The sequence below is a fragment of the Miniopterus natalensis genome, chromosome 2, assembly GCF_054644295.1.
Source record: "Miniopterus natalensis isolate mMinNat1 chromosome 2, mMinNat1.hap1, whole genome shotgun sequence".
NCBI classification, from domain to species: Eukaryota; Metazoa; Chordata; class Mammalia; order Chiroptera; family Miniopteridae; genus Miniopterus; species Miniopterus natalensis.
This window is the reverse complement of record NC_142082.1, coordinates 164,224,737-164,295,590: the sequence shown is the minus strand read 5'-3', so window position 1 is coordinate 164,295,590 and position 70,854 is coordinate 164,224,737. Positions and strand designations below refer to the sequence as shown.

Genomic DNA, 70,854 nt, shown 5'->3' with positions numbered 1-70,854 from the left:
CAGAATCAAACCTGGGACCTTCAGTCCTTGGGCCAACGCTATAACCACTGAAGCAAACTGGCCAGGGCCATCTCTAAGGACTTCTAATAAATTATTTCCCAATTATCTCTATCATGTTAAACGATTCTTATTTCATGTTAGTATTTTCTAGCCTTAGTCTTAAATACTTTTTTTTTTTTTTAAATATATCTTTATTGATTTTGGAGAGAGGAAAGGAGAGGTAGAGATAGAAACATCAATGATGGGAGAGTCATTGATCAGCTAGCCCGCAACCCGGGCATGTGCCCTGACCAGGAATTGAACCCTGATCGCCTGGATCCTAGGTCAACACTCAACCGCCGAGCCACGCCCGGCTGGGCTTAAATACTTTTTTGTTGCTTTTGTTTCCTTTTGACAGGTCAAGTCCAGTCCAGTGTGGAGTTAGGGGGAAATATCCTTTTAAAAATTTCTGTCTCTTGTATTAGTATGTCTAGTTGGTATTCCAAGAGTGTTTAAATTACTTTCATTTCGTTTTTTCATCATTTCAGAGCAAGCGCCTAGGATCCCTTAATAAGTTTAAGGCAAAGGCTCGTTCCATTCTTCTAGCAACTGATGTTGCAAGCCGCGGTTTGGACATACCTCATGTGGATGTAGTTGTCAACTTTGACATTCCTACCCATTCCAAGGTGAGTCCTGTTGGCGACCTGACCTTCTAGTCCCAAAGTGTATATATTTTTTAATTGAGGTATAATTCACATGTAACATTATATTAATTTCAGGTGTACAACATAAAGATTTGATACTTGTATGTATTGCAAAATGATCATCACAATAAGTTAGGTTAACATCTGTCACCACACATAGTAACCGATTTTTTTTCTTGTGATGAGAACTTTTAAGATCTACTCTCAGCAACTTTCAGATATGCATTACAGTATTATTAAGTATATTCACCATGCTATACATTACATTCCCATGACTTACATATTTTATAGCTGGAAATTTTTACCTTTTGGCCTCCCTTTACCCATTTCACTTCCCTATCCCCCACCCTGACCTCTGGCAGCCACCAAATGTGTTCTCTGTATCTATGAGCTCAGTTTTTTGTTTCTGTGTAAATTTCACATATAGGTTAAGATCATATGGTACTTGTTTTTCTCTGACTTATTTTGCTTAGCATAATGTATTCAGGATCCATCCATATCATCACAAATGGCAAGATTTAATTCTCTCTCTCTCTTTTTTTTTATGGCTGAATAATATTCCACTGTATCCCAAGTGTATTTCTTAATGAAATGTTTGCTGTTTTCCCGTAGTTACAGTATCCTTTTTGGGAGGCCTGTGATTAGTTAAGCATCAAAAACTGGGAAAGCTCCTGATTTATTCGTGCTTATCATTTTGCACATGCTTGCAGATACAGTATTAGTAAATGTGAATGAAGGTAGCCAGAGAGAGGTGCGAGGTGCTCACAGTCAGACCTGCAGGTGCAGCATGCTGGTCTTTGTCTGCTCCATTTCTTTAGAAGTGCCGGCTTGTGGTTCTTAGTGTATCTCAGGGTTTGTCAGCCTCAGCACTATTAACGTCTGGGGCCAGTGAGTTCTTTGTGGTGGGGCTGTTCTTTGTACTGTAGGCTGCTCAGCACTCCTGGCCTCTGCCCATAGAAGCCATTGTGACAGATGCGTTCAGGTTTTTCCAAAGGCCTCAGGAGGACAACCCCCCCTCGGCTGCACATCTCGCTGCTGTAGACAAGGTGCTGTCTCATCTGACTTTCACAGTAGTGTGAGCCTGGGCATGTCTTTCCAGCCATGCTTTATAGATAAGAAACCAAGGTTCAGAGAGGTTATGTGACTTGCAGACAGCTGTGTAGCTGGTAGGTGGTAAAACCAGAGCTGTGACCCAGACTTGCCTCTAGACGCCATGCGGTTTTTCTCTGCACCATGTGATGCTTTGTGACCACGTAGATCTGCTTTGTAGGTTTGTCTTCCTGTAAAAGAAAGGAAAGATGGGGTCAGCTTTGTGCTGCGAGGAGAATAAAAAAGGTGAAGCAGGTTTATCTCAACAAATTTTTAAATCCATTCCTCCATGCTTCAACATGAATCTATTTTCTTTTAAAAGTTTTCGGTAAGACTTTTACATACAGAGGTTTTTATTTATACTTCATGTAACTCAAATTTATTCACCCTTTTTGTTTCAGGATTACATCCATCGAGTAGGTCGAACAGCTCGAGCTGGGCGCTCTGGAAAGTCTATTACCTTTGTCACACAGTAAGTAAGTGAACCTACTTTAGAGGCAGAGCAGTGTCGAGAAAAGAGCAGAACTTCGGAGCAGATTGGCTTGGAACCTGACTACCAGTTACTATAATAGTTACTTAACCTCCCTTATCCCATTTTCATCATTTGTAAAATGGAAATAATAATGCCTACCTTTGGAAAAGTCTGAAAATGTAACTGTTTGTTGCAATGTCACCTGTGGGTAGAGATCAGGAGTGCTGCTGAGCATCCTGTGATACAAAGGGCGGCCCCCACAACAAAGAATTCACTGGCCCCAGATGTTAATAGCTCAGGGTTTTAATGACAATTGGAGATGGAGATGTATAAGGTCTAGTACAGTATTTGGCATATAGAAGGGAAAAAACACACCCTGTTATTTCTTTTAACTGCTGGAGCCAGAGAGCAGTGACCTTCCCCTCAAAGAATTAGAATAACTATCTCTGATTTTGTTTTTAAAGGAACAAATTTTATGTACCCAGTTCTTTTCTGGGAGTAAAGGTCGTTGGGGGATTTTCTAAGGGGCTGTGCACAGAAGATTGTATTTAGTCAGTATTCTGAAGAGGATCAGTAGATTCCATATTGTTCAACACTGTGGCTCCTGTTGCATTGTATGACATATATATTTTGGAATGGGCTGACATTGGCATTGTCAGTCCACCAAAGCCATGCCAGTATTTCTTCTTCAGGTATGATGTGGAACTCTTTCAGCGCATAGAACACTTAATTGGGAAGAAACTGCCTGTCTTTCCCACACAGGATGACGAGGTTATGATGCTGACAGAACGTGTGACCGAAGCCCAAAGATTTGCCCGAATGGTATGCAACTTATTTTTTTACCAGCTTCTTTGCAAATGATATTCTATGTACTAGACACTGTATTGTGTTAATCTTGAAAGTAAACTGCAGGAGCTGGGTAATATTTTATTCCAAATTTGAGATGAGCATTCTAAAGCTTAGAGATGGTAGGTCCATCATCAGACCACACAACTAAATGATTGAATCAGGGTCCAGACTCAGTCTGACCACAGTGTCCACATTCTCAGCCACTGTCCATGTTTCACATGTGGCAGGAACACCTTTGGACTTGAGGTCAGAAGGCACAGCTGTGAGCTTGGACAGTGTGTCTGATTTCTCAGAAGCAGTTCCTCAGCAAGCAGTTCCTATCCCAACTTAGGGAATAACACTTACCTTGAATTCCTTACAGGGCTTTATGAGCACCACATAAGCTAAAATAAACTGCAGAGTTACTGATAGTAGCAGTAACAGTAGTAGTGGAGATGAGAAGATTCTAAATGAGTTCTAGTCTGGGGATAGAGGAACTTTGCCCATACGGGGTGCCTTCTGAGTACCTGAAGTACGGACTTGTTTTTGTTTTTCTTCCAACATGGAATTCTTTGTTTGATATTTTTGTTTACCTTTGCATTGGGGGAAAAATATTCAGAAAATACAGAAAGGATTCAAATAGTAAATGAAACATATAAGCCACTCCAACCCCCACAGAGAACCAGTGGTACCTTTGGCTGTTTTTCTTTTTTTAGCCATATTTAGACTTTAATTGTGTGTGATTAACATTTTTCGATTTCAACAAATATAGATCCATGTGATGATTTCTTTGAGCTAAAAAGAATTCTGTTACGAATATGTAACGTGATTTACATTGATGTGTATTTATGCTTTTTCTAATTTTTGTATTTTAACTAGCACCGGGTTGAACATCCTAGTATGTATAGCTTTGCCTACTTGTCTTGTTTCCTTAGAATAATTCCTAGAAGTGGAACTGTTGGGCTGAGGAGTATACACAGTTAAAATTTGAATTTACATGGAATGCTGCATTGCCCTGTAGAAAAGCTATGGCAGTTTACACTGTCAGTGAAAGTATATGTGAATGTCTCACATTTTGACCAATACTGGGTATTACCATTCTCTTAAATCTTTGTTAGTCTACCATGTGAAAATAACAGCTTATTGTTTTAATTTTCATGTCTTTGATTACCAATGAGGTTAACATTTTTGTATATTGGGATTTGGGTGTTATTCCCTTGCTAATGTGAGATTTTAGGAAGTTACTCATTGTTTGATTTTTAAGAAGGGGAGACCAGCATGTGTTACCCCTCAGTGACTGGTTCATTTTCGGTCCTATCCTTTTTGTTTTGCAGGAGTTAAGGGAGCATGGAGAAAAAAAGAAACGTACACGGGAGGATGCTGGGGACAACGATGATACAGAGGGTGCTATGGGTGTCAGGAATAAGGTGGCTGGAGGAAAAATGAAGAAACGGAAAGGCCGTTAGTCTCTTTATAAAGACTTGATTTCTGCTTTCTGTTTTGTGAAAGGGGATTGAAGAGAGAAAGAAACCTCCTCCAACAGAGTTCTTCAGACAAATCTGTCAGAATTATGTCCAGAATCTGCTCAGCTACTTCAGTACTTATTCCCCTTTCTATGTGCTGGAGTGTCATTCCTGCAGAATATTCTGTACAGTGCTGATGTCATGTTATTACTGTTCTTCCTCTCTGGTTCCTTGCTCATGACATGAGTAGATGTGCTCTTCTGTCACTTCACACAAACCCGTTGCTTTCCTCAGCTGCAAGTCAAGGACTAGGTTGATGCAGCACTTGACCTGGAAGTGTAAAGATGCTTCTGCATCTATGAAATGGTAATACCTAAGCAAGCTCAGCTTGAGCTTCATTAGACCTAATGTGAAATAATAAATTTATTATTTTTAAAAGATTGAAACTTCTTGAAGACCTTTATAGGTTAAAGGACTTGATAGATTTAAGTAAGATCTTGCTCATTGGCAAGAAACTAACAGCGGCGGTTATGTGGCAAATTCATTAGTTGCCCTTAATTTAAATTAAACATTATTTATGACTTTCAAAATTAATTAGTGAAGGAACAAGATTATAGATGGCTTTGAAAGGAAGGTCCACTTAAAAGGAGGTTGGTTGTATTTTTCTGAGGATGGCACCAAGTCCATAAGTAAGACTGCAGCATTTCTTAGATCCCTAAATAGAATCACTTCCTGGCTTCTCGGACTAAGCAGGCCGTTAGGAAGACAGGTTTCTCAGATTCTTAACCCCAGGTGAGTAGGTTAAAATCAGGAAGCATCAATACAGGGGAATTCCAAGACCCAATTTCATTCACTTGTCATTGGTGCCTGTTGGACACTATTTCCTTTTGGCCTCATCTATTGGTTGATTTAATTCAGGAGATGTAAAGCTGGGGTGTCAGCTCCTGGGGATGAAGTAGACATTGGCACTGTAGGGACTGGATGGGGCAGGGGAGGGGTGATGGAAAACAGAAACAACTCTGAGCTTTGCTGTCATGTGCTCTGAGGGCTCTTACACATATAATATGTCTAATCATTTTTGATGAATGTAACAGTTTTATTAGAAGAGGGTGTCTGGGGCAGCAGAACCAAGATGAAGCAATTCCAGTAGGATTGAGAATAAGTTTTGGCAGAAGAGAAACTGTCCATATTCACATTAATGGAAAGTGCATGTTTCAGAATTGTGTTTCTTAGAGTCTGGTGAGAAGTACAAAGTAGATGTCAGTAAAATTCTCTGTGGGAGTCAGGTGTGAACTGTTGATTGCAGGAAGGTCTTTTGTAAATATAAGGGGTAGGGTGCTTTCTGCCACAAATATATCCTAAGATGGGTGCCTATGCATAAGGCATTTCAAGTTAATCGGAATCTAACACCTGACTTACTTTGTTTAGTTTGCCTTCAAATTTCCTTGCTGTTCAAGGTGCATCTGAGTGAAGGATAAGTTGGAGGAGTCAGGAGGAACAAGAGAAAGAAAAGGGGTAGAAGAAAAGGAGAGGCAAATAGTTGAGTGGGGCCATGCTTGTAACTGTTATGAGCTGTGTCTACCACTGGAAGCTAATTCTTCATTAATGTATTTTCCTGATGGGAATCTCCAGGATGGCTTAGGATAATGACAACTCTCTCAGCCAGTGGGTAAAAGCAAATAGACAGTTGCTGTTTCAGCTCCGTGCATGACTGCAGAAGCTAGCTGAAATTGAATTGGGGTATGCATGGTGGGTAAGGAGGAGAGATTGGAATTATCCTGAAGGAGTCTGTGCTTTCTAAATAGGCAGAGGTCTCTAACCTAGGGTCTCTGGACGCTGAGGTATAGGCATATTTCTGGGGAGTCTAAAAAGGTTAAAAACTACCACTCTAAAGCTTGGCTGCTACCTCTAAAGTGTATGCTTAATTATGCTTTGCTAGGATGGGAAGATGGGGCACTAAGGGAAGAAATGTGGACAATGTGTCTTCACACATATTAGTGGTCCAGACCATAAAGTAGAGTCCTAAACAGGACAAATAACGTCATTGTGAAGGGCAGGAGGCACAGAAATAAATGGGGACATGCTGTGGGTTTGCCGTTATTCAGGGCTATGCTTTCTTGTCCTCTAAGACAAGGTTGCTAAGGCTTGCTGCTAAAACCGGTATTGAGGTGTGTGTAAGTTTTCTAGAGCTGCTGTAACATAGTATCACAAACTGGGTGGCTTAAAACAAAAATTTATTGCCTCACTGTTCTGGAGGCTGGAAGCCCGAGATCAAAGTATTCAGGTCCATGCTTGATCTGAAACCTCAGGAGAAGAAACCTTCTTCTCCTCTTCCTAGCTGGTGGTTGCTGGCAATTGTTGGTGTTCCTTGGCTTGTGGCAAAATAACTCCAGTCTCTGCCTCCGTCTTCACATAACCTTCATGTGTTTGTGTCTTCAGTGCACCCTAACTCAGTATGATCTCACCTTAATTACAGTTGACCCTTGACCAACACAGGTTTGAACTGCGTGGGTCCACTTACACTCAGATTTTTTCAATACATTAACAGTTGGACCTTCATATCCCTGGTTTCACATCCACAGATTCAACCAACTGTAGGTTGATAACAGTATTTTTGACCTGTGGGTGGGAATCTGCAGATGTGTAGGGTCAATTCTATGCATTATTCTACATCCTTTTATGTAAGGGAGTTGCGCATCTGCAGATTTTGGTATCCTCAGGGGGTCCTGTAATCAATCTCTCATGAATACCTTGGGATGACTCTAGTTAATTTGGGGGGAGTCAAAAGTTAAATGCAGATTTTCAACTGTATGGGGTGGGGGAGGGGTTGTTATACCACTAAGTGCTGTGTTCAAGGATCAGCGGCATACCTGCAAAGACCCTGTTTCCAAGTAAGGTCACACATTCTGCAGGCCTGGGTAGACATGAATATTTTGGGTATGCTATGCAACCCATTACTGCTATGTTCTTTGGGGTTTAAGATTGCATTGTGGAGTAGCAGTGGTAGAGCTGATTAGAAAGAAAGTGGAGAAGAGACAGGAGATAGGTCTTCAGAAATGGTGGGATGGGTAGAAGTATAGGAGTTCAAAATGACTGTTTTAAATGAAATTAAATTGTCTTTGCAGTCAAGGCACAAGTGGCTCTAGTTTAGGAATGGGGAAGGAGGTTTCTGGCCTTTCTGTTCCCTCCTTGGTATAATTCCTTAGTTCTCTTGTTCTGATTTAAGAACAGAGCTTCAAACAACTGACCAACTTCTCCCCTTCTCTTAACTGCAAGCAAACACACCTGACTTTTAAGACTTAATAAAGGGCGTATCTAATAGTCATGTAATACTGGCCTGGAGAAAAATGTCTCCTTATTTCTCATCTGAATCATAAAGCCACTTTATATAGATCCACTGTGTCATGGTTTCATGATCCTAGCTAGCCTGGTTTCACCTCTTCGGTACAGAGCTAACATGAGATGAGAAAAACAACTTTACCTTGTGAAGGTCCTAGGATCCCAGTGGTAGGGTTTCAGTCGGATAGGTTATTCCAGGCTTAAAGCAGCCCCAGAATGCCAGGTACTCTGGAATTTAAGGGCACCCTGAGGGGATTCTAGTAGTTGCCAGAAGGGGTCTAGACTCACTAGATCATGACTTTCTCAGTCCCTAAACAATGTAATGAATATCTTAGAAGTTAGCTGACTCTATCAAGACATCTGGCTTATGGCCACAGTGTTTTCCAGGTAGCTTCTCACCTGCAGATATGTCAAAAAATCTGTCAGATACTCTATCTTCCCCAGGTCCCTCAAGTGCCTGGGAAATGGGACCAGAAAGAACCACAAGCTGTGGTATTGGTTACTGAAAATGAAGGCATCCAAGTTATCTAAAGCAGGTAACAAAATAACATCAAGAAAGTATGTTCCAAAGAACAAAAAAAACCACCACACCAAGGTATGTTCTGAAGACTTGAATACAAAATTAGGGCATATACAAGAAGTTTTAATCTACACAGCTCTTACAGTGAAACCTAGCCTTAGTGCAGATAATAAATCAGGGTGTGAGTCACTCCCCTTTGGCTGGAATGACAAGAGACCCAGACCCTGGCACTAGAGATTCAAGGGCTACCCACACCCACATTCCTCTTCATGCCTCACCTGTCCCAGGTATGCTGTAAAATTCCAGCTAAAAATAACTAGAAACTTGAACTCTGGGAAATAGCATTGAACAGTCTCATCCAGAGTAAAGAGCTGATTTGTGCCAAGTGGAAGAGAGACAGGAAGAAAATGGGTTCATTAGAGGCTATGCAATCTCTATGATGTAGTCCTCGATGTCTGCTCATATTGAAGTTTTTATCTGCTCTCAGGCCATCCATCCACCTGATACCTTCAGAAAGTATTGTCCTTCATTAACCTCTGGATGCCATCTAGGGGTTGGAGGAAACAAGAGGGATGGGGGGGGGGGGTACAACAAAGTGTGGCAAAAAGAGCTAGTCGTTCCTGTTCGCTCTTGCTATGTGATCTTGTGAGAGTTAGTGAAACTTTTGTTTTTTAAATTCTGTTCCTTCCCTACCAGTGTCTGCTATATCCTTGCCACTGTGCCAGGGATTAGGAAGACTATGCAGGAGAAAGTCTGAAGCGGTCTTGGCTGAACTGTCTTAGCTGAACTCAGCCAGCACTGTGTTGTGATTTTCTTGCCTAGAGGGCAGGGGCCATGGCTTATTCATGGATGCAACTGTATGATCTTGCAGGGCCCAACAAACAGTGAATGTTCAATATCTGTCATTTTTAAAACATACTGTGTGTCAGCAGCTTTATGTGTGTTGCATCTAATTCCTTGAACAACCCTAAAAGGTGGATATCATTGTTCCTATTATGAGCTGTGGAGCCAGACTCTCAGATCTGCTCCTTAACAAGCTGTGAGGCCATGGGCCAGATAGTCAACCCTTTCATGTTTCAGTCTCCTTATCTGAAGAGCCACAGGTTGTAATATACCTACTTTACAGGGTTGTGAGGTTTAAAGGAACTATGCTTTGGCTCATCATGATTAATAAGTGTTAGCAATTATAATTATCACTATTGTTACAGATGAAGAGTGGCTAAGGAGCTCGCCTGGGTTGTATAGCTGATAAGGGGATAAGTAAAAATTTCAAGCTTCTATTCTATATTATGTACACTGTGTTTGTGTATAACTTCTTATTATGTTATTCATTTGATATATGCTCACTAAATGAAAGATTGCACCATCATTTACAATATATATATTTTTTCCTTTGGAAAGATGTCTTCCACATAATATTACACAAATGAGCTTTCAGACTCCAACCTACTTGCAAATCAGGAACTGCCAGGTGAGAATATATTTTTGTTTCCACCAGTAGATGGCAGGAGGAAGAAAAGATACCTCTGAATGGGAGGTTTTCATTCTGAGCAGAGTGATTGATTAATAGTGAGCAGTGACTGCAACACAGTGACTCATTAAAAGGACTCTTTGTGTAATGTTTGGTCCAGAGTGATGAAGGGGTGAGGGCCAGGGTGGATATGAGAACTACCTAGAGGTATTTGAAGGGTGTCAGCCTTCAAGAAGCTTGACCCAGAAGATGGGGACTGGGAAACAGAAGTAAACTGAAGTTCAGATGTAGTGAGAACAAGCCGCATTCCACCACTATCTCCTTCACAGCCCCAGTCTGCCTTTCCTCCCTTTCTGCTTACAAGCAGCTTTATTCTTTTCAAAAGTGTTTCCTTTCCTTCTGGGATTTTGATTAAGTCACTGTCCTCTGTTTATGTCCCCCCACCCCCATCCCGGTCTGTAACCTCGGAGAACTGTTACTGCCTATCCCATCTCCCACCTCCCCCAGAACATGTTTATGTTTATGAAAGTAAATTCTCTGAGCCATTGATTCCCTTTCATTGTATCTCTCTTACGCCACTGAGTACGCTTTGTCTGTAGCCCTCCATCAAATAAGCTTGGTGTTGGTCAGTGGGTGAGATACTCCTTCGCTCATTCTGTCCTAGACATGTCTTTCAGCTCCAAGGAGGGGGAACTGTCCCTCTGGTTCCAAAAGAGTAGTAGCAGCAATCACGTGGGTTGGTCAGAAACACTGATTTCTGTGCTGGTGCTTTTCTCCCAACATTCCTTCTGGGGGAGGAGTCTACTCCTGCTCAAGACCTGACCTCTTGGTCACTCTCTAACCCAAACTGTTAAATCCAAGGCCGACTTCCAACCAACGTCCTTGCTGTGCTTTCTAGGTGGGTCAAGAGAGCAGGGACTGTGAGAAGGTTTCTTATTTTATATATTTCTTTGCACATGTGTGATGGTTTGTTTGTGATTCTTTACAATAAGGCTGAAGAGAGCTTGCTGTGCAGTAGGCATTTGCTAGGTGGCTTGCCATATATTATTTAATTTCCTGGAGGTAATGAGTCATTTCTTGAGGAAACATTGAAAAGCTTGTTTGTGATATTTTAAAGTCATAACCTGGTCATTCCTTACTCTGAGTCTTCTGTGATTTCCTAAGTTCATCCAACAGCACTCAGGAGCTCTGCAGGGTGAACTCATGCTAACAAAATGAATAGAGTTGGTCACATCATAGTTAATCTGTGGCTTCAGTTTTCATTTCATTGATTTTGGTGGAATTCGAAGGGCTGGGGTGAGGGGAAAGGGGGAAAGATTCCCTGCTTCACCATAGTTTTATATTTTCACCAAGTCTCTGGAAAATGCATGAGTTTGACATTTGGACTGTGCCATAACATTCATGTAAAACTTCACACAAAATCAGAATTTTAGGGTTTGAGACGACCTTCGTGATCAACCAGATTGTTCATTTTCCCTTTGAGGATACTTGCAGGAACTCTGCGTATGTTTACCAGTTTGTATGTGCTTTGCAATGTGTAGGTTTGTGTATGTTTTATAAAGTGTTCTCGTGATTATAGCTATTTAAAGAGCTACATGAAAGTAGACTCCTCCTATTCTTCAAAACAGTTCTAGTGGGATTTTGTTTGTTATACCTGCCTAAGGAAAAATGCTTGCTTTTCAGAGCTTACATCTTAGAGACTGAAGTATCCTTTCTGAGAACAGTGGTGGGAAATTTTGGGGGACAAAAATGTGTTCTAGGAAACCCTGGTTAGCCTGACTAATTTCCTGAGTAAATGCCAGTGTTGTCCCTAACCAGGTTCCAGGTGCTATCTCGGAAGGAGTATGGGTAAGTCCTGTTTCATGCCTCATTTCTTTAGCACTTTGTCCAGGTGAACTTTCCAGTTCACGTGTGATCACCAGGGGCTCCACAAGGACAAGATTCAGGCTAAGAGGTTTATGTGGGGGTGAGAGAAGAGGAACCTACCTCTGTGTTGATCACGTGGGGAAGGTGCAGGGAGAGAGGAAAGGGGGGAGAGAAGTGTGCCATGTAAGATTTATAGCCTGTACATAAACTTCAGAATTTTATGGTACTCAGCAGCATACAGTCTCATTTCCTGCCTCTTCTTCATTCTCCAGACTCCCTGAGTCACTCACCTGCCAGTGGCTTGCAGCTGTTCCCTGTGTCCTAGAGGAGAGGTTTCCACTGTGAGAAATGTGCATCCAGGGGAGTGTGTGACATTTTGTTGGGATGTGGGAAGAAGATAGAGAACTTTTATTTTTATTTTCTAATTTCTGTCTTTGTACATGTTTTATAGTGTATAGAAGTATTGTAAGGATTTAAATATATACAAATATGGAAGTAGGTTAAAAATGTTGTGCTAAATAGGGGTACACTATGAGAAAAGTTTGAGACTGAAGCCATAGGAAATTATTCTGACAGCAGTTCTTTAAAAGAATTTTTTTGTTTCATTCTGAAATTGATTTTCAAACAAAACTCTGATATAGACTTTAAAAAACCCAAACACTTTAGAGCAGTTTTAGGTTCACAGCAAAATTTAGAAGGTACAGAGACTTTCCATATCACCCCTGCCCTCACACAAGCATAGCTTCCCCATTATCAACATCTTCCCCCAGAGTGGTACCTTTGTTACAATCAATAAACCTACACTGATATATTGTAATCACCCAAAGCCCGTGATCTGTAAGGTACCTTAGGGTTCACTCTTGATTTTGTACATTCTATGGGTTTGGACAAATGTGTAATGAGATGTATCTACCATCATAGTATCATACACCATATTTTCACTGCTCTAAAAGTCCTCAGTGCTCTGCCTATTCATCCCTCCCTGCACCGCCGAACCTGACAGCCACTGATACTTTTACTGTCTCCATAGTTTTGCCTTTTCCAGGATGTCATTTAGTTGGAATCATACATTATTTAGCCTTTTCAGATTGGCTTCTTTCACTTAATTTGCATTTATGGTTCCTCCATGTCTTTCCAGGCCTTGATAGCCTCTCTTCCTTTCTTTCTTTCTTTCTTTCTTTCTTTCTTTCTTTCTTTCTTTCTTTCTTTCTTTCTTTCTTTCTTTCTTTCTTTCTTTCTTTCTTTCTTTCTTTCTTTCTTTCTTTCTTTCTTTCTTTCTTTCTTTCTTTCTTTCTTTCTTTCTTTCTTTCTTTCTTTCTTTCTTTCTTTCCTTCTTCTCTCTCCCTCCCTCCCTCCCTCCCTCCCTCCCTCCCTCCCTCCCTCCCTCCCTCCCTCCCTTTCTTTCTTTTTTTTAAAATAATCTCTCTTGATTTCAGGGAGAGGAAGGGAGAGGGAGAGGTAGAAACATCAATGATGAGAATCATTGATGGGCTGCCTCCTGCACACCCCTGACTAGGGATGGAGCCTGCAACGCAGGCATGTGCCTTGACCATGAATCAAACCGTGATCGCCTGGATCCTAGGTCGATGCTCAACCGCTGAGCCACGCCTGGCTGGGCGATAGCCCATTTCTTTTTAGCACTGAATAATATCCCATTGTCTGGATGTATCAGTTTATCTATTGACCTGCAGAAGGACATCTTGGTTGCTTCAATTTTTTGTAATTATAAATATAGCTTCTATAAACATCCATGTGCCAGGTTTTCCTCCAACTTTTCAAAATGTGGTAAAATGCTCATAACATAAAATTTACCATCTTAACCATTTTTAAGTGTGCATTTAGTTCAGTGGTATTAAATACATTCATGTTGTGCAACCACTACCACCATCCATCCCCAGAACTCTTTCATCTTGTAGAACTGAAACCCTTTACCCTGTAAACCAGGGGTGGGGAACCTTTTTTTCTGCCAAGGGCCATTTGGACATTTATACCATCATTTTTGGGCCATACAAAATTATCAACTTAAAAATTAGCCTGCTGTATTTGGTCAGACATTTAATGAACTCACCCCTAATGTGATGGCTGGAACTGCTTCTCTTTGGTGAGACTTTAGCAGGGTCACACCAATTGATTTCTCAAGCTTTAAACAATAACTTTCCCCACCCCTGCTTTAAACAATAACTTTCCATTCTTCTCCCCCACCCCCAGCCCCTGGCAACCTCCATTATACTTTCTGTCTTAATGATTTTGACTAAGTACCTCATGTACTCATGTGGAATCAAACAGTATTTGGCCTTTTGTGACTGGCTTGTTTCACTTAGCATAATATCCTCAAGGTTCATCCATGTTGTAGCATATTGCAGAATTTCCTTTTTAAGGCTGGAGAATATTCCATTGTATGTATAGGCCACATTTTGCTTATCCATTCACACTTGGGTTGCTTCCATGTTTTATCTTTTGTGATAAGGCTGCTATGAACATGGGTGTTCAAATTCTCTCTTTGAGACCCCGCATTCAATACTTCAAGGTATATACTGAAAAGTAGAATTGCTGGATCATATGGTAATTCTATTTTTAATTTTTTGAGAAAGCACGAAATATTTCCATAACAGCTGTACCTTATTACCTTCTCACCAACAGTGCACAAGGGTTCCAATTTCTCTACATCCATGCCAACACTGTTTTCTTTTTTTTTTGATAGTAGCTATCTTAATGGGTATAAGGTAGAAACTCATTGTAGGCTTAGGTTCTTTCTCTAGTTCCTTACTTAAGTTATAAAGTTAGGTTGTTGATTTGAGATCTTGGTGTTTTTTTCTGTGTGTTTTTTTTCCCCTTCTCCATTACTTTCATCATATCTTTATATTTAAAGTGGATTTCTTATAGACAACATATTACTAGGTGTTGTTGTTTTTTTTGTCAGACTGACAGTCTATTTTAATTAGTGTGTTTAGACCATTCACGTTTAAAGTGATTATTAATATATTGGGTGAATATCATGTAACTGTTTTCTGATCATTGCATTTGTTCTTCGTTCCTATTTTTATCTTCCCCTCTTTGGCTCTTTTTTAAAAATATGTTTTTTTGATATTTTTAGAGAGAAGGGAAAGGGAGAGAGAGAGATAGAAATATCAATGAGAAACATCGATCAGCTGCCTCCTGCATGCCCCCTACTGGGGATTGAGCCTGCAACCTGGGCATGTGCCCGGACTGGGAATCGAACAGATGACCTCTTAGTTCATGGGTTGATGCTCAACCACTGAGCCACACCTGCCAGGCCAGACTTTTGTTTAATTTAAAAAATGTTTGCCCCAGCTGGATAGCTCAGTTGGTTATAGTGTTGCCCTGATACACCAAGGTTGTGAGTTCGATCCCTGGTCAGGGCACATACACAAATCAACCAATGAATGCATAAATAAGTGCAACAAAAAAATCGATGTTTCTCTCTCTCCCTCCCCCCTTTCTCTCTGTCTCAAATAAATAAATAAATACGAATTTAAAAAATGTTTAACAGCTTATTGAGGTAGCATTTATGTAGCAAAAAAATTTACCCATTTTGAGTGTAGAGTTTGATGAATTTTAACAGATTTGTGCAGCCATCACCATAATCCAGTTTTGGAACACTTCCATCACACCAAAAAGTTTCCTCATGCCCATTTGCTTTCTGTTCCTATTATTTTGCCTTTTCTTGTATTCTTTTTTTTAAAGAGGAAAAAATTATGAATTCGTACTGTTACTTTAAATTCTGGTCATCCTGTAGGCCGCATTTTCTTTTGCCACACCTTGTAAATCGGACAGGTTTGGTTGGTGTCGAACCTGAGCCCAGACTACCCCCATGTTAAGTGGTGCTTGGTGACCCTCCCATTTTCCTTCGGAGGAATTCCCTAAGCAGATACTAACAATCCTCATTTATCTCTTCCTCCACCTCTGGCAATTCAGCAGGGAGTGGTTTGGCTCGATTTTTATTTCATCCCCTGATTTGGGAAAAACACTAAGGCATAAAATAAGGATCTCTTCTGTAAGTTAGAAGCCAAAATAAATGCAGTGATGCTACACTGAGGTTTTCTGATTTAACTTTTATCAGATGCCAAAATGCACAAAGGACTGTACAAAGCATAGCATGAAACCGAGTGACTAGCTACAGGGGCGCAGTGGGAGTATGGAGGCCAGGAAAAGCCAGGAAACGGGCCGCACTGTCTGATCCCACCCTGATGGCTGAGAGGAGGTTAATGTGGAGAACCGCCACAGCTCACTTCTACACGGTGGAAGTGTAGATTTCTGATGAGAGCCCTTTTTTGTCACCTCTGGTTTTTCAGATTAGGAAACAGAGAATGGAGAATTCTGGTGATTTGCCTCAGACCTCTGGCTAGGTGGGGCAGAACACAACCTTGCTTGACCTGGGCAGCACACCATTCCCTGTAGCAGGCCCCTTGCAGGAGAGACTGAAGAAATGGGGAAGGCTAAGGGATGTCCTGCTCCAACCCAAGGATGGTGGTAGAAACCATACATTTTCTATATGACTTCAGTGACATGACGGCTGTGTGTGGGCAATGCTACACTGGGTGTACAAGCTCAGTCCCTGAGCTCCTGCCTACCACAGGGCCTTTGTACATGCTGTTTTGTCTGCCTGCTCTCCTCTTCTGCCCTCTTCACCTATGCAAGCCTCATCTTTGCCAATATGCCATCCCACCCTGGTACTGTGGTGGTCACTCTTTCTATGTACTCGATCTGCTGTATCTACTAAAGGGTCAGTTGCTAGGGCATAAGCTTCTCGATTGAGGGGGGCTGTCAGCTCATTTTGAGCCAGGATGTGGAAGACAGTTGTGGACTGCCTTAGGCTCTTGCCGGTGAATTCAAATGTCCCTCCACACATCCTGGCTCCAAAAGGGCCTACTCATGATCATCCACCCCTGACCTTCCCATTGTGCAAGTCATGGGGTTAATCTCTTCAGAACAGCCCAACTGTTGGTGCAAAGGGTTAACAACCAGGGCTCATGAGTGATCACCAGCCAAACCCATCTGAGTTCATTTAGCCCACTGGCTGCTGCGGTTCATTCCTTCATGAGAGGCTCTACCTGGAGGAGCTCTGTGTACACTGCTAGGAGCTGTTGCTTTAGGGGGTATATTGGGGTTCTGTCCCCTTCCAGAGCTGGGACCAAAATCCTAGGGGCTCTCTCCTTCTGTCGTCTCTGCCACAGTGCCTGACCCATACCTTCCTGGGTCACAGATGCATCTGACTCAAATGGTAGCCCTGCTTGGGAGATGCCCAGAGCTTTAACCTGCTTCACCAGTATTTTTGTCTTCTCAAAGGCGGCTTGCTGCTCAGCTCCCCAGTCCCACACCTGCCCTTTCTTTACCAGGAGGCATAAAGGACAGAGTCACTTGGGCCATGAATTTTCTGTGGGTTCCTCTCCCATCTGTCCCCCGTTCATGTTCCCGGAGAGCCTGCAATGTGTCCTGCAGCAGGCAAGACACATGGTAACATGTCATCCATGCAACAGGCTCATTTTACTGACGTGGGGAAGGAGAATCATCCCATGACATATTGTGGGGCTGAGCAGGTGGCCTCGGGGAAGCACTTGAAAGGTTCATCGTTGCCCCTCTCACAGGAAGCCAAATTGATCTTACCTCTCAGAAACCTGTACTGTCAGTCTTTCTGTGAATCTCCTTGAAGATTAAGCACCTTGGTAGAAACATTTTTGCAAAAGCATCAGAGTAAAACAATAACTCTGTAAATAACAGTCTTAAAATGGCCATACTTAAAGATCTGGGGAGAGTTCACATACACACACAAATTGTAGCAATTGACTTAGCTATCCCATCCAATCTTAGGCAGCTTGACCACACAAAATTCTTTACTCAAGATCCCTTTTCCTGAACCTTCTGTTCCCTCAAACCTTCTGCAACTTTCACATATGTTCCAGATTTTGTCCTAGCTTTCCTTTCTTATTTTGAAACAATCGTTTTACTTTAGGACAAAATTACTTTCTTTTTTTCTTTAACAAAAAAAGAAAAAAAAGAGAAAAGGTTCTTTATAACATAAGAAACATCCAAACCTGTAGAGAATTTTTGTTAGAGTTTATTTGAGCTAAACTGATGACATATGCTGGGAACAAGATTTCAGATGCTTCAGAGAAGAAATTTTACAGCCTCTTGTGCCTTTGACATTAAGGAGGGGAATAAAACCAAGGTTATTGGATTATAGGATAGCTAACAAGATTATGTGCTTTCTTGAGGGTGGGGCCGTTACCCTTATTTCAAAGGTGTGTTAACCTAGATACTCAGGAACAATGCACAGGGCTTGCTTAAGGCAAAGATGAAGTTATATGCCTGGGGCGTGACTACCCACCATGACCTACCTAGTTAGGAATTTATGATCAGATCAACCTGTGAGGCTACTCTCCATAGAACCCCTTTTCCCTCCACACTTTACCTTGACAAAATTGCATCTGTTTTTCATACCTTTGTTTACTGAAAATACACATCCTAGTTTCCATATACAGGGTGAAGCAAAAGTAGGTTTACAGTTGTTCTTGTGGAAAATAATACAATAATAAATAACAATACCAGGCTAAACTGTATTTTGCCTACTCACAACTGTAAACCTACATTTTCCCCACCCTTTATGGTCTTATTTTATTTTTTTGTGTACGCATTCTTATTATTTTCTAGCAGTTTTGTAAAAAACTTCAGCTCTTTTACAAATCAGTTTTGGCATTTAAAAGGCCTCCTTTTTCCATTTAGTCTCTGAGGTTAGCTCCCGGGTGTTTGCATTTCAAGGACATGATAAGATTTAAAACTTTTAGAGATAGAAAGAATGTAAACTTTCTGCTAGGTATTTTGGAGTAATTGCTATTTAAAAATTTCCTTTGAATTGGGATCTGATTGCTAGGGGCACTTAGTCTGTTTCACTGTCAATCACTGTAACACCCCCCTTCACTTTCATCACTTACCCATGGATTCCACCTTTTACCGTCCCAGTCAGGCTCTGTCACAGGCAGTAGGCCTTAATCCACAGCAGTTTGTGTGGATTGAGCTGTATTATCCTGTTCTCCCACCTTGTCTGCCAGCCCTGCACACCCTTCTCTAACCTCAGCTCTTCTGCTCTAACTTGAGTTTCAGCCTCTAGCTGGGCTTTGTGACCAGCTGATCTGTCCACAGTAGAGGCCAGACCACTGTGCAGCCATTTGCTTCCCTTCTTTGCTGTATTGTGTTATGAGCAGTTTCTTAAACAAGCCCATTAAATCAACTGGCATTTTCAGGGGGTTCCTGTATTCAGACAACAGTCCATACACATCTAATGTACTGGCCACCCCTCCCCACGTAGACATAGTGGCCAACTCAGGATTTCTCCCAGGATGTCTCTTTCCCAAGACCCATTTCTTTCGTCTCCTGGGTGATTCACCAATTGTTATGTTGTAGGCGGTGGGAACAGGGAACAGCACCAGGTGTTAGACCAGTGGGGTCAGACTGGACCTGGGTTCAGCAACCTCAGTACTTGGGTTCTGGCTAGGAAAGAATTCAGAGCCAAGACCCAAACTGTAAGAGAACATTTATTTGGTAAATCATGGAGGTAGAAAAAGTAATTCCTAGAAGAAATGGGTTTAGGAAACAAGTTATAGAGGTAAAGGAAGGGCCCTCGGAGCTTGGGAGTGAGGAAGGTAACGGTAGCGTGCCTGGGGGGTGGAGGAAGGGAAAGGCGCAAGGCTCGGCACGCAGGCTCCTGGGAGGGAGAGTGTGACGGAGCGTCTGTCCTAAGGGTTTTAAGGGTAGAGATTTTAGGGGAGGTCCCAGGGTAAGATATCAAGAGAATATTCAGCAGTTTTCCAAGTATGTCTATTCAGGGCTGTGGTTTCCACTGATTGATTGGTCGGTGCCAGGGTGGCAGTTCATTATCTAATGCGGCTGGTCCTAAGGTCAGCTGTGCCTGGTTTTGTTGCTTTACTGGGCTTGGAGCTGAAATACAACTGAGACCGGGGCTTTCCACCTTGGTGACCTTCTGTACCTCACCCATGGCCCTCCCTCTGCTCGTCTGTTTAACTGCCTACCACAGTTAGGTCACAACCTTCTTGGGAGCTTCCCAGGTGTAATCTGAAACTGGCCCCTATCTGTGGTGGGCAGGGAGAGACAGAAGAAAGAGGCAGACCACTCCATACTAGCAGGTGGCAGGTTTAGTAAGCAAGGGAGCTTATTTTCCAGCTGTCTTAGGCTGGGACAAGATGAGTAGTTTTCCCCACCTGCCTGCCAAATTTTAAAAGTTTATATGGAGGTCCTACCTGGGTTTAGTCATGTCCCCAGAGGACGTTACCTGGGGTCAGTCATGCACACAGTCCAGATGGTCTCAACGCTCCATTTCTATCTCAAGACTATATCCTCGGGGCAGCTTCTGGGAGCAGGGAAGGCAAGCGGAATGCACATTCCAAGCACAGGGGAGGGAATGGGGCGCTTCCAGTTGCCCAGGTCCAGCTTGTGGGTTAAAACTGGAGGTCACATCTTCTTGACCTTCCCCAACAGCTTCTCTCCCTAGTTCTGGTGTGCTGTGTTTTTCCTTTTTTGCTCTTGCTGCACCAGTGGTCAGTGGTGTGGTTTTGTGAGCACAGTGGTGCTCTGCCCCAGCCTTCTGCCCAGAATGTACAGTCTCTCAGAGGCCACGCAGGCCCAGTGACCACCTTCCAATGGCCCGTCCTATGTGATTCTGCATGCTCTGTGCCTGCAGTGGCCTCTGAGCCTGCGCGCCCTGTGCACACCCGCCGACCAGCCTCAGCTCGCCTGCGCCCTGGAGAGCTGTTTCCTGCCTGCCTAGGGCTTGTGAACCAGGCCTGGGCAACCCAGTGAACTTCTCCACCATCCAGTAGGCTCCAACCACATCTTCTCCAGTGAGACCTGGAGCCCAGCCTTGGGGATGGGGCCTCCCTCCCAGTTTGTCTTTCCTGGGGTGTTCTCCCTCAGCTCTAGAGTATCCTTTAAAGTCCTCTTTACAGCTTATAGTTACATTCTGTCATAGCTTCATAATTCTTTTTTTTAAAAATATATATATCTTTATTGATTTCAGAGGGAGGAAAGGAGAGGGAGAGAGAGAGAGAGAGAGAGAAACATCAATGACAAGAGAGTCATTGATTGGCTGCCTCCTGCACACTCTTGACTGGGGATCAAGCGCGCAACCCGGGCATGTGCCCTGACCGGGAATTGAACCCTGATCGGGAATCGAACCCTGATCGCCTGGATCCTAGGTTGATGCTCAACCGCTGAGCCACGCCCGGCCGGGAGCTTCATAATTCTTTACATGAAACTTTCCCTGTTAAAATGACCATGTGGACCTTCTGATAGGTTCATTCCCTCTTTGACAGGAAGCTGAAATACAGAGCCTTCTTTTTCACTGGAGATGTTCTTTGACTCCCGACTTCGTTTGATCTCCGGATCCAAATTCCCGTCATCCACAAGTTGCAAATACGCAGTTATGGTCTTGAAGGCAGCTACGTGCCTGGCCCTCATTCTGCTCCAGTTACCAGACAGTTATGTCAGCCATATTACCTTCCATGCTTATCTTCCCTTTCAAAGGTTATTCACATATTTATGTAATGATCGGAAGATAAAATGTGTGGCAGTGAGAGTCTTCTCTCCAGCCAGTTAAGTCAAGCCATGCTTTTTTTTCTGAAAAGATCGTCTTCAAGTTCATGGTACAACTAGAAGAAATGATATCACCTATATCATAGGGGGTTATGGGAAGGAAGTAAGATAGTCTAGGTAAAATGCTCAGCCTAGTTCTGGCACTTTGAATGTGTTCATTTATTGTGAGTCCTTCATTCATTCATTCATCCATTCATCCATTCAACTCATTCTTAGTAAGCAGCTACCATGTACCAGGTGCTGGTATCGGCTTGGGCATATGAGGGTGAACAAGGCTCATTTCTGTCCTCAAAGAGTAGCCGGTTCAGTCTCCTGCTTAGTATACACCAAAGTATAAGGAATAATTCCCCTCTTCATTCTCTCCCAAAGGTATGGGCTTTCAAGTAAGTGAAATATAACGAATGATTTAGTCATAAAATGTTCAACACCGAGATAAATTCATACATCTAGAGGGAATTTTCTGCTGTGTTCCTTTGACATGAGCTTTGACAAGCCCAAGTTATTGTTGGATAATATTCTTTGCTGTAATTAACTATAAATATATTTAGTCACATGTGATATGTATGTTATGCATAGAATGTTACCATATAGTAGGCTATGTGATAAACATTATAAGTAGTACTTAATTTAATCATTACAACCATCTTCTAAACTAAGCATTATTATCTCTATTTTATAGATAAATGAAGGTGATGCTCAGAGTGCTTGAGAAATTTTCCTTAAATCACTCAAAAAGCAAGTTCAGGACTAGGATTCAAAGAACTCCATCTGAGCTCTGAGCCGTGGCTGGCATGGCTCAGTGGTTAGAGTGTCAGCCTGTGCACAGGAGGGTCTTGATTCCTGGGTCAAGAGCATGTACCTGGGTTGCAGGTCCAGTCCCCACCTCCCGTCAGGGCCCACTTGGGAGGCAACCGATCTATGTGTCTGTGTCACATCGATGTTTCTCTCTCTCCCTTCCCCCATCCACTCTCCCTAAGAATCAATGGAAAAAATATCTTTACTTCTTGGGTAAGAATTAAAAAAAGAAAGAAAGTAATAAATAAAGAACTCCATCCTCAAAAGCTCATACTTTTATCAGCCACACCATATTGCTTTCTTTTGTTAATTTTCAGCTTTGTTGTGCCAAGGACTGGGCTGTTATTCCCTCACCCTTCCCTCACCACCCAAGCTCATTACACTCTGCTGTACTTGCTTGACTCTATTCCATTAGACTAGGTCATCCTTGAGGGTGGGTGCAATCTATTGGTCATCACTGTAGTCCCATTGTTCTGGTCACTTATTACTGCTTAACAGAACCACCCTAAAGCTTATTGGCCTAAAAGAACAAATCAGTCAGTGGATTGACTGGACTTAGCTTTGTGGCTCCTCTCTTCCGGTCTCTCATACACCCGCATTCAGGTGGTGGCTGAGGCTGGTGTTATTTGAACATCCTAGATGGTTTCTTTTTAAAAAACTTTAAATTAATCCTCATCAGAGGATATTTTTTCCATTGATTTTTAGATAGTGGAAGGGAGGGAGAGAGAGAGAGAAAGAGAGAAAGGTCGATGTGAGAGAGACACATTGACTGGTTGCTTCTGGCATTGGGCCCGGGGATCAAACCTGCAACCCAGGTACGTTACCTTGACTGGGAATCAAACTCATGATCCTTTAGTGTGTGGGCTGACACTCTAACCACTGAGCCATAATGGCCAGAGCCAAGATGGTTTCTTTATCACATATCTGGTGCATGGTCTTGGATGGCTGGAATAGCTGAGGACTGGCTGGGGATCTATCTCCACGTAGTTTCCATGTGGCTACCTTGGCTTCTTCAGGGCATGAGGAACTTCTTACATAGTGTCTGATTTGCCCCAGAGTGAGGCAAATTCCAAGAGATCTGGGTGGAAGCTGCCAGGCTTTTTATGACCTAGGCCTGGAAGTTACTCAGTATTACATCTCCCATAGTCTGCTATGAGTCACAGGGCCAGCTGAGAGTCAGCATGCGAGGGAACTACGTCAGGGCATGAGTGTTGGGAGGATCACTCATTGGGGGCCGTCGTTGGAGACTAATTGCCAGTGAGGGGAGAGGGCAGTCTGCAGAGGGAAAGCTCAGAGGAGGTGCTGTATATATGGCGACTCTCAGAGGAAGGGTAGGAGTTAGCCAAGTGAAGAAAGGGGGCAGAAGAGAAAGGATGAGGGAGGAAGTTGTCTTCCAGGCAGAGGGAACCCCTTGTACAAAGACTTGGAGATAAGCGGGGTTGAGGGGATGATGCGCATAGTGTATTCAGGTTCTACTATTTACTTGCTGGGGTACTTTAGATAATTATTTAACCTTTCTGCATCTCAGTTTCCTCATCTGTGAAATGGAGATAATCAGTTTTTACTTAGTAGCATTGTAAAAAGTTAAATTAGTTAATGCATGAAGAGTTCTTCAGAACAATACCTGGTACATAGCAAAAATAAATGTTGGTTATTGTTAGTATTATACAGGGAAATGTGGATGGTTAAATATGACTGGAACATAGGACTCAGGATGGGGAAGGGTAAGGTACGATTCTGGAACAGTAAGCAGGGGCCAGAGCATGGCTTTGTAAGTTACACAAAGCTGTTTGGATTTGGTCCTAGAGTAAATGAAGAGATGTTGCAGATTTTAAGGGGGAAAAGGTTGACCAGATTTGGGATTTTTAGGAAGCTCTCTATATTAAAGGTCTCCAGAGTGGGGAATACTTGGGGGAGGAAAAAAACTAGAGACAGAGATCAGTTAGAAGCTATTATGGCCCAGGAGAGGGGCATAGTGGCCTGGCCTATGGTTATGGTAATGGGGATGGAGAGAGAAGGAACTGCTAAAGGTCACAGTGCTGGTTAGTGACAGAGCTGGGACTGGAGCGGTTGACTACTTACATAGGAATTTCCGGCCAGGAAATTAATCTTTTTTACTTGTTTATTTAGGCATGCGTTTAATATGTGCTATTTGATGGAGACAGGTAAGTAGCTACAACTAACTTGGGCAGGGATGGTTCAGCTGGGAGGTACAGTCTCCCTTTCCATTGCTTAAGTGTGCAATTGCTAATGACAGGTATGCTTCCATAAATCACTGCACCTAAAGGAAACTGAGCAAGGTTAGTGATTTTCTTTGGAGGAGAGTTTTTCCCCAGCTCTGCTGGAAGGGTCACACCCCATCTAGCATAACTGCCTCATCTATTCTCCTTCGGGTCACACTGGGAGTGTTTATTTGCTTTTTCTGGTTTATTTGGCATGTAAAACACTAGTAAGATCTGATTGGCTACTTTGTTGGGGCACCTTTCGCCTTTCAAGGTGGGTTTCTCGAACATTCTCTGTGGACACAGGTTGGTCATAGAGCCCACGGTTCTTAGAAGGCCTAGGAATAGCTGGGAACAGGGGACTCTGGGCTGCTACCTGGGAGTGTGGGCTCTTAAGAAGAGACATTTGAGGCAACAGGGTGGCTGCTGGGACTGTGGGCAAAGAATGAGCCTGGTGGTGTTGTCATCCACTGAATTAAGAGACCATGAAGGTCTAAAATTACATTCTAAATGAACCCTGACAGGATCCACTCTAATCTCTCCTCTTGTCCATCAACATCCCATGCTTGTTCCTGATTCTGTGTGGGATTATAGAGTCCTATGCCAATAGAGTCTTACAAGTTCTTCAAGGCACAGCTCATTCCCACCTATATGGGAGCCTCTCTTCACTATCCCAGCCCTGTGGGTCATGCCCACTGTCACCCCCATCCTTTGAAGAACCACAGAGGAAGAGTAGGCATCATGTAACTCAGCCTTTACTCACCTGCTGAGTATGTTGTTCCCCCAACAGGATGCTACTCTGAGCATCTCCCAGTTTTTCTGGAAGTCGTCTGAGTGCTGAGTCCTCCTTTGTCCCCACAACACCTGTCAGAGTTTCTAGGTGACCTCTGTTGATTGACAGATCCAGAAGTGTGGAAGATGTGTTAGCCCTGATTTACAGATCGGGAAGCCGAGGAGGAAAGGGTTAAGTCATCTGCCCAATGTTGTGAAGGTTGGCATTTATCCAGGGGCTAACCAGGAACTGTCCCCAGGTAAATATTTCACATACATTGTGGTTGACTGTTTCCCACAAGCCTAAGAGACAGGTCCTGCTGTCCATATTTCACTGCTAAGGAAACTAAAGCTTATACTTTGAAAATAACTCCACAGCACTTATGTGCCAAACCCATCCAGAGCTAAAACCCAGACAGTCTTACTTAAAACTGCTTCTCATTTTCAGCACTTCCTACATTGAGCACCTGCTTACCCACCTGGCTTCTCTACTTAGACTATTACTTTTTTTTTTTTAATATATCTTTATTGATTTCAGAGAGAGGAAGGGAGAGGGAGAGAGAGATAGAAACATCAATGATGAGAAAGTCGTCAATGATCAGCTGCCTCCTGCATGCCCCCAACTGGGGATTAGTTGGGGATTGAGCCTGCAACTTGGGCATGTGCCCTGACCGGGAATCGAACCGTGATCTCCTGAGCCATGCCCGGCAGGGCTAGACTATTACTTTTCTAAGGGCAGGGGCCATGCTTTTGTTTTATTTTCATCTTGGTCACCCCAGGGCCTAGCACAGGGCCTAGCTGGTGTTCAATAAATGTTAACTATGTTAAGTGAATAAAAAGCCACCGATAAGCTTACTTTGGTTCCTGTCAGCACTACCTCCCTGCGAAGCCCAGGTCGGTCTGTCCCCTCTCAGAGTGGGATCTCATAGGAGCCTCTACTCCCCTCCGAGTGATAGCATCGGGCACCTGTGTGAGGAGGAATCTCACTTGTGGCTTCTTTGAAAGCCCTGTGGGAGGAGGCTGTAGCTGAGGTGAGCAAGCAGCTCCACTGAGGAGGCAGGGAGCCTTCAGACCTGCTGGGCCGAGCCTCTGTTCTGGCTTTCCTCTGCGCATGGAGATTTAGTTTCAATCCACAGGAACCCTTGAGCGAGTGACCATCAACCTCAACCTACAGTGGTGCTGAAAAGCCCAACCTCTGCCAGAGGATTGGGGTTGGTCCTGGCTCTGCCCCCAGCCAGGTCTGTGGTGTTTTTTTTGTTTGTTTGTTTGTTTTTTAAATATATCTTTATTGATTTCAGAGAGAAGAGAGCGGAGAGGGAGAGAGAGAGTTGAAACATCAATGATGAGAGAGTCATTGATGGGCTGCCTCCTGCACACTCCCAACTGGGGATCAGAGTCCACAACCCGGGCATGTGCCCTGACCAGGAATCGAACCTCGATCTTCTGGATCCTAGGTCGATGCTCAACTGCTGAGCCACGCCCGGCCGGGCCAGGTCTGTGGTCTTGAACCAGTTTTTTAACCTTATGAAGCCTTGGTTTCCTCCCTGTAAAGTGCGGATACAAATAATACCCACTTCATGGGGCTGTTGTGAGGATTACATGAGAAAACGTGTGCATGGCCTTCTCACAGCATGCAGTGGATGGCAGTCATGGTTACTGGTCATTTAAAGGCTGGAGAAAGAAACATGAAAGAGTAGTAGTAATAACAACATTGGACACCACAGGGTGCTTGCCAGTCACTCTTCAAATACTATGTCTCAGTTCCTGTGTTCCCTCCTCAAAGGACCTTCCCAAGGCAACACAGTCGAACAGTGGGAATGTGTTTTCCAGGCCTTTCCATTTTCCCTCTCTGGCTTTCTGGTGCAGCGTCTCCTCGGTTCCTACGTGTAGGTCAGGCTCCCAGGGGTAGATAGGCTGGGGAGGGCAAAGGAAGAAGCCAAGCAAGACGGGATCTCAGGTGAAGTGCTGCAGAGGGCTGCCTCCATGGGGTTGGCCTGGAAGTGGGGAGTGGGAATAAGGAGACCTGACCCTACTGCCTGCGACAAGGAGGCTGAGCCTTCACACTCCTGCACCGTCAGTGCTCAGCCAGGCATCGAGAGGCATCAGTCCCCAGACAGTGCTGGCTCTTCACTGGTGCAGACAAAGCGGGCTCCCTTGGGGGAAGAGATTTAGCAACTATTAGGAGAGGAGAACTGGATTATAATTTATGCATAAGATGTGAATCACAACAACCCAGTGACCAGATTAATATACTAGCATCCCCATGGCATATTAGCATTTCAAAATAAGACTCTTATTGAGGTGGATGACAGGGTTCTGGCAGGAGAATCCTGGGGGTTAGATGGGTTAGATGGGCCTTCCTGACATAGCTCATGTCAAAGGTTGGCTTTCACTTCTCTAGAGATGGGAGTTGACTTGAACTTGTCTTATAACTGTGCCTGAGCTCAGGAACCTCTGCTCATAAAGTGCTCTCCACCCCAGCCAGGTGTTTGCAATGTAAATTATCTTTCTCACTGGGAGAAAGAGGAAGGGGCAGACCCCAGGTGTTTTGACTATGCATTGTGGCCATCACAGAGCTGAAGGCTGAAGTTAGTCCTTAGCACTCCTAGGTGTGGGTTGGTATCTATCTGTTGAGTCAATGTGTGCAGGAATGAAAGGCAACCCTCTAGAGGACAGCATGTGTTCAGTGTCTTCTTTGTTAAGTCTAAACTTACTCTTCAGCTTATCAGTCACTCCTACTGTGAAATCTTCCCTAGTTTCTTTATCCATCCAGAGAAATTGCCCTCTTTCTTTTGAATTCTGTTTATTTACTTTGCACCTAACTCCCTGTATTGTAATCATGTGCTTATTTGCCTGTTTCTCCTTAGACAGTGAGGCCCTTAAGGACAGGACCTACTTTACTTATGTCCTTAACTCCAGAGCCTGGTTCCAGGTATGATAATGAAAGTTGATTGAATGCATGAATGAATGAACCAGATTTCTGTTGTTTTAAATTACTATATGAATATATGTATGCAATAGTCCCTCCTATCCATGGTGTTGCTTTCTGCTGGCTTCAGTTCCCCACAGTCAACAGCAGTCCGAAAATATTAAGTAAAAAATTCCAGAAAATAAGCAATTTATTAGTTTTAAATTGTGCACTGTTTTGAGTAGGTGATGAAAACTGTGCTGTCCGTCTCTGTCCCACCCTGGGTGGTGAATCATCCCTTTGTCCTGTGTATATGCTTTCAGCCCCACCCTTCTTAGTCGCTTAGTAGCCGTATCGGTTATCAGACTGACTGTCTAGGTATCACAGTGCTTGTGTTCAAGTCACCTTATTTTACTTAGTAATCCAAAGTGCAAGAGTAGTGATGCTGACAATTGAGATACGCCAAAGAGAGGCCATAAAGTGCTTCCTTTAAGTGAAAAGTTATGTATGTATAGGAAAAACATATAGTGTGTATGTGTGTGTGTATATATATATGCGCATATATATATATATATATATATATATATATATATATATATATATATAGAGAGAGAGAGAGAGAGAGAGAGAGAGAGAGAGAGAGAGAGAGAGAGTTGGGTACTCTCCAAGGATTCAGGAATCCATTGGGGGTCTTGGAACATGTCCTCCATGGATAAGGAGGGGATACCATGTGTCTGTGTGTATTTAAAGTTGTTTATCTTAATGACTCCATTCAAGGCAAATATAGCCAAGGAAACTAAATAGGTGACTTAAAAGGAGTTAACAGTAAGTGAATCCCAAATGCACAAGGATAAATAAGAGATCGGTCAGTTCCTGGGCTTTCCAACTTAGTCAAGTGCCTTAGGTAGAGTAACTTAGACACCACTCTTTTTGTTTGAGTCCTGACTAATGCTACATGACCAGAGGGCAGTGAAGGTGGGCAGCGGGTCCTTCTGTTCCACACGGTCACAGCATATCTCCATGGAGGATGGTAACAGAATGGGACTTGATTATTATATGTGTTTCTGTATTAGTTCTGTTTCTATGTTCATTCCTTCTACAAAGTATCTTAACATCTGGGGACTTATAACTTAAATCTGGAAAGCAGATTTCTCAACCTGTAGTGAGTTAAAGAACCTTGATAATCTCAGAAAGCTATGAAACTTCTCCCCTGGAAAATGCAGTCATTCATTCTTGAACTTTCTGTAGTATTTGGGGTTCAGAAGCCTCCTTTGTATAGAGATTGTTCTGTTGCAAGACTAGTTCAATGCTCTCACACAGTAGGTGCTTTATAGAAACCATTGTGTTGAATCCAATTAAGTAAGGATACTTGCCAATGGAAACAGTCATGAAAAGAGGGACAAGTGAATGAACACCTGATAACATGATCAAGGCCTTATAGGAAGACAGCTCTAGTCTACCAAACAAAATCAAACCCTGCCTTTCCTTCCTTACCTGGCTTACTAATAGTTGTATATTTACAAGACAGACTCATGCTTTGACTTAGGTCTGGTTTCCACTAAAGTGTCCCAGGGTGAACCCATTCAGCCTTATCTGTCTGGCATTTCTTGCCATTAATGTGTTTATCAGCTTCTTCCTGGGAGGGGAAAATGATTGAGATAATGGATATAAAACATGTAATGCAGAGCCTGGCATAAGAAGGTGCCCAGCAGATGTTAGCTTAAAATAGAAAAGGACCAAAAAGATTAGAAGTGGGAAGGTGTTCAGGGGACAGAGGAAATGTGGGGAAGGGTATGGAGTTAGTGGAGTAGGGAGGGGGCAGGAGGAGACCCAAGACTGAGAGCATCCCTTCCCAGCTCGTTTTAGACTAGAATGATCTTGATTGCTAGAAGCCCTTAAGATTACAGGTGAGAGGAAACCCAAGAAATCAGGTAAAGTCCCTGACTGATCCCAAATAAAGATACAGCCATATAATAGTTCTGTTATGCATCTTAGGATGTGTGGAAATACAATAATAGCACCAAATATGAATCATGGAAAATAAGCTCTGAATGGAGACATTTGCTAAGAGATGCCAGCCTGGCCCCAGACAAGTCAGTTTGTCCCTCTTTTCACTTGGGAAAGAGGAACTAAGGGAGGTACTGCAGCCCCTGCCAAACCTAAATGTCTAAAGCAGACTGTTTAAGGCTGCAGGGCAACAGCAGCTGCCAGTGAGCTCAACAGGGCGAGGCTGGCAGGGAGGCCACACAAGGTCCCCCAGGAACCATGACAGAGGGCACAGTCTCTAACGTCCCTGCAGAGTCAGCCACATGGGCCAAGGAGCCCAGGGCAGAGGGATGCAGGGAAGAGTGGCTGACGCTGGAGTTAGGGACGGGGTGTGTGGGAGCACTGTGCCACTTTCTGAAAGTTGAACAACGTGCAGGCCACTTAGCTCCCTGAGCTTCAGTTCCTCCCCTGTAAAATGAGGATAATATCTGCTTTGAAGAGTTTCTGTAAATATGAAAAATGAGACACCCTGGCTGGGCAGCTCAGTTGGTTAGAGGGTCATCCCAATACACCAAGTTTGCAGGTTCCATCCCTGGTCAGGGCACATACAAGAAGCAACCAATGAATGCATAAATAAGTGGAACAACAAATCGATGTTTCTCTCTCTCTCAAAATAAATAAATAAATAAATAAATAAATAAATAAATAAATAAATAATCAAGACAAAGAAAGCACAAGTGTTGTGGAAACTGTACAAACTCTGGATGTCTGTTGTCATCATGAAAAAAATTAAATTGGCTGTATTAGTCTGCTGGGTGGCCATAACAGAAAATCGTAGGCTGTGTGGCTTAAACAACAGAAATTTATTTTCTCACAGTTCTGGAGGCTGGAAGTCTGAGATCAAGGCATAGTGAGGTAGTTTCATTTTGAGATCTGTCCTCTTGGCTCACAGGTGACCACCATCTCATGGTGTGCTCAGATGAACTCTTTTGTGGGGGGTGGGGATAGGGGAGGGAGAGAAAGAGAGAGAGAGGGAGAGGATGCTCTCCGGTGTTTCTTCTTATAAGGGCACTAATCCCATCATCAGGGCCCCACTCTCATGACCTCATCTAGCTCTATTTTCCAAAGGCCCCTTCTCCAAATATTATCACATTTGAGAGTTAGGTCTTCAACATGTAAATCTTGAGGGGACACAAATATTCAGTCTAAATATTCACTGATTCTTATGACTATTCCATCATATATTTTAGTGAGAGAGAGAGAGAAAAAAATCTGTGTTAGTAAGCAAATAGGCTTTATATAAAACACCAGAATAGGGAAATACTTACCCCTAGGCTGACCCTATATTTCTCAACCAAGCCTTTGTTGGTCTACCACTGCTGTACCCTTTCTGTCACTTGTAGGGGTATCCTTTTAAAGTTGAGAGCCAGGGAAAACCCAATCTATACTGGCAAGTACAATGTCACGTGATATAGGTTAATACTGGTTCCCACCTTTTATCCCTCCATGGATACCTTTGAGAATGTGGTAAAGCTACGGACGTTTTCTCAAGGAAAATACACACACATTTATGACAATGGAGAAGGGCTCTCAACTTGAAACCCATCTTTGGATCCCTGGTGTGTGTGTGTGTGTGTGTGTGTGTGTGTGTGTGTGTGGTCTATGGACCTGAGGTTAGGGCCCATGCACTATAGAAAATAGGGAACGTTGGTGGTCCTTGAGAATATCAAGGAAGTTTTTTCCATTTTTTGTGGGTCAGAGTGAAAATGCAGGATTTGAAAAACGCATGATACACCTGGTCTGCTTGACTCAGTGGTTGAGGCTCCACCCATGAACTAGGAGATCACGGTTCCAATCCCCATCAGGGCACATGCCCAGGTTTTGGGCTCCATCCCCAGTGGGGGTGGGGGAGTGTGCAGGAGGCAGCCAACCAATGACTCATCACTGATGTTTCTATGTGTCTCTCTCTCCCTCTCTCTGAAAGCAATAAAAACATTAAAAAACAACAACATGCATGATATAAAAGAGTTTGCTATCTAAGTTGTTATCCTTAAATAAGTCATGAAGTAGGAATTAGGGTGATATAACAGCTAGATGCCTGCAACATGAGTCTGGAGACCTGGGTTCTAGTCTTTGACTCCCTAGTTAAGTAGATAAGTAGATTTGGGACCTAAGACATGTCCCTTGGTCTCTCTGAACTTCAGTGCTCTCATTGGTCAAGTTTATTCCCACCTAGAGCTACTATTTACTGATGCTCTATCAGGGGCCAGACACACTATGCTAAGGGTTCCCCTCATGTCCAAATATTATTAACTAATAGTTCAACATTGCAAAGCATATATATGTATATCTATAGTCTATATCTCTCTCTCTGTCACACACACACACACACACACACACACACACACACTATTATTATTCTGTGGGAAGAGATCCATGCTTCTTTATAGTGGGAAAATAAAATTTCCATGGTTCTCAATTCCAAACTTCTTTCACAGGGGATCTAGGACAAGCCTTGGTTATGGGAAACTAGTAGTCATACCAGGAAATATCTGAGGGCTTCATCTTCAGCAAGACCAAAGTGGCTTAGTCTTTTCCCACGTTTCTTAAAATAGTCTTCTTTTCTCAATACTCACCTTTGTCATGCCTATTTACACTGTTTCCTCCCCAGGTCACACCCATCAGTTTCTTGAAAAGATGTTTCCAGCAGTCGTGGTTTAGGGTAGAACAAGGGAAATAAGGAAATGGCTGGCAGGCAAGTGGCAAGCCCAATAGCACACTTGTCCTGCTCTCCACCTGCCGCAGGCTGGGGTGGTTTAGGCGCTGCTGTGGCAATGTGTCCCTGCCGGCGGGACCCAGGGTGTGCCCTGAGTGCTAGCCCACAGCCTCTCCACAGGAGTTTCACTCTGGTTTGGGTCTGTGTTGTCCTTGGAATTAGCTAGTTAATCAGCCTGCTTGTCCTCTGATGCCACTGGCCCATCTCTGGGACAAGGCCAGAACCAGACTCAGATATGGCCTGAGATTGAAAGCAGTCTGGGACCCCTCTCATTCCATTCCCTGTGGGACATGCCCTTTTGGCTACCTAAACCTAAATACACTTAGCAAATAACAGGCCACACAAAGTGATAATCTGCTGATTTTCCAGTCCAACAGAGGAGAGGAAGGACATTTTGATGCAGAGGTGATTTATTGATTTGGATAAAGCCCTTTAATTGATTCAGTTTCATCTGAAACACTACACATATCTGGCACGTAGTAGGTGTTTTGTGTAAGTTCACTGAGAGATTATATGAATAGATCTCCTTAGTTTTTTTACATAAAAAGGGGGAGCTGGCACAGAGCAGACCTCCAATCAATATTTGGTTCTTACCGCTTTCTGCCATCAGGTGCTTCATTCTTCTCCTGAAAACTCAGGAAATCGTGAGTAAAGCTGCATTATATATTCTCAGAGGAGAACTGACTTCATTTACTGACCTTATTATCTTGGTAAGAATATTTTCCTGGGTTCCACTATCTCATCAAGTAAATTTCAGACAGGTCAGTTTTCTTTTATGGGTCTCAGCCAAGCCTACCACTCTAGGAACATAGGGGGAGTCGAAATGTTTTAATTATTTATTTATTAGAATTTTTATAAGAGTTTATTTGAGTCAAACTGGTGACAAGTGTTAAGGAGCAAGATCTCAGATACTTCCAGTAGACATGCTTTCACTCCTCTCATTTTATTTGGTTGGAGAGAAGTGTTGTGGATTGAAGGCAGGGGAAGGAATTCCTGGTCTTATGCTGGGAATCTAAATGAATCATCACTGTAAACAATCGTGGGGAAAGAAATCCCTCAAAAACCTATGACTTTAAACTTGTGGAAGATGACACAATAGAGAATTAAAAAACACACACAACCATGATGGACAAAACTATAATTGATGCTCCTGTGCTTTCCCCCCCTTTGGCTAAGTGATGACTGGCTTATTCTAAACCACCCTAGGGACTGACAGCTTCATGTTAATTTCTGTCTTAATCTGACTGTGTCGCCAAACTCCTGCTTCACCACAAAATTATTTCATTCCATCCAACTCAACCACATTGGTGCAAGTGACCTGACCATGAAATAATTTCTAATTTCATGATTCTTCTGAGAACCAACAAGAAAGCATTTCCGTAATTCTGTTGGGAGAAGCTGGTGCTCAAAACACTTATGGAATCATCCCAGTTTTCAATCTTCGTCCCACAACTGATCCCATTAGCCTTCAAAATGTCTCAGAAATTTCAATATTTAGGTCGTTATATTTTTAAAACTGCCTCTTGCACTTCGTGTGTGGCATCAAAACCATGGGGTAGTCCACATTGTTTTAATTTTAAAATATGGACATTTAATTTTAAGAAGAATTTAGTTATAAAGGCCCCCGTTGTTTCTCAATAAGATACCATATATAACAAAAGGGATTTTCTTTTTAGTTATATTCAAAGCCTCAAACTTTGGAATCACCCTTGACTCCTTTTCTTTCGTGCACCACGTTTAATTCATTAAGTTCTGTTGCTTTTACTTTTGGAAAGTATCCGGTCACTTCCTACTACCCCGCTCTGCTATCCCTGCCCCAGGCAACCTTGTCTGGAGGTGGCCCCTGCTGGCCGCCCTGCCTCTTGACTTGGCCAGCCCTGCCCCAGCCCTCATGTGCATTTTTTTTTTTTTTAATATTCATTTAAGAGAGAGAGTTGTTGTTCTACTTATTTATGCATTCATTGGTTGATTCTTGTATGTGCCCTGACTGGGGATCGAACCTGCAACCTTGGCATATGGAGACAACACTCTAACCAACTGAGCTACCTGGCCAGGGCCTCATGTGCGTTCTTAACACGGGGAGCGTGACCCTCTATAAAATGTAAGTCTGATCACGTCACTCCTCATGGCCAGTGGCTTCCTGTCTCACTCAGAGTGAAAGCCAAAGGCCTCACAGTGCTTCCCAAGGCCCGATGTGGTCAGCACCCTCTTCCTTCCCCACTTCCTCTCTGACTTCAGCCCCTCGCACTCTCTCCCTTGCGCCTTCCTCCCCAGTCTCTCTGGCCTCCTTGCTGTTGCATGAACATGCCAAGCACAGCCCCCGGCACCGCTGTTCCCTCTGCCCGGGATGCCTTTCCTAGATTTCTGCAAGACTCCCTCCCTCACTGCCTCCATGTCTGTTCCTAAACGACATCTTCTCACAGAGGGCTTCCCTGGCCACCTCCTCCCCACTCTGCTTAACATAGTATGTTCCCTTGATTATTGGTTTCTCCCCTCCACTGAAATGTAAGCTCCATGAGGACAGACACTTTGTCTTGTTCACTGTGGAATGCCCACCTTCTGGAAGAGTGCCTGGCGTGTAGAGATATTCAATACATATTTGTTGCGTGATTAAATATCCTAGGCTCAAACCAGGGAGTGAAGTGTGGGTAAGGTAGGAGTGTGGGTAATCTCAGAGTGCTAAATACTCAGGTGTCTTAACCACATTTCCCAAATAGCTTCTTATGCCTGGAAAGGACACCAAATAATTTTGTTAGGCCAGGACCATCTCCTGAAATGCCCTCCAGGTACTGGCTCTGCCATCCTTGCGTTTCCTTAAAATTATATTCTTAGTGATTAATTTTTTAGTATTAAGCATCAACCCCTTTAATAGGCACCCCCTTTTAAAAAATCACTTTTATAGTCCTGGCCAGTGTGCTCAGTGGTTGGAGCATTGTCCTGTGCATCGAAGGGTCACAGATTCAGTTCTGGGTCAGGGCACATAACCTAGGTTGCGGGCTCGATCCCTGGTAGGGGCGCATATGGGAGACAACTGATCAATGTTTCTCTCTCACATCAGTGTTTCTCTCTCCCTCTTTCTTCCTCTCTGTCTAAAATCAGTGGAAACATATCTTCGGGTGAAGATTAAAAAAAATTATCTTTTTAGTTGTATAATTTACTTGTAATAAAATACACCCATTTTTAAGGGTACAGATTGTTGAGTCTTTCTTGACAGGTGCATAAGTTGTGTCACAGCTACCACATGTAGGTAAAGAATATTTCCATCATCTCAAAAAAGTGCCCTTGTACCCCTTTGCCCTCCACCCCTGGCCCTACACAATCACTGACCTGCTTTGTCACCATAGACAAATTCTGCCTGTTCTAGAATTATATATAACTGCAAGCATACAGCAAGTAGTCTTTTACTCTCTAGCTCAGCATTGCGTTTTTGAGATTCATCCATGTTGTAATGCATATTAGTGGTTCATTCCTTTTTATTGCTAGGTAGAATTTGGAATTAGTAGGCCTTTCTGTTAATGTGAAATTAAATCTGTTCACTCCTTCAACTGTTTAGTTCGAATGAAATTTTTCTTTTGATTGAGTAAGATATGAAAAGTATATGGGCATTTTCCTTGGTTGGTGTTGCTCAGTTGGTTGAGTGTTGTCCCACGCACCAAGAGGTCACAATTCCTGGTCAGGGCACATGCCCGGGTTGCAGGCTTGATCCCCAGTAGGGGGCGTGCAGGAGGCAGTTGATTGATGTTTCTCTCTCTCTCTCTCCCCCTTCCTCTCTCTGTAAAGTCAATAAAAACATACAGTTTTTTAAAAAAGTATATGGCCCTAGATAGTTTTGCTCAGTGGTTAGAACTTCAGCCAGTGGACTGAAGGGTCCCAGGTTCGATTCCAGCCATGGGCACATACCTTGGTGGCAGGCTTGATCCCTGGCCCTGGTCAGGGCTCGTGTGGGAGGCAACCAACGTTGTGTCTCTCTCGCATAGATGTTTCTCTCTCTCCCTTCCACTCTCTGAAAAGCAATGGAAAAAATATCCTCAGGTGAGGGTTAAAAAAAGAAAAAAGAAAAGAAAATGTATATGGGCATTTGGGTAACGAAGTGACAGGGTAAGACGCTGAAAGGCACTTGTGCTGGCTTTCCCGATTTGTCTTTTATGTTCGGACTCCAGGAGCTGCCTTCCTGCCTTCAGTGCCAGAAACCCAAGAGTGAGTGAATGCATGTCACTGAATATCTCCTGTGTGCTCCATGTCAGTCTTTCTGATGCTCATGACAACACTGTGAATGAAATGTTATAAACTCCCCTTTTTCAGATGAGGGAATAGACTCTGGAGTTTCTAGTAGGATTCAGACCAGGTCTTCTTAACTCCAAGGTTTAAATCATTCACGTTCATTCCCATACAAATCATCCTGGCCACTAACTCCCTGTCCTGGGCTGAGCGCAGCCAGAGACAGAAAAAGAGAGGAGAGATAGGTAGGTCAGGACAGGTCCACTGGGCTCCAGCTGCTTGGGTTTCACATCACAGAACCAGTCTGGGCACTTAATGGGACTCTAACCCAGCCTTGGGGTTACTGGGAGCACTTCTCTGGTTTCAGCATGGAGACTTCAGCTCATAGTTTTCCTCTGAATTAAGACACTGAGTGTGAGATGAGAACAATCTTAAAGACAATCCCAGAAAAGGTGGGGAAGCCTGAGCTGTAACCATGGTGTTTTCCATAGTCTGATGACATGAGGCCGGAGACCGGCATGGGTGCGGGTTGGCCAGAGTGCTGACTGCAGGCTCTGGTTCCCTGCAGACTGCATTCCGGGGCTTCAAGTGTCATCTCCTGTGTGCCACGTGTGTTTACCCTTTGCACACTCCACCTGTCTCCCTTCCACCTGGTGGAGGTGGGAAGACGAAACCAAAGCCACTTCAAGATCAAGTCCTTGAGACTGCTGCTATGCTGGGCAGGCTCCTTGTAGCACTTCCCAGAATCCCCTGCCTTGTGCAAAACTGCCTACACTTCAGAGGTGTATTAGTTTCCTAGGCTGCCCTAACTAAGAATCACAAACTGGGGGGCTTAAAGCAACGGAAGTTTATTCTTTCACAGTTCTGGAGGCTAGAAGTCGGAAGTCGAGGAGGTGTCCGTCCGCACAGCTGGCTCCCTCTGGAGCTCCGAGGGAGAGACTGTCCCATGCCTCTTCCTTAGCTTCTAGAGGCTGCTGTCAATCCTTGCTGCTTCTTGGTTTGTGACAGCGTAACTCCAGTCTCTGTGTCTGTCTTTTCTGGCCTTCCTCTCTGTGTCTCTGTGCCCCCTGTGTCTGTGTATCTCTTTGTGTCCTCTTCGTATAAGGACACCAGTCATTGGATGTAGGGCCACCACACTGGTTTCATGCTTCAGTGGCCTTCTGGTTCCAAGATGAGTCTGGGGCTCCCCACTCAATCTGCCCAGTGCCCACACTGTGCTCACATTCTCGGCAGGGGCAGGGCAGGGCAGGGGCAGGGCTGTTCCACATGTCTATGCCTTTGCCAATTCTGTCCCCTGTGCATGGAACGCCCTTCCCTTCCTCACCCCTCTTCCCTCTCCATCTGAAACACTCTCACTCATCTCTCAAGGCTCTTGCCCTGGGTGAGTACTACCCTGTATGCTATAGGGGGTGTTCACAGTTGCCTTTTGTGCCCAGGTGTGGTCCTTGTGTTCCTGTGGCCTAACATCTAACACGATGCATTGCTTCTGTTTCATTACTGTCTGTCTCTCCACCAGACGGAGCTCCTTAAAGGCAGCTTTCTTTTGCGTCCCCACACAAGTATACAGAAGGTCATCCACAGCCTCTAAATAAACATAGGTGTTCCCGCCAGGGCATAGCCTGAGTAGTAGCTTCTCTCCTTGTAGTATACGCCCTACAACACTTGGTGCGCAGTTGACTAGCAGATGCTTCCTATTGGTTTAGCAGCTGATTGTTAGCAGCAACCTGGTGGGACCTGTGAGCTGACCCTAGCAGTTACATTAGTGAAATGACCCGAGGAAATAAAAGTCCCAGTGCTTTTCTCCTATGTCTCAGGTCCTCCCTCCCTCCCTTCCTTTCTTTTCTCAGAGAGAGGAAGGAAAAGAGAGAGAGAGAGACAAAGAGACAGAGGGAGGGAGAAACACCTATGTGAGAGAGAAGCATTAATTGGTTGTCTCCTGCACGTGCCCCAGCTGGGGATCAAACCCGCAACCTTTTGGTGTATGGGACAATGCTCGAACCAACTGAGCCGCACCGACCAGGGTTCAGATATTTAACTGAGGTCAGGGAGGAGGTCAGAGAGGTCTTGCTAGTGAAGAAGTGAAGAGAGAGAAAGGGGGAGCCCCTGGCCTGAGGTTCTACAGCCCTGAATTCTGAGGTAAAGTTGGCAAAGGGGCCATGACCAGGACATTGGTAGAGCTATCCATGTTCCTGGTTAACTCCTGAAATCAGGAGTGGGGGGCACTGGTGTTGGTTGGTGGGGTCTGTAGGAGAGGTGTTTGCAGGGACCCAGGTCTTTGGACTCCTAGACTGAGGCTGACCCGGGCCCACCCTCCTGGAAAATGACCCCCTGCTGGCCTGACTGCTGAGTGAAGGCCTCTGCAGCATCAGAGCAGCCTCTTTTTTAGGAGGAAAAAGGCACCCTTATTGTGAGGCTCTCTCTTCTCATCTCCTCATTTCCAATCATGTGAGCTTCTCTTCTGTGTCCCTCAACAATGCCACCTGTCACTTGAAGCCAGGTAACACTCAGAGGAGGATAACCAGGGTTGGACTCATACCTGTGTTCCAGACTCCTTTTATACTGTTTCTTCCACGATTTCCAAGGGCCTCAACCTTTTCTCCAGACCATTTTAGTAGGATGGGAGACCCAGAAAGTGAATCATTCCATCTACTGGCCCTTCCCTGTCCCACTCAGGGGCATCTCAAAATTACTCAGCTATTCTACCTGGCCAGTCTCCTCCCCACTTCCCAGACAGCTGGACCCCTGGGAGTCCTGGGGCAGGGCTGGGGCTGGGGGTCCAGGGCTCACAGCGTAAGGGGGCGCTCAATCTCAGGGCACAGTGTCTCCTTAAATGATGTGCTCCAGGGCCCTCCTCCCAGTGCTGGCTTGGTGCTGGGCTGGTATATTGACAAAGGGATGGGAGGGGAAAAAGAGGTTGGGGGGGGGGGTGTAGAAGAGACAGTGCTAAGAGACAAGGTGGGAAATCCAAAGTCAATAGCAGAGTGAAGATTAAGGGGCGCAGGTGGCCGAGGGCAGTGCTTGGAAACAAGCATCCCCACAAAGCTCTTATGCACACAGCCCTGGACAGGCCAGACAGATGTCACCCAGAGAACAAAGAGTAACAGGAAAAACAGAACACACCGTCCTTAATCCTGAGGTTTCCTGGGTTTCTTGTCCTGGGGAGGGGGAGGGGAATAGGGAAGGAACCCCCAAAGTCATGTTCCCTCTGCTTTTACTCCCTTCTCTGACTTGACATCTTTTTCTTGATGTCATGAACCTCACCCTAGGCATGGTGATTCAGACCCTGCAGTGTGGAGCTGGGAGAGCCCTTAGAGACCGCTGGACCTGTGCTGGCCCCCGGGGAGCCACTAGCCACATGGGGCTTTAGAGCATTTGCAGTGTGGCTAGTTAGTCTACACAGGCAAGTGCTGTAAGTATAAAATACACACTGGACTTTTGAGTGCATGGTTTGAAATGAAAAAAATGTAAAATAGCTCATTAATATTTTTAAAAGATTGATTACATGCTGAAATGATCATGTTGAGGATCTATTGGGTTAAATACAATATTATTAAAATTAATTCCCGGGTTGTTTTTTTTTGTGTTTTTTTTTTTTTACTTCTTTTAAGGTGCCTTGTCCATATCTATTGGACAAGGTTGGTCTAGTTCAACTTCCTCCTTTATTATTTTTGTTTGTTTGTTTTTAATTCTCACCTGAGGATTTTTTTTTCCCATTGATCTTTTAGAGAGAATGGAGGGGATGGGAGGAGAGAGAGAGAAACATTATTGTGACAGAGACACACTGGTTGCCTCCCATCTGCACCCAAACCAGGGCTAGGATACACATACACACAGAGGTTTAGGGGCACCAGGAAAGGAGCAGGTGGGCTTACAGACCTGTAGGCTGCAGGCCTGAAGACAATTGTTCCAAGACTGAAGACAATAGCTGTGGTTTCTTGGGAGTAAAATATAAATCTAACAAAGGTGCGGGTATTCTCTCCAAGAAGTCACATTTTAAAAGAAGTGACAAGAAAGCTGGGGAGCCCTGGACATTCCCCCATTAATTCATATTCACAGTAACACATTAGGTTAGTTTACCAGGTGTGCTAATGGGCACCTCAATGGCACAGAGCCCCCCTCCCCCAAGGCAGTGGGGTAGAGCCACGCCTGAGCCCTGACACTCTACGGTCAGCCACTTAAGGATTGTTTGACAAGTAAACAAAGACAAGTTTCAGTAGGATTGGCTTGATAATGGAAGAGGGGTGGGCAGCCAGAGGGAGGGGGAACCAGATACCAAAGGCAAATTCCTTATTTCATAATTTTATCTGGCATCCCCATTCTAAACGTGCATTGTGAGGCTTTAAGGGAGGCGGTTAGGAAAGTAGAGAGATAATGATCTCTCCGCCCCCGGGGCAGCCCTAATGGGTCTCATCTGAGGACAGTAGTAGCAAGTTGGAGCCTCGGGCTCTCTCTGGACCCCGGGAGTAAATTTTCCTTGGCCTCTCCCTCGCTTGGGCCGGTGAGCCCCGAGCGGGGAAGGCGGGGGGACCTTCTTTCCTGTCCCTGGTTTCTCATCCTGCCCCGCTGGGGCGAGAGTCGTGGAGAGAAGGGAAGGGCCACGCGGGGGTCAGCTCTCCGTTCTATTTACGCGAATAAACACGGTAAATAAGCCTGTATCTCCCCCGGCCCCCCGGCCCACGGGCTGTGGGACCCAGCCCTTAAAACAGGCGCAGCGACCTGGCTGGCCCTTGCCCTTGGGGGACAGGAGTGCCAGGCGGGGAGCGCGGGTGCAGCTTCCCCTTGGAGGCGCCAGTTTTCGGGGCTGATAAGGAGGCGTCCGCTGGCCCCCTTCTTTTACGCGGTGCCAGGAGGCCACCAGTGCGCTGGCCTCAGAGCCGTCTGCGAAGCTGGGCGGGCCAGGTGCCCTCCTCCCCATTTCAAGGGTGACTGTGCCGCTGACGTCAGGCCGCTTTTGGTTCATTCCCTGGCTCCCGGACTTTATTTTCATAACAGCGAGCAGCGTCGTGGAACTGGAATGGGCGTGTCCTCTCCCCCGGACCCTCTCCCGCCCCTTGTCCCTCCGTTCACCTCCTCGCTCGCTCCCTCCCTCCGGCGACAGCCGCCTTTATAACTGCTTGGCGCCTTTGGGGCGGGATCGCTCTCGCGGGCTCCGCAGCACCCAGGGGCTCCGCTCCGTCTCCAACGCGCGCCAAAGCCGAGGCACCGGGTGAGTGAGGCGCACGGAGCGCGCGGCGCGCCCCGCCTCCGGATGTAAATCCTGGGGGTGAGCGGGGTCGGGACGGGTGGAATTCGAGAGGAAGCCTGGCAGTGTGGGCTGCAGCTGGCTCTGCAAAGAAGAACCCCAGGAAAGAAATTCCCCTAGTTTAACACAACTGAGCTGCTTTTTCCCCCTGCGCTTCGCAGGCTAAGCCAGAGGCGCAGAGCAAAGTGAACATCAGGTAGCAGTTTCAGGCACATTGCACACCCTTGGTAGGTGGAATCCTGGCCAGGCAGGCGAGCAGTTCTGGGATGGAGAGGTAGAGAGAAGGGGGAGAAAGATCTCAGAGGAAGGGAAGGGACTGGGGCAGAGAGGGGTGGAAACTGGGACGGGGGCAGGGAGAGAAAGATGGTGACAATGGTTAGTTACTTCACCCAGTTACTGACAAGTTTCCAATGATTCCGTCCTTTCCCAAAAAGCCTTCTGATTTCGGGAAGTAGATTAAAAGAAGCCATGGCTTCTTTTGATGTGAGTGTGGGGTCGTCAGCTCCACAGCATTCCCGCGCTGCTGCCCCCTGAGTGGCTCCGGAACTCCAGCATGTTCCGTAACAACTCAATAGGACTTGGGAACGGTCCCAAAGACGCCCAAGAGGGCCCCTCCGACGTCGGAGGCGGGGAAGGAAAGGCCGGCACACAGGGGAAGTCTGCTCAGATTGCAGGAATTTGAAGACTTTTTTCATTCCTAACTTCTTTCCCAGCCGATTCTCCTCAGGGTTTGTAAATGTCACACCTCAGGTGTTCAGCTGAATCACCCGCTGCTGAGGGCTCATTCCTGAAGGGATGGATAGGTGAACCGCTTCAGATACAATGGCCTGGGGCCCATGGAGGGGTGAGGATCCAGGCAGAGTGGGGCTCTCCAGTGCTGTGTGCTGGGTGCTACTTGGAGAGGGAAGGAATGAGGGGAGGAAGGGCCAGGAGTTTTACTTGGGAGATTAAAAGGCTCCTCCGGGGCCTAGAGAGGTGTGAGTTCCAAGGGCAAATGCAAATGAGCAGAACATTCCTGGGAAGTGCTCTCCACTTGAGTTAGGAAGCCTGGTTTCTCCTCCTGACTCTACAGGACCTTGTGGCTGTGAGGGGGCAAGGGCCTAGGCCTTGAGTTCCTCCTAAGGGGTCTTGCGAAGGCCCCCAGCTCCTTGGCAGGCTGAGATTCTAGCCCCTCTGTATCTGCACATGTCCCCTGGCAGTCCTCTGTGGAGTCTGCGCCTTGCCTTCGTATTTCACTTGTGGGAATAGAAGATAACAGCATGTGAAGAAGAATTTTGACTGTGTGACTTTATTTTTCTCATTCTGGGTGTTGGTCTTCAGGTCCACTGCTGTTTAAAAATCCACACATTGGGTTGAGGAAATGATGTGTTGGTATAATAGGACCTTTAACAACAGTGAATTGAATAGTGTTTTCGCTTGAAGGGTCTCAGATTTTCTGAGTGGTTTGGTGTGTTTCTACTTTTATTCCTATTTTTATTGCTTTGTGGTCAGGATCGATAGTCTGTACATTTCTTATTTTAGGATTTCAGGTTTTATTTGTGGTCTAAAATATGCTGTTTTTGTAAATGTTCCAAGACCTTTTCCGTAGAAGCAATCATACAGAGCAGGGGTCGGTAAACTAGGTCCATGGCCAAACACATCTCTCAGCCTGTTTTTGTAAATAAAGTTTTATCAGAACACAGCCTAGGTCATTTGTCTATGCATTATCTATGGCTGCTTCAGCTGTAACATATGGACTGCAGAGCCTAAACCACTTATTATCTGACCCTTTATAGAAAATGTTTGCTGATCTCAGATATAGAGGATCTGAATTATATGATCAATAATGGAGATCTAATAAGATATAAAGATAGAGAATATTTTGATTAAAGTATCCACAGGACGTATATAAAATTTACCATATTATTATTCATTTTTTCTTTTTAATCTGCTGAAGACTGGTAAAGAAGTATTAAAGTCTCCTACAACTGTAGTATTTCTTTTGATTTCTCCTTGTACTTCTGGTAGTTTTGTTTTCTGTGTTTTGGTGCTGTGTTATTCAGTGCATAAAAGTTTATGGTGGTTGCATCTTCAATGTGAAGTATCCTGATTATTATAGTATAGTACCTTTTTGCCTTGACTACACTTTGTGTGATATCAATACCTCAACTCTTTCTTAATTGTCTTACCTTGAGCAAGCTATTTAACTGTGTACCTGACACATAATACCAGCTAAATAAACATTATCTATTATCATTGCTTTTTTTTGGCATTTATTTTCATTTTTGCCTTCCTTTTGCTTTCGACTTTTTTGAACCCAGTTGTTTTAGGTGAGGTCCTTATAGTATAATATAGTTTAATTTAGTCTTTTTTCAAAATAGAAGAGTTACCATTTGCACTTGTTGTGATAATAGTTGCTTGCTGTTGTCATCTAATTTTTGGCCATGTATTCTGCTTTCCCCACTCTCTCCCACATTAGATAGTCTATATTGTATTTTTAGCTCTACTAGGCCGCTCAGGCGATGGTAATGCCATTCGTAGGGCTTAGAAATACAGGCTTTTGTGGAAAGATGACAAATTTAGCTTGGGGCTTGCTGGATCAAACATGAATATGCTACCATTATATATTGAAATGAGATATGTTAAAAAAGGTGTCTTTGAGAGCTTTGAGATGGCATACCAGTAGAAGACTTCACTTTATTCAACCGCCTATTTTCTGGAAATTTCATTTCTTAAGATTCTGGGCCTAAGAGATTTGAAAGTTTCACTCAAATTTTTAAAAAATGATTTTCAGTATTTTTATTTTATATTCCATAATTTATTTTACATTAATCTAAAGTTCACATGCTTTGTCTAGAATAGAGGAAGATTATAATACCCCCATGGAACTACTCGAAAGTGAAGACGTTGGCATGAACACTGTTGCTGTGCTTGTTTAGCTGTGCCTATGGTAGTGTGATGCTTTATTTTCACTCAGTTACTGCACTGAAGCTCAATTCACTGGTGTTATTCAGATGTTATTCACAAGCTGTTGCCATGATGTATCACTTTTATGTCATCATAGTACGAATAGCTACTCAGAACAGGGGATCTGGAGGTTTCCCTGGAAGTACTCTCCAATTATTACTAATCCTTTATCCAGGGCAGAAAATTTCTGTGGGACTCCACCCTTGTCTTAGAATTCAGCCTAGATAAAAATATGAGGATCAGCACATATTCATCTTCAAAAATTCTTCCTCCCCATTACTCACACTTGCTAATAAATAACTTGCTTTGAGTAAATAATCAGCGGTCAGTCTTATTCCAAACATTTGCTCAGCAACCACTGTGCAGAGCACATAGTGAGGGGCACCAACAAACAGAAGATTTGCTCAGTTTCCTTAATCCTTAGAAGCTTGTTATCTGATAGGCGAGTCAACACTGATATTCAAGCATAATATATAACATATATATGGAAAACCGTGAGTGCCAAGAAGTACTTAATTACAAAAACTATGAAGAGACTTACAACTTTAAAATGAGATGGAACAAATAAGTTTTTAAAAACCTCAAGATTTGGGCCAAGTTTGAACAATACGGTAAATGTGTTGTAAATAGGAGGGGTAGAGTCTTTCTGGCTAAAAGAATAATGTGTGTGCTGAGGCAAAGAGGGTGACTGTCTGAGATGGTCTTAGATGAGCCCCAGTTTCCTACCAGATAGAAAAGATACTCTTGGAAGATTTGCTTGCCCTAGCCGGCTTGGCTCAGTGGCTAGAGCGCCAGTCCACCCACCGAAGGGTCACAGGTTGGGATTCCAGTCAAGGGCACTTACCTTGGTTGCAGGCTCCATCCTACGGCCTGGGTTGGAAGCAACCAATCGATGTGTTTCTCTCACGTTGATGTTTCTCTCTCTCCCCCCCTTCCACTCTCTCTAAAAAAATCAAAGGAAAAAATACCTTCAAGTGAGGATTAATAAATAAATGTTAAAAAAAAAAAAAGATTTGCTTGCTTTCTTCCCAGGCATTCTTTTCTTTGCTCCCCTTGAAGCGTTTAGCTCAATTGACCACCCTTTTTTGGGAGACTGCTCCTTGGTTTCTGGGAAACCACCTGGGTTTATTTCTCTTTATAATCCCCGGTGATTGATTGATTTCTCTCTCTCTCTCTCTCTCTCTCTCTCTCTCTCTCTTTCTTCTCACCTGAGGATATTTTTCCCTCCCATTGCTTTTCAGAGAGTAGAAGGGAGAGAGACATCGATGTGAGAGAGACACATCGATTGGTTGTCTCTCACACGCACCCCAACCAGGACAGGGGATCAAGCCTGCAGCCGAGGTATGTGCCCTTGGCCAGAATCGAACCAAGGACCCTTCAGTCTGCTGGCCAGTGCTCTAATCACTGAGCCAAACAGGCTAAGGTCCTAATGATTTCTTTTTAAGATTCTTGCTCCTGCTTTGATGAGATGGTGTTCCCATGGTTCGGTCCTCAGCCCTCTCCCTCACCGTATGTGCTCCATGAGTAATCGTCTCCTCTCAAGCCTTCAGATGCCTCGGATGGGCCCAATCTGTGTGTATAGCCCAAACCTCTCCTGCCTCAGACCCACATGTCCAAGTACAGAGGGGGTCACCTCAACCTGGTGTCTAGGAGCCTGGCTTTTTAGAGCCATGTGATCTTGGGAAAGTAATTTAATTTCTCTGTGCCTCATTTTTCTCAACTGTAAAAAGGGGGCATAATAATAGGGTCATGTGGGGGTTAAATGATAACTGTGTGTGGCCCAGAGTGAACTCTCAGAAGAACTTAATGTTTGTTCTTTCTGGATACTTCCAATTGCCTGCCCCATAGTCATTTTAGATTCAACAAAGCTAAACTTGGCACCTCCCCTCACAAGTCTGTATTTCTAAGCTCCATTCAGTTGCCTAAATTAGAAATCTGGGAATTAACCTGTACTCTTTCATTCCCCAAGCCCTATCTCTTCTACCTTCCCTCAAGTCTCTCACCATTCCCTGCCCATCTCTCTGGTTTCCTGGCTAAAGCTTCTTTTTTTTTCCTTTTTTTTTTTAATTCGATTAGGTAGAACAGGCCCCTGTTTTCCATGTGCCCTCAGCATCCCCTGAACACTCAGTAACTCCTTGTTTGTATGTCTGTGTAACTCTATTGGTCCTCCCAAGGGCAGGAGCCACGCTTGTGGTCCGAGTGACTTGTATACTTAACACAGTACCTAACACTAAGTAGGCACTTAAATGTTTGTTGATTGACCTAATGCAAAACTGCTTGCTTTGGAGACCTCTGAGATGATTTAAATGGAGAGGCTGGAGTTGGAGAGAAAAGCTTCTGAGATCATAACTGATTTAGAGATGAAATTGTTTTAGGCGGTGGGAACTGGCACCAGGTGTCTGACTGGTGGGGTCAGACTGGACCTGGGTTCAGTAACCTTGGGACTTGAGTTCTGGCTAGGAAAGAATTCAGAGCCAAGACTCAAACTGTAAGAGAAATGTATTTATAAGGTCACAGAGGCAGAAGAAGTAATTCCTAGAAGAAATGGGTTTAGGAAACAAGTTATAGAGGCAAAGGAAGGGCCCTTGGAGCTCCATAGTGAGGAAGGTAATGGTAATGCGCCTGGGGGGAAGGAAAGGGGAGGGGAAAGGGAAAGGCACAGGTGTGCTCCCAGGAGAGAGGGGGCGCTCTGGGTCCTCCATCCTAAGCGTTATAAGGGTGGAGATATAAGGGGAGGTCTCAGGGAAAGCTCTTAATATTCATCAGCTTTCCAGGTGTGTCCTTTCAGGGTCCTGGTCTCCACTGATTGATTGGCTGGTGCCAGGGAGTCATTTTCCAATGCAGTTGGTCCTGAGGTCACCTGTGGCTGGTTTTGCTGCTTTTCTGGATCTGGAGCTGAAATACAACTGAGGCCTAGATGTTATCTCTAGGGAGGAAAAGTCAGGGGGTCCAAACTGCATGACCAGCGATATGCTGGGGGAGGTAAGGTCACTCTGGGGGCGAGGTCCCACCCTATGATTGTCCTTTGCTAGGCACCCAAGGCTTTCTGCTTTGGTGACCTTTTGTACCTGGCCCATTGTCCTTGCTCTGCTCATGTCTGTCTAACTGCCCACCATAAAATGACAAATCAAATTATGATTAAACTCATAAAAGGATATTTTTTCTATCTATGTGATACGGGACACGTAACTTCGTCTAAGACGCAGTCTTCTCACCTATAAAATGAGTTGTAGGAATATTAAATGAGATAATCGGTATAAAAACAGGTAAATGAAAAAATACACATAAAAACAAACACTAAGTGTTGTGCCTGGCTCACAAGAGGGCTCAGCATGTGGCAGTAGACGTCATTCTTTTTATTCGTGATTATATTGTGACTGTTGTTATTAGTACAGATTGAATGTGGCACTTCAAGGACAGAGAGGAAATTAAAATGATAGAAAATTACAAATTTGCCTGTGAAGGCTCAGCTTCAACAGACACCTCTTATTTGATGTTATTCCCAGGCAGTCTCTGAGGGAGGCTTGTCTTCTCCATTTTTAGATGACAGAGCAGATAAATTGATTAATCTCCTAAGGAGGAAGATGAGATCAGCTATTGGGAAGGTTCAGGGCCCCAGGTAATTCATGCTCAGATACTCCAGGGCAGGGCTGCAGAGACCCATCACTTGCTGGCATTTGTCCCTGCACACGAGTCAATGCCACATATTGGTCAAGGCCGCGTGCAGGGTCGGCACTGCTCCAGCTCCCTGTGGCTTTGTCCTGCAGGTGGACGTCCTCCTCCTTGGCCTGCACTCAGACCCTTCAACCTCACCTCCGGCCAGCTGGGTTAGGAGTTTGCTGCATGTATTCTTTTAATGACAGCACACAGGCTCAGACCACCTCGTTGAGCACCCGCCCTCATTTTACAGAGGGGTTGAGGTTCCAGGAGATAGTGTCCGCAGGTGGAGGTAGCTAAAGCCCCTCCGTCCTAAAGGGGCAGAGTAAAGGGAGGGTTTGGAATTGAGCCCGGTGACGTCCTCCCTCCTTCCCTGCCTCTCCTCCTTTCTTCCTTCCCTCCCTTCTTCCCTGCCTGCCTCTCCTCTCCCCAACTTCCTCCTCTCATTGTTCTTCCACTGCCCCCCCCACCCTTTTTTTATTTCTTTTTTCCCTTAACCTTTGGGTCAATGGCCTGAGTCATTTCAGAAAGGTTAAGGCAGTGCCAGGCGATTCCAGGGTCTCAGTCGTGGGTGGGGTGCTGTTGGGTTATTGGAGGCAGGTAGTTGGCTCGGTTAGCCACTGTCGTAAGTGAAAAGGGGGTCTCGCCCTTTTGACTCAGAGTCCCTTTCTCATTTCCCAGGCCACTAAAACCTCCCCATCTCCCTTGGAAGTGCAGGGTTTAGTCATCGGAAGTTGGGTGGGAGCTGATGACTGGATTCCAGTAAATTCCTCTGCTTGTTGGGAAAGCCTCCGGATTCATGTCTCCTAGGAGACACCTGCAGTCACTTAGGAGCACGGTTCCAGACATGGCCCAGAGCCCCTAACTTTGGATCCAAAGTGGGATTTTAGACAGCCTGCATGAGAGGGAGGGTGGGTGCGAGTGGTGGGACTTGGATTAAGGACAGCAGATGAGCTTGTGAGGTGCAGCCCACCCCACCGTCTCATGAGCAACCCCTAACCATACGCTCGCTCACCCATCCTGGCCGGGCATTTACCACAGTCAGGTGCTAGGCTGGAGGCTGGGGAGAGACATTTAATAACCCCACCTCCACAGGACCTTTTTGTCTAGAGGGAGATGCAGACTTCTCAACAGGCACCACAGGGCTGCGTGCCAAGAGTGGTAGGAAATGCAGAGGCTCCCTGAGAATTCAAAGGACACGTGTCTCACTAGATGTGGGCATCAAGGGAAGCAGCCTGGAAGAAGGGGCCACAAAGCCAAATGAAGGGGGTGGGGAAGCAGGGAGAATGCCCGAACAGATGGGACAGCATGCTTGAAGTGAGAACCCCGGGCTTGTTTGGAGGAGTGACAAAAAGTTCGAATAATGGGGAGTTGGAGGAGGGTGTGGTGACAAGGCCTGAGGCTGGAGAGGCAGATGGGGACTGAGGATGAAAGCCTTCCACTGGCTGTGCAGGGTTACGGCTCTTCCCCTGGATGCCAATAGAGCCGCTCGGAGACGGCAAACCGGTAGACAGAGGCCAGGCTTCTGAAGTGGGCCGGGTGGAGATGACCGTGGGCGGCACAGTGAAGGGGCATTGAAGAGCTGGAGGTGCTAGGCTGTGGACGGTGGGCTTGTTAAAGCGGCCTAGAGATTTCTTCGGCCATTTCCCAACTCCATGGTAGGATCTTAACTTGGCTTTCAGGGCCACTGCCTTGGGTTCGCAGGTGGGGAGGCCCTGGGATGCCTCCTGCCCCACCTTCTCGCTTTCTCTTAGAGGACCTCCCCTCCTGCCCTGCCTTCTTCAGCAGAGCACGCACAGTCAGCGGGCAGATAGTCATTTCTTTACCGTGTAGGAACTGGGGGGTATGCATAACTGAACGGCTGGGGCAACTCACAGGGGTAGGCTCAGCTCCCGGCGGATTAACCCATGCTCAAAGCCTAACGTCACCCCCTTTCTAACTAGCGGGCCCCTTCTGGCTTTAAGTTCTTACCAGACAAAGGGGCTCTGTGGTGTTGTGTTGAGATGTGCAATGTTGACATTCGAATTGGGGTTTGAGTCCTGGTCCTTCCGCTGCCTAGCTGTGTGACTTGGGTTAGCCAGCTAACTTGTGCCTCAGTTGCTGCACCTGTGGGACAGGGATAATCACGTGGGCTCTATCATAAGGTGCTTGTGAGGGTTCAGAGTGAAGTGCATAAAACTGGGCCTGATCTTCCGCTTTCCGGAAGTCCTTCTCAGCTTCCCAGAACCCTGTCCTCTCCCAGCCACCTTCCCCAGGTCTTTTCCTCATCTGGGCCATTCCCTGGAGACCTGATACCTTCTCAGTACAGGCCTACTCGATAAGGAGTCTGGTGAAGGTTCTTTTCTTCCAGCGAAATTGAAAGCACTTAGGACATTTTGGACCTGTTGTGTAATCCCGGGCATGTTGGGGAATGGCTAATGGAGGTCAGTTAAGAAGGATCATTAGCCCTGGCTGGTTTCTCAGTGGTTAGAGCATCGGCCTGTGGACTGAAGGGTCCTGGGTTCGATTCCAGCCAAGGGCATGTTCGTTGGCTGCAGTCTCCATCCCTGGGCCTGGTGTCGGGGCGGGTGTAGGAGGCAGCCAATCGATGTGTCTCTCACATGGCTGTTTCTCTCTCTCTCCCTCTTCCACTCTCTCTGAAAAGCAATGGAAAATTTCCTCGGGTGAAGATAAAAAAAAAAAAGAAGGATAATTAGTTCAAAAAATTAGTCACTCAAGTAAAAAATATTTACTAAAAGTTTTTAAAAAGACATTTCTGAGAGAATTGGGAAATTGAAACCCTAACTGAATATTTGATATGAAAGGGTCAGTGTTAATTTTTTAAGTGTGGCTAAGTTAAAAAGGAGTTTTTGTCATATATGTGTACGTGTGTATTTATGGACAAACTGACCTGATGTCTGGGATTTGCTTAAAAATAATCTAGTGAGTGGGGTGGGGATGTAGATTAGTGAAGCAAGATTGGCTGATACATTGATAATTGAAACTATATGATGAGTCCATGAGCCTCCATTATACTGTTTATTTTTGACTATGATTGAAAGTGTCTGTCACAAAAACTCAAACATTTAAAAAATCCCATTGTTTTAAAGGCAGTTCAGGGACTGTTTCTCTATCTCCCTGGCATGATTGGGGGGAAGGTAGACGTGAAATTGGGGAAAATTGTTTTTCTCCCACCCCACGCCCACTGCCCATCGCTCTTGTCGGACCCTGGTCTGTGGGTGTCAGGAGGCCCCTAGACACTATTCCCTCCTGCACCGTTGCACCCGCAGTGAGGGGCCTAGAGGTCCAAGTTGGGTGCAGGGGGTCTCTGCCTTACTGTCCTTCTGTCCATCCCCAGACTGTCCTCTATGCAAAACCTCATCAGTCTCTTGTCAAGATTTAGAGATTCAAAGTCCTTCATAATCAATTATCAGGTAGTTATGATAACAACGACTTGTCAACAAACAGCACTACTTTGAAGGGTGGGGAAGGAACAGTGGAAAGGGCAGGGATGGTGAGAGAAGTACCTTTCCAGCCAGATACCACCCTGATGATTGATCCGAGAGGGAGGGACGGAAGAGGAGAGGTGAGGGTGAGGGAGGGTGAAATGCGCAGGGCCTGCCTGGGCCCCTTCCCCTGTTTGCGCTGACCTTGAGTGAGACAGGGCTCTTCCTCTTCCATAACCGTGGCATGGACAAGGGAGCGCCCCCCACCTCACTTTCCCGTAGCACCTTGGAGTGCACACCAGTAGGCAAAGTGTATCAACTTCGGGTAATCGCGTTTCAGGGGTTGCCTGTATCTGAACCTCACTGGCCTGTTCTCTTTCCTTCTGTTTCTCAGTCTCTTTTCTGGAGAGGTGGAACCTAACTCATGTTTTGTTCTGTGCTCTTCCTGCACTAGAGGTGACTGTGGTGTGAATCCCGTGGGGTAGAGTGCAGGCAACAGGCCCACAATGAGAGAAGGCCGAGGGGAGCCTGGGGCAGTAGTGGCAGATTGCGTCTGTCTGTCTGTCTCTTCTGCTGTGGCAGAGAACATGTCTATTCCCTCCTTTCCCATTGAGTATCTAGAATAGTGATTGGCACAGAGTGGCATTCAATAAATATTGATTGAATGAATGACTATATAATACAAAGTTAAACTTGAAGGGCCAATTTCATAGAAAAGTTAGGAAGATAGATTTAAGCTATATATTATTTATATTATTTAACTTATTCTAACACACCACTAATATAACATTCTAATATATACATAATATTCATTCATATATGAGAGCTCATTATGACAGGGAAGGCTCCTTCATTACTTTTTGGAATTAGTAGAGCCAGCCTTACAAGCCCTAAGGAGGGGGAAAACCTTCTACTATGTGACAGCAGAGCTGAAGAAGAGAATCCAGTGGGTGAGAAGTGAATGTTTGGTCTTCTGTAGAGAAATCTATAGTTCAGATAACTCCTTTTATCCATGAGAGAGTGGGATGTTCACAAATAATGTCTGAGACAGGTATTTCCATGTTCACTAATTGCAAAAAAAAACTAGCAAAAAATAGCAGGAATGCTGGAAGTTATTTGTGACATATTTTTTGAACTGAGACTCTGAACCCCCTCAACAGCACACTGGGTCCTCTAGCTTCAGGGTAAATATTAATATAGTTCAGCTGCGGGGAAGAACGCATGAGATTTGTTCCTTCCCTTCATCAGCCTTTAGGATTTGCCACAAGAGGTGGAGGAAAGTTAGTAGCTTTAGCTGATGTCGTAAGTTCATGGGCAAAACCTTGGCTGAACATATAGACTTTTTTCTGAATTTTTCTTGGTCCTCTGCGCCTGAGTCTGTCAGGACATTCACCCCCTGCCCCCACTTTGCTTTTATGCAGGAGCAGAATGACCACAACCCCTAGCACTTGCCGCAATGGCCTGAACCCCAGGTACTACAGACTTTGTGACACAGATGTAGTTTGGGGCATCGTCTTGGAAGCCGTGGCCGCGGTTGGGGCTGTGACCTCAGTGGCCTTCATGCTCGCTCTCCTGGCCCTTGTCTGCAAGGTGCAGGACTCCAACAAGCGGAAGATGCTCCCGGTCCAGTTCCTGTTCCTCCTGGGTGTGCTGGGGGTCTTCGGCCTCACCTTTGCCTTCATCATCAAACTGGACAGCAGCACGGGGCCCACGCGCTTCTTCCTCTTCGGTGTCCTCTTCTCCCTCTGCTTCTCCTGCCTCCTGGCTCACGCTTTCAACTTGACCAAGCTGGTCCGCGGCTGGAAGCCCCTGTCCATGCTGGTGATGCTGGGCCTGGCCGTGGGCTTCAGCCTAGTGCAGGACGTCATCGCGATTGAGTATGTCGTCCTCACCATGAACAGGACCAATGCTGACATCTTCGCTGAGCTTTCTCCTCCTCGGCGCAATGAAGACTTTGTCATGCTGCTCATCTTTGTCCTCTTCTTGATGGCGCTGACCTTCCTCACGTCCTGCTTCACCTTCTGTGGGCCCTTCACTGGCTGGAAGAGACACGGGGCCCACATCTACCTCACCACGCTCCTCTCCATTGCCATCTGGGTGACCTGGATCACCTTGCTCTTGGTCACTCCTACCCCTGACACCGTGTGGGATGACACCATCCTCAGCTCAGCCTTGGTGGCCAACGGCTGGATTTTCCTGTTGGCTTATGTTGCACCCGAGTTTCACCTGCTTACGAAGCAACAGAACCCCATGGACTACCCTGTTGAGGATGCTTTTTGTAAACCTCAATTCATGAAGCAGAGCTATGGTGTGGAGAACAGAGCCTACACTCAAGAGGAAATCACTCAAGGTATAGAGCCTGGCTGGGTGGAGAGTCCTTTATAGAAAGATGGGGGAGAATCATAGGGTATTATAACTAGAAGGAACATGCAAGTTCATCCAGCTCATGCCCCTGACAGAACAGATAAGGTCTCCAAGGCTCAGATCCTGTTGAAAGTCATCCAGCTAGTTAACAGCGAGTAGGACTAGAAGCTGGCCTCTGGAGCTGTGTACTTTCTACACAATACCATGTAGGTGTCTCTGAATCAAAATAAGATAAAGCAAAGGAATGGAAAAGTTCTCAGCGACAAATAGGTGAGACTGCATTCTTTATAAAAGATAAGTAAGGCTTGGCTGGCGTGGCTCAGTGGTTGAGCATTGACCTAGGATCCAGGAGATCGCAGTTCGATTCCTGGTCAGGGCACATGCAGGGGTTGTGGGCTCAATCCCCAGTTGGGGGCATGACAACTCTCTCATCACTGATGTTTCTATCTCTCTCTTTCCCTCTCCCTCCTTCTCTCTGAAATCAATAAAATAAAATAAAAAAGATAAGTAGGCATCCTTTCTGTGGGGCCTTCATATACTTGGGCGCATAAAGCCAAGCCATGATTTCCTGTAGTGACCACCGAGCACAGAGAGATAGAAAACCCTTTTATCATAAACCAGCAGAAATCTCCATAAAGTTACCAAGGATTCTGATTTAACTTGAAGAGCTATACTTTACTTCATGTGTCTGGGCCCACGGGAGGGAAGAGATCATATCTGACATGAAAGAATGAACCGATTTTGCTCTTTCCTGGAGCTGTGAGCAGCCAGGTGTTCTGTTGTTGTCCTCGTGACAAAAAGAGGCTCAACTGATAGCCAGACACTGCCCTTGCCCATGGGGATCTGTTTGTTGGTCTCCAGGGTTTTCATTGATCTCTGGGCCTAATCAGGGCAGGGTAATGGGTTTGGGACAACAGTGAAGGGCCTCTGAGGCCAGGTTCTCAGCTGCCACTACCAATTTCTCTGCTCCTGAAGCCCGAGGTGTGGAGCTTCCTGGTGCTCCTCCCTGCAGCTGGGGGCCCTCTCCTGGGCACTTGGAAACCTAAAGGGGAGGAGGGCCCCAGGGGGTATTCTACCCACCCATCCCCTCCTGTCCATTTCCATGGCTTCACTCGTCACCTCACTGCCGAGACTCCGTTATCATTCCCTAACTGGTCTTCCTTCCTTCAACACTTCTTTCCATTCATTTTATGGGCCGCTGTCAGCCTGCTCTAAGATACTCCCCTGGCCACCATGCTTTGCTGGTCACCTACCTAACCAGCTCCCTGTGACCCACAACCTCGATCAAATCCATAGTTAGGCTTTTCATGGCCAGAACCCAACAGCTACGGAAGCTGAGCTCTCAGTCCAAACCAACCAACTCATTTTCCTGCTTCTGTGTCAGGCTCAAGGAGTGTCTGTCCTCTGCCTGACAGCTTTCCTTACTCTCGCCCTTTTCCAGAGTCAGCCATTCCCCAAGATTTGTCAGCATTCACTCCGCCCCAGCTTCTGTAGAACTCCGTGCTCTTATCAGTCCGCCTCATTCCATGGCTATTTGTGAGCTGTCATATATTCCTTACTCTCTCTAGTCATCCTCAATACAGGAGTCATTCTGGTTAGTCCTTATGTTCTTTACAACATCTTGCATATAGAAGGTGTTTAGGTATTTATTGAGTAACTTGAACAGGTACATTTGGTGGGAAATAAATGGATTACTTTAAATTGTATCCATGATGACTGTATGTATCTACTCATCTGTTCCTTATCTTAAATCCTTCTGATTTTCCCCAAATCCATAGAAAACAGTGGCTCATCTATTCTGACCCTTTTTAATGAAAATAATAAAAACCCCCTCCCCCCTTGTTGGGCAGTTAAGGAAATAGGTAAATCCCAGTGAGGTTCACTCTAGGTATACCTCTGGCCAGATCTATATCTGAAAAGACTGGTTTCAAATGTGGTTTTGAAGTGGTCCCAGGATGAGGTGGGCTCTGGTGAGGCTTTGGACAGGTGTTTCCATAGTGATCATATGCTGCTAGTTACTCATTTATTCAATCAATACGGCGCTTACTCTGTGCCTGGCCCTGGGCTTGAGGACACAGTATCTTCCCCATGAAACTTACAGTCTCCCAGAGAGAAAACTCGGCGGATAACGCATCATGCTCTGGTAGACGACTCAGCGGGGAAGAGCCGGTGGGTGCCCACGGGCAGGGGCCCTAATGCTGTAATTGCCCCTCTCCCTGTTTTAGGTCTTGAGGAGCCGGGCGATGCCACCTACGCCCCTTATACCACCCATTTTCAGCTGCAGGTAAGTGATCGCTCTCCTTTTCCACCAGCGGCCTCAGCACTCCAGGAACATGGTCCCTCAGGACTAGATGGTGTTGCCATTCTGATGGCCCCTAAATGGCCACCTTGAAAGGATGACAGGTCTGCTTTGCTGTCATCTGCCTTCTGGGGTTAGGGCAAGAGACTGGAGCGCAGGGCACAGGGAGGACTTTAGGGGGAGGGTCTGGGAGAAGGGGAAGAAAATGAGGTTCCTGCCCAGACGGAGGTTCTGTTGAAACACCTGGGAATGGGAGAGGGTTTCACAATATGGTGCTTCCTTTCTAGAACCGGACCTCCCAGAAGGATTTCTCCATTCCACGGGCCCAGACCCGGGTCAGCCCTTACAATGACTATGAAGGAAGAAAAAATGGCAGCTAGCTGTTCTGAAGAGTGGGATGAACACAGCGAGTCAGCAGGACTAATGGGGAGTTTGAAGGGATGTGGGCTGAATCCCGAGTCTTCTAAGGAAACCCTACAAAACATTTTGGGAAGACCCTACCTCCCTGCCAGCCTCAACCACTGTTCCTGTGCCCTGGAGTTGCGGGGGGCCAGCATGACCCAGTTCCTAGCAGCACTGTACTTTTCCTCCCTTGTCCCACACCCAGGATGCTTCTTCTAGGTGGGAGTCTTAGGAGACTCAGGGTCCCCCTCTTACTATTCCTTGTCACTTTACCTGTGACTAAAGCTCCCGTCATCTGACTGTACTGGCTCATTCAACTCCAGGAACCAAAACTCAGAGCTGGTTTTGTGAGGATTGCTTGGCCCAGGGCAGAACTGCAAATCTGAGCAAAAATAGCAAAGGGCTGTCTCTCAGCCCCTCCCTGCCTAAATCTACACTGGAAGCCAACTTACTGGCACCCTCCCTTCTTGCCTGGGTCGGAGAGGCTAAAGATCACCCTAAATGTGCTCATCTCTGTGGTGCTGCCTAACACAGGGCCTCTGTGGGTCCCCAGCACCAATCCACAGGCCCCCCTTCTCTCCTGGGATCACTCCTAAACTTGCTGTCAACACTCTCCAGCCCCTGAGACTAATCTCCCCAACATGTTTTACCAGGAGTTTTCCTTCTGGACCTCACTGGCGTGGGCAAACCCAGTCTCTCTCTGCCAGGAGCGTCTGTGTACTGTTCCCTCTCTGTTCCTGGCACTGATCCGAATCCCCGCCCCTGTGACTAGATTTGCACTGTGCTCACCTCCTGCGTTCTGTGCGCTGCATTGTCTACAGAGAGGGAGTGCTCCTTGTATCATAAGTTATTCACCGTCCTTTACCTGGAGATGCAATAAAGACGTGGTGGCAACTCTTTCACGGTGGCAGCAGCAGAATGAGTGGCGGCCGTTAGTCATGTCGGAGCTGAAGTTCAAGGTTCGGTTCCACTGGGTGTGGACTTGACCCTTCTCCGTGTGTCTCTCCTCTTCTCCACATGTGTCTAAGACAAGTGTGTTTTCCTCAGTTTTTGAGGCGAGTGGCAGGGGTGAGAGGGGGAGCCAGGAGGGGTCACGGACCCTGAGGTTTTACTCCAGGAAGGCAGAGAAGTGGCAACCCTGGAATGGGGTTTGGTAGCCCAGGTAAGACAGGAAGGACACCTTAAAGCTAGTTTGACAGTTCACCTGAGGTTTAATTGTAGGAGGAAATAATCCATTTCCTTTATTTGACAGAATTGGTTCATAATATCTCTCAGAAAAGACATGGTACACATGGTACCTAACAATTATTATTTACTTAATCCCCGAAACAGCTCTGTGGGGCAGGGCAATAGGAAATTGCTCTTTGATGAAGGAAAAAATAAGTCTCCATACACAGAAACGGAATGACATTAAAAACATGTAGCTGAGTTAGGGAGTTACCGCCCAAGAGCCTACTGTTCTGCTTTTCACCTAAAGGAAAGAGGTGAGGTATGGAAAGAGGTGAGGTGAGGTTGGAGGTGACTGGATGACACGCTGAATTAGGATACTTACCTTCCCCAAAGATTTGGCTGTTTCTCAATGGCTTTGCACCAACATTAGCCAAGTTTTGTATTGAAAAGGGGAATTACAAATAATAATTTATATCCTTCTAAACTATTCTAGTCTTTCCCAAGAGGGCATAACCCAGTGAGGAAAAAGCGATATAGCTTCACATATATTGTTTTGTCACAGTCTAGGAACTCAGGAAATACACATTTCCTTCCCTCTTTTCTTTCCTTCAGTCTCCAGCCTATCAACCAAGCAAAGGGGGCTGAGTAAAATGTAGAGCCGCAAAATACTCCGGATCTGCTTTCTTATTAGAGAAAAGAGTCTCCAGGCCTTTGTATCCCCATGACTGCAGTTCTCAAGTCAAGCTCTTCCAAAACAGGAGAGGACATGGAAAGGAACCTGTTGCCAGAAATTGGTTTCTTCCTTTTTATTTATTTTTTTAATATCCTTACCCAAGGATATGTTTTTATTGATTTTAGAGAGAGAAACACTGATGTGAGAAACATTGATTGGCTGCCTCTCATGCACCCCAACTGGGACTGAACCCACAACCTAGGTATGTGCCCTGACTGGGAATCGAACCCTCAACCTTTTGGTGTACGGGATGACTCTCCAACCAAGCGAGGCACACCCTGGCCAGGGCGGAAATTGGTCTCTTTTCTAAGAAATAAAGTGGCCTCCAGGGTTTGGACAAGTAGGCCATCATCTCGCTGAGTTTTTGTTCTTGAAAGGGAGTGAAGAAGGCTCTCTATTCAACCACACTTGTCATCCCCCATGACTGCTAAGCTGTCGCCGGGTCTTATGCCTCCTGCAGATAATTAAACTCAGTTGTCAAACTGGGAACATCTCGGGGCTGGAGGTCTTGGCCTCTGAAAGTCACTGTGATGATACTGGGGAAGAGAGTTTCCCAGTCAGCCCTGCAAGTCTCCATCTCCACCTGGGCTGCAAGTAGAATTTGCAAATTTAGCCCAGCCTGGTCCTTGAGCGAAGCCAATTGACTGATGGCTGGTGACCAAGATGGCATCTCGTTTGAACTAAATGGATGATAATAAAATGAAGCTCACAACCTTTCTCTCAGTTTTCATTGTCCGATGATAAATAGACAGCACCTCACTTCTGCCTCTCGCTTTAGGCCGAGTGAGCCCACAGCTGCCATACTGCACGGTTCCACTTGATGGCGGTAAAACCTCAGGCATCAGCCCTCAAGGACGCAGCGCCTCTGAAAAGCAAACCTCTAAAGCTGCTTTCCGTGAAGGGCGTGAGGCAGAACAGCAGATACTCAGTGGGCTTGAGGCAAACGCGTCCCATTTTAAAAGGCTTGTGTGTATGAGCTGTTTGCATCCTTCCTCGCACCATCTTTAGAGAATTTGCTCCTGATCTTCTCTGCCAGACTTTAATTGCCCTGTGCCTTATTTTTGCGAAATTCTCCAGAGTATTTCCAGCCCAATTGCATGCAATCTGGCATCTTTACTGAAACTGGTCTCATATGCTGTTGTTAGCAATATCAATGAGTATTTTTGTGGTGGGAACATTGGCTTTGTGTCAGGAAAAGTGTGCCAAAACAAAGAGTACAGCCTGGCCCTGGAAACGCAGCAATAACACCCATTCTTCCCCCTCCCAGTGCATTCTGGGTTTCCTTCCTTCCTTTCCAGACTTGTCTTTGCTGCTGAGAACTGAGCTGCACGCAACCTATCTTCTCCTTTCTTGCCCATGTCCTTATGTTGCTACCAGGGTTTGCAGGTTTGCCCCTGTCCCAGCCCCAGTCTGAAGCAGGAGTCTTTCAGAACTGGAGGTGGTGGCTTCAGAAAAACCTTCTTTACTGTTGACTGCTGAGATCCAGGACCTGGCAAGTCAACCTCCAGCTTGTAGACTGTTGCCTTGGGAAACTGTCTGGTCCAACCTTGGGCCTTCTCTGGAACCTCTTCTACCCAGGGCAGACAATGCTTTGCCCTCCCTGGTTTCAGGATGTTTCAGGCTTGCAGATGAGTGTGAGTAGCAGTATATCAGTGTCTGGTCCTGTTTTCTGCAACCTCCAGATTGCTACAATTTTCTCAACCCTTCAGAGTGGGACACTCCAGTGCTTAAAATGTTAGCATCTGAGAAGGTCATGGAGCTTCTTTAGTTGGTGCCTCACAGCCCTCACATTACAGAGAAGGAAACTCAGGCCTAATGGACGTAATAAAATTGGGACCAGATTTCTAGTTCTGTGTTCTGCCTACTGTTGACACTTGGGAGGTCACTGTTAGACACATTTTTCCAAAAGAGTGTTTGAGTAAAGAATCAGACAAAGTGACCATGGTTACTCATATTTTAAATTCCTCTCATTTTCCTTTGTCTTCCCAACTGCCTTTTGTTCCTCTGATTTCTCCTCCAATGATCTTCTCTCCCCGCTGCATGTAAACTGTGGGTAGAGGGATTGGAGGAAGATTGACATTTTCTGGTTAAACCACAGATCACTGTCCTTTAACCCCCAAGCCAAATGAGCATCTGCCTTTTGAGGGAGTGGGCTGTCAAAAGGATTTCAAGGCAAAAAAGAGTTCTTCATTTTCCCAGCCAGGGTGATAACCCTCCCACTTCTCTGAGTCCCATATGGAGTCAAAAAACCATATCCAGCACCTCTTCCTTTCTTTTGTGTGGAGTTATAGTCCCCCCAACCCAAGGGCAGTCTCAGTCCTTGTGCAGTTTCTGATGGCCGATTTCAGAGGCAGTCCTCAGAAAAACTTTGCAAGTAACTGTTGTGTGTAATGACCTGAGCCATGTGTCTCAAGCACCAGATTCAACCACTATCTTAAACAGAAGAGGAAGGTTTAATGGAATTTGGTTACCACATGTGTAACACCCAACCCCCTTCCATATTAAGATTCACCAATTCATTAAAAAAACACAAAACAAAACTCTGATAAGCCCATGCAGCTATCCCTTGAGCTCTGGAACATTGTGGTAGGGTCTAGCGTCATACTATACCCTGTTATGCAAAACTAACAGAAACCCAGGTCCAGCTGCCTGCTGCAATGAAAGCCAAACTCGTGAGACAGGTGCTGGTGAAAAAGGAAGGAGGTTTATTCAGGCACTGGTCACCTGAGAAGATGGGGGACTCTTGTCTAAAGCCCATCTCACCACCTCAGTGAAGGCAGTGGTTTTTATAAGGAAGGAGAGGGAAGGTTAAAAAGTTCCCTACATTTAGACCATCACAGTCCATTCCAATAAGGACCTTGAAACTGGTCAAGTGATGGTTTGGTGTGCATTATCCTGGCTTTCTGGCTGAAGGTCAGCAATTCTCCTAGAGCTGAGATGACTGAAGGTCAAAGTCTGTGTCTCCTGGAGTTAGTTCCTAGGATTCTTATACAAACATGCTCTTTATCTACAAGTCACACATTAATCAGAGTCAGCATTTACAGAAACAATGTCAAAAGAATGGTGGGGTGGGTTATAATTTTCCACTGTTACAAAGCTACTAGTTTTCTCTCTCTAAGAAAGAATAATTCCAGGTCAACTATTTTTACCCACAAGAAATTGAAATAGAAAAAGCATCTATTGATTCTAGCACGATATCTTTATGAAAAAGGCAAGGATAATGATAACAGAGTTAGGAGGTCATGAGTCAAACATCCAAGAAGAGATCACTTATTAGATGGAGGCTTCTAATGGTTTCCCATAGGGCTCTGTCTTTAGATCTGCTTGGATTACATTTTTATTGACCACTTGGACAAAAATAACATCAACGTTCACACATGACACAAAATTGGGGAAGATTGACTAATAAAACCAGAATAAAATGTATTGCAATAGACTAGAATAAAGGTCCCAAACCAATAATTTAGTTTAATACTTATAAATGTATTCATGCCCCCCAAAATAAATTCCATAAATACAGTTTGGAAAGGCTTGGTTTGACAGCAGTTTTAGGTGTCTGTAAGACTGATAAGTCCAGTGATGTGGCTCAGCAGGCAAAAAGCCAATGCAGTCTCAGGCAGCACTGCTACAGCTGTGTAGTGTAGGTCAAGGCAGGAGCTGTTCCCACTGAATTGGAGGCACGTTACACCACATCAGAATGTTAAGTCTACTTCTCTGGATCTCATGAGCTTCTCACAGAGCAGCTCGTTTTAGAACTATTTGGCCCTTCAGAGTGATACACAGAACGGTTGATGGAAATGGAAATATTTCATCTGGAGAGGAGAAGACTCTGCAGAGTGTGTTATCATTATCACAGCTAATATTTATTGTGTGCTTACTCTGTGCTAGGACCCATTTTTAAGGGCTTTACTTGTATAATATTATTTAATACTTATAAAAACCCTATATGTTATTATGATTATTATCCTCGTTTTACTTAACACCTGCAGAAATGGCAGCTCCAAGGTGACACAGCTACCAAGTGACAGGGCTGGGAGTTGAGGATGGTGGGCTGCCTTCGGATCTCTTATGCATAACCCTACGCTGCCTCTCAGTTGTCTTGAACAATGACAGCATAACAGATGTCTCAGTGGTTAGGAGTTTTAGGGAGGCAGATCCCAGAAGAGCTTCCTGCAAAGTGGTGGGTTACCTCTTGCTGGAGGTGTTCAATTTCAATGATGCTCTGGTGAGGACTAGGTGGGGAATTCTGTGTTAGGAGAGAGGCTGGACTAGATAAACTTAAGGAGTCTTGGAACTCCCAGGGTTCTGGATTTTTACTTGCCAAATTGCCATGCCTAGTGTTTGAATCTTAAGAACCATGGAGAGGTTACCACTTTTATTGTACAGTTTTCTTTCATACCTGCCACCCAAACACTTCCTTAGCCTTCAGGTGAAGTGAAAATGCACTTCATTGTATGGATGTAGCCTCACCTTTTGGTGAGTGTTATTTATTATTGGATGTTATAATCCATCTCCTGGCTGGCAGTTGTATTTAAAAAAAAATTTCTTATTGACTTTATTGGGGTGACATTGGTTAAAAAAATTATATAGGTTTCAGGTATACAATTCTATAATACATCCTCTGTATATTGTATTGTGGCAGTTTTATTTTACAGAACAATTCTTCATAGCCTGCTTTAGGGAAGGTACCATGTGGATAGAGTACAGTCGTCCCTTGGTGTCCACTGGGTATTAGTTTCAGGAGCACATCCACAACCCTGTCCATACCAAACTCTGTGGATGCTCAAGTCCTCTATATAAATTGGCTTAGTATTTGTGTATAACCTACACACATCCTTCTGTATACTTTAAATAATCTCTCGATTACTTATAATATCCAATGCAATGTAAATGCTGTATAAAGAATTGTTACAGTGTATTGTTTAGGGAACAGTGGCAAGGAAGAAAAAGTCTGTACCCGTTCAGTACAGGTGCAACCATTGTAGGCCTGACTACATAGTACATGTCAGCAACATGTAATGTTTTCCCCCAAATATTTGTTTATTTATTTACTTTACTGCAAAAAGCTTTATTGTTTCCATTTGGTCTACTGCATGGGATAGGGCTCTAGGGTGGTTAAAAGGATGCCTTGTGGTTTTGAGGAGAGGCTCAGGCAAAAGTCAGACACCAGGGGGATGCAGAGGGGCCTTCAAAGACCTCTGGGCCCCAAAGGCTACTAGTCATGCTTGAGGGTGGGCCTTTTGAAGAGATACTCGCCCAGCCCAGCCTAGGAGCCGCCAGCCTGCCGAGGTGAGTCAGGTGTCACCCGTCTTCTAGATGAGTTTCACCTGCTCACCCAGGAAGTGGTTCTCCAGGAGCCACAGAGATGAGGGTCTGCGCGGGTAGAACCTGGGCCTGCAGGTCCAAAAGGGCCTGGTTCAGGTTCCTCTCCAAGGCCATGGCAGCTTCTATGGCATCCCGAGTGTCACCCCACTCATCTTGGGAAGGCTTCAGCACATCCTTGAGGAGAACAGGGCCACCGTGTTGGTTTTGCATCTTTAAGAGACGCTCAGCGCCCTCGAGCTTCTTTACACCAACTCAGGAAGAAGTGGCCACGTCCTCTAGAGCCGCATTGTCACTGCAGAAATAGAAGCCCAGAGAGAGGTAGGTGTAGGAGGTCCAGAGGTTGACGGCAATCTCCACCTGGGTGGCATAATTCTGACGAATTTGGGAGGTCATGGTTGTTCAGCAATAAGGAGTTAAAGTAAAACAATGGTGTTGGTTGTGGTCTCGGAGGCTGAGGATGGCTGAAGTGGTTCTGAAGGTAGTGACTGGAAAAGAGGTGGGAGGGTTGTCGGAGTCTGGAAGGAGGGGCATCCCTGGGTCTGTTCTGTACAAACACTATTGAAGCAAGAGAGAGGTCTGGGGGACCACCAAGGGCACTGCTTCTCCAAATATTTTTAATTTGGGTTGGTTGCCTCCGTAGATGTGAAACCCGGAAATAGGGAGGGCTGGCTGTATATGCTATATTTAATATCACGTTATTGTGGACATGGTGATAATGTAGAATCCTTTGCAAAGACACTTGAACTTTACAAACACCAGTGCCCCTCCCCAGATACGTGCAGTCAATGCCTGAAATATTGCCTGATTTAGTTCTCTACATGAAAGCTTCAATTTTTTAAATACCAAAATACTAGTCCATGTTGTTCTTTGAGAGTGATTAATTGTAGAAGAAAGAACCCTGTTATTTGTATTGCTCAGCAAAACCAGAAAGGTTTGTGGGTTGCCTTTGCATTGCACGAGTTCAGTCATCTGAGTCATAAGCCCATGAGTTCTATGAACACTTGGGAACCAGGATGAGGGTCAGAGGGAGCATCTGACTGGACTTAAAAAGATGAGAGGGAGAGAGAGGAGAGGGCCAAGGCTGAGCTGGGAAGAATGTGGGGAGTGGGGATGAGGGGATGGGAAGAGAGGGCTGATGGGGGAAGGGCTGTAAAATCAGAGACCTGGCAAAATAATAAAGAGAAAAGTATGTTAAGGTGAAATTAAAGACTTAAGAGTCAGAAATTCGGGAGAACATTGTTACAATTCCCAGAGTGTCATGAACTGTCTGAGAAGTTGGGCAGATGGGTTTGACCTCATCACGTGAGCCTTCTAGTAAGAGTGGCTATTTTTTCCTGTAAGTTCCTGAAGGTCCTACATCATGAAGGAGGGAGACGATGTGAGCAGAAGCAGCCTCCAAAGGCACAGACCCTGGTGTGCACAGAATGGTGCTCTTTGGGTGACATTGCTTCCAACCTACCCCAAGCCCCTTCAAGGGCACTGGCTGGGTCCTCTGTCCTTCATTTTCCTAACATACCTGGTGGGAGTGACACACCAAATTGGTACCTGTATGCTTTTGCCAGGTCACTGGGGTTAGTGTGTGTGTGTGTGTGTGTGTTATATTTCATTTTATGAGAACAGGAAGAAAAATAGCTCTTTATCAATTCTGCATAATGAATAAATGCAGAGGTTTTTATGCTCTTCAAATATCTTTTCTAGGGGCCCGTGAGAGTCTGAAATTCCTAGTATGTAAGTGAGGTGTCTGCTGGTGGCTGTGTGTGCACGTGCACAACTCACATACACACGCTTACATATCTATCTATATATACACAGATCAGATGTCATTGCAAGGTACAGAGTCCTTTCTCCAAGTGAGATGAAACCATTATCTTTAATTCTATTCACTGGCCCTATGCAGATATATTATTAGGCCAAATAAAAACAGCTCCTTGCTAAACAAAAGGTAGCAAAACAAAGGTTGTATAGCTGAGAAGGATGCATGCCACCAACTGTCCAGTACTTGGGTGAGCAACCCATTCCTGAGACCTTGATTTCCACGTTCTTCCTCATGAACCTTCAGGCTTGTGACACAATCGAATGGCATTATGTCACTTTCTATAGCTTCCTAGATCCCTGCTTTTCTCAAGGTGCCTCTTAAGCCAGAAAGGCATTCCAGTCTGAAAAAGCTTCCTATATATTGTAAGGAAATTTGAGGATGTAACCTATATATATGGTGGTTGTTAATCCCAAGTACGTTTTCACAAGGCTGTTTGGTTTGGGCTTAAAGCCATCAGCTAGTGGGACATGGGGGTAAATGGGTGCTGCTGCTCGTTGCATGACATAGCCAGTCTGGGGCTCTGGGCACCTCAGACCGTGCCTGGCTGCCCCAGAGCTGAGGCAATCACATCTCACCATCCTTTAGTCTGTTCCAGGCACGTTTTGTCTATTATCGGGTCTGCCAGCCCTTCTTGGTTCTGATCCTTCAAGTTAGAGTTCTTAATGGTTCCAGCCACTCTGATCAGAGACAAGTTTTTCAATAAATCCTTCCCTCGAGGGTCTCTAGCTCAAAATGCCTTCCCCCGGAGTCTCCCCCAACTCTTCCCAACTGTCCCCAAACTCTTGTCCTTCATAACATTTGCATCTCAGCTCAGATGTCGCTTCCGCAGTGAGGCCTCCCACAGCCAGCCCCGTCAGTGCTGGTGTCCCTTAGTAGCTGGTCCTCAGAGCACCAGCCTGTTCCCTTCAAGGTACTTCTACTTTGAAATCATGTTTGTTTGTTGTTTCACTTGTTTTTCTCCCATTGTTCTGTATATTTTAGGAAGACAAGAAATTGTTTTCGTTTCTGTGTGTTCAGGGCGTGGCATAGCATCTGCGCACACAGGAGCATTTTTTAATGAACGGATAAACTTTTAGGGACAAAGGTGCTTTTTGTTTGTCATAATTAAGATTATGGAGTCTCACTCCAAGAACACCCCTGTCAGGCCCCCTCTTGTTTTCTCTGGTGTTTTCAGTGCCAATTTATCTTCAGATAATTCTGATGAATTTCAGCTGATCCACCATCGGGATTTTTGTTTTCATAAGAGAACACGGAAAGCCAATGTGATAAAAGCTACTCACAGGCCTGGGGCTTGGAGGAAAGAAAGAAAATTCCTTTTGCTTTTTGGGCTGAGTGCCTTTCATCAAGTCCAAGTTTCATTTCCCTGAGGCTTTTCTTTGTCAAGCTTGGGAAAGTGCTGTTTCCTAGGAGAATTACACAAGAACAAACTTCAAATGTGAAAAAAGAAAAGCATGCCCCAGAGCCAAACATCAGAGAAGCCTTTCAGATGGATCCCCCCCGAAGATCAAGTGCAGTCCTTTTCCCCCAAGTGCATTACTTTTCTAAACGGACTTGAACCAAATGGATGAACAAGGACCTTTCGCACTGTATAAACCAAACTGGAAGTAGATAAGAGTGCCAGCAAATAGGCTCAGGAAGGATTTATCTTCCTAAATTTCAAGGCAATAAGCTGCTTCTGGTCACATTTTCTCTTAGGAAAACCAGGCGAGTGTGTCCTGTGTGGTTACTGGGTGGGAGCAATCGGGAGAGTGCGGATGCAGTAGACGTGGGGTAGGACTGGGCTGAACATTATGCCGGACAGGGGGAGAAAACAAGATGCAAATTGGAAGCTGAATGTCCCCAAGGGCCTGACTGACTGAGAAAATCTTTCCATTGATTATGCCACACCAAGCCAACCACTTTCTGCCTTCCTGGGCCAAATTGCCTGCACAGTTTTTGCTGCACACCAGAGCACAAGGGAAACCTTTTCTTGTCAACAGAACAGTGCTTCCCAAACTCACACCATCTTAAGAGTCACATAGGAACTTAAAAATGCAGAATCCCAGGGCCCCCCCTGGAGGTTCTGGTTTAGTAGGGCTGGGTCCGGGTATGAACATTTTTATTTGTAGCAAGTACCCCAGCTGACTGTGCTGCTTAGGCAGGTTTGGGGACAGGCATTGGATAGTTGGCCCCATCTGTCCTTTTGCTGATCCGTCCATCATCCAGGCAAACCCCAGCAGCTGCCTTCCCAACCTTTGAGCTCAAGTCCACAGGAAGAATGTCAGAATGTTCTCTTGGTTTATCCATTCAGAGCTAGAGTGCGGGTCTGCAAACAGTACTCAGGTTCCCTCTCTGGAGGGCCCTGGGTGGAGACACCCCAGTGTTAACCGTGGAACTGGATATGGAGGCAGAGGCATCCGAAGAGAATCCCTTTAAGGAGGGAGCAGACTCCTCCACCACGAGGCAACCGTGAGGCCTCTGTTTATGCTCCCAATACATCACATCTCCCCCCACAACTTCCTCCACCTCTGAGCTCATTCCTGAATCTTTCCCTCTGTCTACTGAAACTTCACAGCCTTCTCTCCATCTGTGTGTTCCCGCCTCACACGTAAGTGGTTCAGCACTGTCCTCATGTCCTTTCCACCCCACACCTGTTTGTCTTCCCGAACCCTCCTTCTACAAGTGGAGTCACCATCCCCTCAGTTACCCAGGCGGGGATCCTGACGTCTCTCTCTTCCTCATTCCTTCCATCTAACCCTAAATATCTGCTTATGGCAGTGGTTTGCAACCCAGGCTGCAAAACAGAATCATCTGGAAAGATTTTAAGACATACTCATGCCTGGGCTCCACTCCCAGAAATTCTGACGTAACTGGTCTGTGGTGAAGTCAGGCCATGGAGAGCTTTTAAAACTTCCCAGGTGATTCTACGGTGCAGCTGGGGTTCCCTCTCCATCCCCAGTTACACCCCTCTACAGGGGGCAAGTCTAATCCACAGGGTCAGGCTGGGGTCAGGAGAGTGAGACATTTTCCTTGGGCACAGAATTCAAGGGAGTGTCCAAACCCTCAATAATCAAGATGAATAATATTTGATACAAAATTTTTAATAACCGAAATTAATGCAAAAGAGTCCATGATAAACAACACATCAAAATTTTATAAAAACAGATTGTTTAATGTGCTTGTTTTATAACCCTGCATTGTTTCGAAACAGGAACAATTTTTTCCAATTGGGCTGGGTTTCCCAGGCTGGTGTGGCTGTCACATTGCTCCCATGGGTTTATGAGGATTGTTCAAGGCCTGCAAACAGATTGGGCAATGAGGGGCTTGGGATTTTTCAAGAGTTTATTTTTTAAATTTTATTCATAGATTTTAGAGAGAGAGAGACAGAGAGAGGGAGAAAATGTCGATTTGTTGCTCCATCTGTCTGTGCATTCAATGGCTGATTCTTGCATGTGCCCCAACCAGAGATTGAACTGCAATCCTGGCTATTGGGACCATGCTCCAACCAACTGAGCTACCTGGCCAGGGCTTGAAAGTTTACATTAACTTTTTCTATTTGGTTCACAACATGGGAGAGTATTTTGATAAGATCAATATTAGAAATTCATCATTCAACTCACTTCTTTAATCTGACAGTTTAACCCCCATAGTAATCCAATCCCACTGATTTCCCTCAGACATTCTTGAAGGCAATCCAGGAGAGGCATTGTAATAAGAGGTAACCACTTTGAAGTTCATTAAATAAATGAATTCTGCTATATGTTAAAATGCAAACTTAATTCTAACTAATCTGTCTTGGAAGAGTAGCAAACACGATCTCTCACAAGAGACCAGTAGCTAAAAACTGGCCTGAGCCATTAAGACATTTTTAACAATTCCAAGGAAAGTATTTCTTTACTCAGATGTCAAGTATTACTTTTCATAGTCAAGTTCTTCGCTATCACTCCCATTTAATGTTAACTGAGAAGTACCTCTCTCAAGTGCAAAATACGGAGGCTTTTTGTACCAAGGAAACAAAATAGATTTTCTAGTTTATTTCTCATGAATTGTGTGCTTTTCAAATAGGTAATTAGGCTGATTCTGAGAAAGGTGCTACAGAAGTATCTTGTTTACCATCTTTATTTGGAAAAAAAAAAAAAGAGAGAACCTCATTCTGCCATAAGTTAAGTTGGTCTTGGCATGTGACAACCCTATGTCCCCATGTCACCAGAGGAAGTTTCTGAGAAAAGGTCGGCTTGGAATTGATGTAGAAGGATGAAATAGATAGAATCCTAGGAAGGGGGAGCATTTATTTAAAAGAAGAATGAAGGATTAATGGGTAGAGGGAATGAGGGAAAGTTAGCCTGACCACACCACAGGTTGAAATAAGGGATGGTAAGTAGGGACCCTTTAAGTTTATGGGGAGATCATGAGGTTTAATGTGGCGAGACATATATCTTTGATGCTGTTTGAATCAGGGGGAAAA

At 45.1% G+C, this 70,854-nt stretch overlaps 3 protein-coding genes across 3 annotated transcripts in view; 2 read left to right on the top strand and 1 right to left on the bottom strand.

Annotated features, from left to right (window-relative positions):
• The window catches only part of DDX47 (DEAD-box helicase 47), a 12,350-nt gene extending 7,375 nt beyond the window's left edge, over positions 1 to 4,975 (top strand). Inside the window, exons 9-12 of the mRNA XM_016197450.2 lie at positions 528 to 665; positions 2,174 to 2,244; positions 2,937 to 3,066; positions 4,407 to 4,975. Coding sequence (XP_016052936.1) covers positions 528 to 665; positions 2,174 to 2,244; positions 2,937 to 3,066; positions 4,407 to 4,538 — 471 coding nt within the window. The 3' untranslated portion in view covers positions 4,539 to 4,975. The remainder of the gene's footprint in view (positions 1 to 527; positions 666 to 2,173; positions 2,245 to 2,936; positions 3,067 to 4,406) is intronic.
• Positions 4,976 to 53,729: 48,754 nt separating this feature from the next.
• On the top strand, positions 53,730 to 58,266 carry GPRC5A (G protein-coupled receptor class C group 5 member A). Its single transcript, XM_016197449.2, has 3 exons — positions 53,730 to 54,651; positions 56,891 to 56,949; positions 57,252 to 58,266. The coding sequence occupies exons 1-3, from the start codon at positions 53,730 to 53,732 to the stop codon at positions 57,342 to 57,344; spliced, it is 1,074 nt and encodes a 357-aa protein (XP_016052935.2). The 3' UTR covers positions 57,345 to 58,266.
• A 6,334-nt stretch (positions 58,267 to 64,600) lies between these two features.
• LOC107525300 (ferritin light chain 1-like) lies at positions 64,601 to 64,987 on the bottom strand. Its single transcript, XM_087813782.1, has 2 exons — positions 64,865 to 64,987; positions 64,601 to 64,768 (listed from the first exon to the last, which is right to left on the bottom strand). The coding sequence occupies exons 1-2, from the start codon at positions 64,985 to 64,987 to the stop codon at positions 64,601 to 64,603; spliced, it is 291 nt and encodes a 96-aa protein (XP_087669908.1).
• Positions 64,988 to 70,854: the final 5,867 nt, after the last annotated feature.

Coding starts and splice junctions, on each gene's coding strand:
- GPRC5A (XM_016197449.2), top strand. CDS start 53,730: ATGACCACAACCCCTAGCACTTGCCGCAATGGCCTGAACCCCAGGTAC. Junction 54,652..56,890: donor TCAAGAGGAAATCACTCAAG/GTATAGAGCCTG, acceptor TCCCTGTTTTAG/GTCTTGAGGAGCCGGGCGAT. Junction 56,950..57,251: donor CCACCCATTTTCAGCTGCAG/GTAAGTGATCGC, acceptor CTTCCTTTCTAG/AACCGGACCTCCCAGAAGGA.
- LOC107525300 (XM_087813782.1), bottom strand. CDS start 64,987: ATGACCTCCCAAATTCGTCAGAATTATGCCACCCAGGTGGAGATTGCC. Junction 64,769..64,864: donor ACAATGCGGCTCTAGAGGAC/GTGGCCACTTCT, acceptor GTTCTCCTCAAG/GATGTGCTGAAGCCTTCCCA.